This window comes from Neofelis nebulosa, chromosome 8 (genome assembly GCF_028018385.1).
Source record: "Neofelis nebulosa isolate mNeoNeb1 chromosome 8, mNeoNeb1.pri, whole genome shotgun sequence".
In the NCBI taxonomy this organism is placed as follows: Eukaryota; Metazoa; Chordata; class Mammalia; order Carnivora; family Felidae; genus Neofelis; species Neofelis nebulosa.
The window spans coordinates 120922617-120994705 of NC_080789.1; the positions used below are offsets into that span (position 1 = coordinate 120922617).

At 40.8% G+C, this 72089-nt stretch overlaps 1 long non-coding RNA gene across 1 annotated transcript; it reads right to left on the reverse strand.

Annotated features, from left to right (window-relative positions):
• Nucleotides 1–7547: 7547 nt before the first annotated feature.
• Nucleotides 7548–57625, reverse strand: LOC131483497 (uncharacterized). Its single transcript, XR_009247722.1, has 3 exons — nucleotides 56951–57625; nucleotides 19396–19471; nucleotides 7548–7588 (listed from the first exon to the last, which is right to left on the reverse strand). It is a non-coding gene; the product is annotated as an uncharacterized LOC131483497 (long non-coding RNA).
• Nucleotides 57626–72089: the final 14464 nt, after the last annotated feature.

Consider the following 72089-nt stretch of genomic DNA (forward strand, 5'->3'; position numbering starts at 1 on the left):
AGGTTTGTCTCCGCAGAAGCACAGAGTTGGGTGTTTGCGCGGAGCGAGCAAGTTCCCTGGCAGGAACTGGTTCTCTTTGGGATTTTGGCTGGGGGATGGGCGGGGGAGATGGCGCTGGCGAGCGCCTTTGTTCCCCGCCAAGCTGAGCTCTGCCGTCCGTCCGGGGGCTCAGCAGCTCTCCCTCCCTTTGTCCTCCAGCCTTCCCGCTTTCTGAGCACAGCTGTTCACTTATGACCTCCCAGACGCTAAATCGCGCTTGCTGTCGGAACACAGTCCGTCCGGCCCCTCCGCTTTTGCCAGCCCGACTCGGGGCCTCTGCTTGGCCGGCAAGCCGCCCCTCCGCCCCGGCTCCCTCCCGCCAGTCCGTGGAGCGTGCACCGCCTCGCCGCCCTTCCTACCCTCTTCCGTGGGCCTCTCGTCTGCGCTCGGCTCCGGAGACTCCGTTCTGCTAATCCTCTGGCAGTTTTCTGGGTTCTTTAGGCAGGTGTAGGTGGAATCTAAGTGATCAGCAGGACGCGCGGTGAGCCCAGCGTCCTCCTACGCCGCCATCTTCCGGAACTCCCATTTTTTTAATATTTTAAATATTTAAATATTTTTTTAAAAATTATATGTAAATATTTTTTAAAAATTAAATTACCGAGTAACCCTGATAAGACATGGAGATTTGAAAGCTGCACATGTTAGGTAGGACAGCAAGTGAATGCTTTTTATTCTAATGTTTAATGCACACTTCTGGGACTGAAAAAAGTGATAAAAAAAAGAAGGGAAACAGTTTTGTATCCAACCATCCTATAGTGTTTATTATAACTAACATTGAGATGCATTAATAAGGAAGTTCCAAGTACATGGCTAGCCCAATTAAATTTTGAAAAATCACATTAAAGTTTTAATGACTGTTTGGGACTAGATCAGCTTTAAAAGTGGATACTTACTCAACTCCCTGAGATTTTCTTTCTTTACCAACTGGTGAACTGTCTCAGCATAAGCATATGTATGCAGACACATGGTCTTACTACTAATCTTTGACTGATTTTTTTTCATCCTTCCATGTTGCTGCCTTTTTTTTCTACTGCTATTCTTCTCTTTACTGCTGGAAAAAGGTGTAAAAAAAATCTTTGGACAACAGTGTAGACATTCAACTGTCGCCGCTAGAATTCAACTTCTGCACCACTATCCATTCCAAACATTTTTTGATCATCAAAACATTTGATGAACCTGAACATTTCCATCTCAGGGTACACTGATGCAACCTTAGGATGTCACAAATTCCTTATTAACCTCACTTTCAGTCCCATTCAGATGGTATGGGAACACTGAAGACTAGTCTAACTCAACCAGCACTGAGGCGAAAAGATTTACTTCCACCTGCCCTGTGCATGACTGTAGCCATCATCATGGCCAGTTCCCTTGTTCTTATAGCCCCTGTGCCTCGAGTGAAAGGAGGACCAATGGAGGAGCCCGTATATGGCAGAATAAACCTGCACCTCCTCACCTTCTTACTTGGATTCATGTGTGTCTATTAACCTGTCTGTGCCGTCTCCTGAAATCATACGTGACAGCCTGGGTAGTGAGTTAAAACTTCCCTAATCTTGAGAAGAGAGAAAAAGCTCAGAATAAAATAAAATAAGCTAGTCCCCTAATAAGGTATATATGAGGCAATGGGAGAAGGGAGCTAAATGGGGATATAGTATCAAGTCAAAGGAAATAATGTCCTCCTCCGTCTAGTCAAGGAGCACAGGAAAGAAACGCACCCTTCATACAGACATTGCAGGTGGATAGAGAAGCAACCTGGAACTTTTAAAGCATGCATACAACTTTCTGAGAGAAATTCGCAGACAGGAAACTGGTGGTTCACATTAAGCACCTCGTTTCCAACCTGATATCCAGAAAACAGAGGGGTTATGAATCAGCCCATGGTCTGTCGGATATAATTATCCTCTCTCTACACCATTATCTAATCATTATTAGTATTACTGTTGTTTCAGTTATTGCCTTCTACTCAATAAAGATACCTCTTCTGAAATCAGGCCTTCAGATACTGTAACACACAAAATTAAGCATTTATTTACTTCAAACATAATGAAACCCATATATGAAAAACCTACAGGAAACATCATACTATCGGTGAAAGTCAGAAAGCTTTTCTCTAGGATCAGAAACAATGCGAAGATGCCCACTGTTGGGATCTTTTACTCAACATAGTACTACTTTTGTGCTATTGAATTGTATGAGTTCTTTATATATATCGGATATTAATCCTTATCAGAAATATGATTTGCAAGTACTTTTTTCCCGTTCTGTAGGTTGTGTTTTCCCTTTGCTGATGGTTTCTTTTGCTGTGCAGAAGCTTTTTAGTTTGATGTAGTCCCACTTGTTTATATTTTATTTTGTTGCTTGTGTGTTAGGAGTGATTTCTAAAAAATCATGACCAAGACCCATGTCAATGAGCTTTCTTCCTACGTTTTCTTCTAGGAGTTTCATAGTTTCGGGTCCTACATTTAAGTCTCTAATCCATTTTGAGTTTATTTTTTCTGAGCGGAAAATGAACAAAGGATCTGAATTGACATTTTTTCCAAGAAGCTATATGAATGGCTGCAGGTATATGAAGATATGTTCAACACCACTAGTCATAGGGAAATGCAAGTTAAAACCACAATGAGATATCACCTCCTGCCTGTTAGAATGGCCACCATGAAAAAGATAAGAGATAACAAATGCTGGCCTGGATGTGGAGGAGAGGGAACCCTTGTGAACTGTTGGCAGGATTACAAATTGGTGCAGCCATTATGAAAAACATTGTGGAGGCTCCTCAAAAATTAACCTAGAATTGCCTTATGATTCAGCAGTTCCACTTCCGGGAACATATCCAAAGTATATAAAAGCACTGACTTGAAAAGATAGCTGCACCTCTGTGTTTACAGCAGCATTATTCACAACAGCCAAGACATGAAAACAACTTAGTGTCCATCAAAAGATGAGTGGATAAAGAAGTTGTGGTACACATGTATAAGGGACTATTGTTCAGTTACGAAAAATGAGGAAATCTTACCATTAGTGACAGCATAGATGGCTTTTGAAGGCATTACACTACATGAAATAAGTCAGACAGAGAAAGACAAATACTACATGATCTCACTTATACGTGGAATCTTTAAACACATACACACACACACCAAACTCATAGAAAAAGAGGTCAGATTTGCAGATTTGTGGTTACTAGAGGTGAAGTGTGGGAGGAGAGAGAATTGGAGGAAGGTGGTCCAAGGTACAAACTCTCTCTCAAAAAATAAATAAACATTGAAAAATGGTTTTAAATAAAATAAAAAACAAACACTAAAAACACCATATATTTAACTTTCAAACTCATCTTTAGCATTCCCAATATTATTTTTCAAAATATTAACCCACATCATTTACTGTTTATTTATCTACAGATTTCTACTTTTGTTCTTTTCTAAAATGTTTAATTGAAGTATAGTTGACATATAATGTTATATTAATTTCAGGTGTATAGCATAGTGATTCAATAATTATATATATTCAAAATGCTAACCATGGTAAGTTTAGTTATCATCGGTCACCATATAAAGTTATTAAGTATTACTGACTATATTCCCTATGTTGTAATTTTCATCCCCATGACTTATTTATTTTATACCTGGAAGTTTGTACCTCTTTATCCCCTTAACCTATTTCACCTATTACCCTGCCCTCTGGCAATCAGCACTTAGTTATCTGTATTTATGAGTCTGTTTTTTTGGGGTTTTTTGGTTGTTTGTTCATTCATTTGTTTTGATTCCACATCTAAGTGAAACCTCTGGTATTTGTCTTTCTGTCTGACTTGTTTCACTTACGATAATACCCTCCAGGTCCATCCATGTGGTTGTGAATGGCACGATTTTATTCTTTTCTGTGGCTGAGTAATATTCCATTGTGTATATGTATCACATCTTATTTATCCATTCATCATGCTACTATAAATAATGCTGCAATATCTGGGTATTTAGCCAAAGAAAATGAAAACACTAATTCAAAAGGTTTCCATTTTTTTTTTAACCTTATACTTCTTTGAAGCAGGCCTCAGACTCACATAATAACCACAGGTAATATGATACAAATACATGTGAACCAACAGAAACTAAAAGGAAATAATGCAATAATATACTGCTTCATAATTGTAAACAACAGGAAGCGTAGATGGTGACCGGAGGCAAACCGAAATCCGTTTTGTAATCATTAGTTCACAATCCGTCCATTAGGCTCTCGGTGACACACAGCACGGCCAAATTTCTGGGGTTGACTATTGACTTTTCTATTTTTTTCCTGCTGGCATTGGTACTCCCACAAAACCTATTAAATCTTCTCCCTCTGGGCTTATTATTTTCTGTTTCTCCTCTCTTTTCATTCCTCATTTGTTTTTGCTTTGCATTCATGTAGTTGTACGTATCACTCCTCACTCGAGGCCACGGGGGAGAAAAGATAACCTACATTCATCTCTGCATTGCACATCCTGCACTCTCTCACCCATAGGATCACAGAGGTGTTGAACTTCAGCGCTGTTAGGGCCTTTGATGGTCACTGAAGATGACAGAGATTAAGAGACTCAGGTAAAAATTATATGGCCAGTTGGGTAATAAAACTGAATTAGTCAACTGTACTGGGACTAAATCATGAGTCTTCATCCCCTGGAGCATGACGAAAGATCCATGGTTAGGAACTGCCATATATACTTCAAGAGATGTCTTTCTCTATCCACAGATTTGGGTTCTTAGGATTTCTTCAGGATTTTAATTTATCTTAGCCAGTTCCAAGGATGCAAGCTATTTTCTCTTCCAGACCTTTTTGTTCCGTTTGCTCTGCAGCTCAGGAAAGAATGCGGGCCACAGCCCGAGGCAGCTGGAACTTCAAGAGTCTGCACGGGGGCAGTAACACTGCAGACCTCTAGATTGGAAGCATCAACCCTGCCGGCTACACAGACTGTGATTTGCCGGAGTATTTGTATAATAAGGATGAAATTCAGTTTGTATTTAATTATTGTTTGGATGATTTGGTGGTTCTAAGTCATTTGCCAATGGGATTTTAAAATCTTTTTCCTTTGATTTTACCCTTCCTCGTAACGCGGCAGTTAAATACCACCGATTACAGCTCACAAATGGAAACAATTAGCAATGATCATTAAAAAAATTGTAGAAAATGGTACAATGGACCTAACAGCTCCTTCCCTCAGAGGATGCCCAGAGATTAAGGAAACATGGGAAAGCAACATGAAAGGAGCATTCAGAAGCTGAATGTCAAAATTCAAGGGCCCCAACGAGAAGGTGGAGAGAAAATCAGAAGGGGGAGGGATGCTAGATCCTTGGGATATGTGGACACTAAGGAAGAAAGGTATAAAGAGAGGTGGGGGGGATACGGCAGCAGCAGCCTTGACTTCTGCCATCCCTAGGCTTGAACTGTGCCCCATTAAAGGCCGCCAGGATCAGAATATCCCCCAAGATTCATCAAAGATCCTAACAAGAAAGGAGGGAGAGTGTCTGTTAGACTATCTGGAAAAATGCTGGGAAGGTCCCTGGGCAGAACATTAAAACTCTGTATTCTACTGAAGTTTCCATCTAAAGAAAGCCCCTCACATGGATCACGTGGTGCCAGGAGCATTCTGTCGTGAGCAATCACCACATTTCCTTTAAAACAGAGATTAATCGGGGATGGGATTCTTCTGTCTTTGGAGTTCTTCTGGGAAACTAACTTCCCCTCCCCTTTCTCTCACTTTTTTGATATGATTATCTCCAGTATACACACACTTTGATTATCTTGTGTCAGTGATTCATTTGTTCAAAAAACACTGAGTGCCTCTTATGTTCCAGGCACCGTACCATACCATGAGGATTCTGAAATGAATTCCACTCCTCCCCAGGTGCTCCCAGCTCAGCAGAGGAGACACTAGGAAGGCTGGTCATTAGATAATGTAGGAGACATCCAGGAGAGGTAAACTCTGATAGGGGCAGGGAGGAGGGAATGGTGAGCAAGCAGTTGGGGGAGAATTCATAGATGAGGACACTTTTAAGTTGGGTCTTGCAGCTAAGTAGAAATTTGTCAGGAAGATGAGAAGGGAACAGAATAATTAAGCTCCAAAGGTAGAGTTGAAAGTGAAAGTCGGAAATTTTTATGATCTAGGATTTCCTTCATGTTCTAAAACATGATGTGGTAAAACTCATATTAGGTTGGCCTATGAAAAGATTTTTGAGATTAGTTTGGAGTTTGGACTTACGGTGGTTTCGATCCTTTAAAAAAGATTAATTTGCTTATTATAGAATAGACCACCATTCCATTCTCCAACATACTTCCAGGAACTGCAAGTGTGGATAACTCTTGTTTCAATCAATGGGATTCTTGTACTCAAATGTTTTGAGAGTCCATTACAGAGAGTTGGGTCAACTCAGTCACATACATGCTCCACAGGTACAAATTTAATTCCCAGCTTACATCTTAAATTTTCTAAAACTATTATAGCTACTTCAACCAAGAAATAGGTGGATAGTTATTTGATTTTTGATTATGTTCACAAGCAAATATACAGATAAAGCAGGCACAGCAGATAAAGCATATTTCAATCCAAAGCTCTAAAATGATTTCTACTAATTGTGAGTTTATTGGTCATGCTTCTTTGGGTACAATGATCTCCTATTCCTTGTAGGGAGGATTTTATCTTTTCTTTCTGTAAGGTATTATAACCAGTGACACTGGTCTTTAGCCAAATTTGCCTCCATTATTGTTTGACATTTACTCATTGGCACCATTGTTTATCAAATCTGGAATCTTTCTTCAACTAGGCAAAAATACTTTCTATGTAACACTGGAGTTCCCATAAAATATAAGAAACATTAAACTGGTGAATAGGCTTGCAGAGTATCTATCACTAATGTCAAAGGTCCATCCCAAGTCCATCAATATGAAAACCTAGGTTAGGTACTCAACCTCTGTGCCTCAGCTACCTTCCATGGAAAGTGGACATGATGATAGTTTATAAGGCTCTTATGTAATTGAATGCAATAACATAAGTAGCATACATAGCTTAGCACAAGTCTGACCCATTGAAGGCACTCAGCAAATACCTACTCACTTTATCTCATGATGAGTTTTTTTAAGAAGCCAAGAACCTAAAGGCACCGAATAAAATCTAATGCTTAGGATTTAATAAAAATGTCTCTCCTTTATGCTTGCATTCATTAGTAACATGTCATAACCAATGCTTTTGATATAAGAGGAAGAAAAATCATTTCAAAATAAATGTAATCAAACATAAAATACCTCAGGGAACCAGAGAAAGTACAATATTGCATAAATAGTGGGAAATTATACCTATAACACGCTTCTTAATTCTGAGTTAATGAAAATAAAGGTGAATGTCACATGTGGTTATTTTAATTAGAACTTATATCCAGGTGGTTAAAAATAGTCAGATTTTCAGAAACAATTCTTCAGCCTTCAATTAACATTTGGATCAAAGTACAATTTTTTTCCCATGCTATTCAAAGCTATAAAATAAACCTACCTTTGAAGCAAACAAATATTTTGTTCAATGATTTCCACTCTAAAAAAAAATAAATAAAGGCTTGTTTAAGCCCACAGCTAAAGAGTAAATAAAATGTAAATGTCTTAAGAACCAAAAAAAAAAAAAAAAAAAGGCAAAGTTAATACTATTTCAATTCATTAAATCACTACTGACACATAACACAACACTTCCAACTGCTAATTAATGACATTCTGAGATTCCAGGAATTGATGAAAATGTTCACAGTGAAATTCAATCTGTTTCTTTATGAAAACTATTTTGGGCTTAACATACACCACAGGATAACTGAACAAGGATAGCCAGCATCCAGCTGGCTCTAGCAAGAGCTCACAAATACCCACAAACTGCCTCTGTCTTCCCTCTAACCTGAGGGATGTGAAATGCAGAATCGGCTGTCAAAAACAAAACACATAATAACACAGCAGACCCACTTTTTGCCTATGAAAACAATCTTCTGGAAAATTTATTTAAAAAGTAGACACAATAAAATATGTCCGCTGATGTTCCCTCATCTCAACATTTTTCAAAACCTGAACCTGAGGTTCCATTGCCCATAATTAGTCACAAATACTTTCAAGACACATAATCTGACAGGAAACCCCTGGAGACATCTCTGAATATAGTAAAGGAAGCCAGGAGGTTAAAACTTCTTCTTCACATTTTTCTTCAACCAGATTTGCTAAACCGAGGAAATTATTTGATTTGCAAGACCATTAGCCACACTGACAAATTAATTTCATCAATCACAGTAAAATGGGATGAAATTGAATATTTTTTTCATACTGAAAGTAAATTCAAGGACACTAGGGAAGAGGTGGAAAAACAGTATCTTATTATCAAAAAGACATTTTAAGCTCCTGTAAGGACCTCATGACTCATAATATGGGGAACTGAAAACCAGAAGACACGGTTTTCGCTTACATTTCAAAATACTTCAGCACATAGAACTCTTATTGGTTTAAATTATTAAAATCTGTGAATGAAAAAACCCTCCCAGACAACACATCCATTCCTGGGCATAGGACACCGCACACAGCATTGTAGAAGGCACTCTAATGGCCAGCTTGTTATGGGTAGGAAAGACAAGGTGTGAGCTTCCTGATGAAGCACTAAACTTCAAATATTTCCAAGCTAAGGGAGTACTTGAACGTATTAATGATAATATAAAACAAGACCAAGTTCATTCTCCCAGGATGCTGCTATTGGAACTCTCCTGCATTTACGCCACCATTAGTCCATCATGGCCTCTCATTCAAGCTCTTAAGTTAGTCATTCATTTATTCAATAAGTATACTTTAGGTTAGATTTTGAAGGATTGTTGCAGGCTATGCCAAAAAGTTTCGAGTTTCACTAAGGGCAATGCAGAAGAAGTGAAAGGTTTTAAGCAGGAGAATGACATGATCAGATTTTTATTTTAGAAAGTTGACAGTTTGGATATTAAATGGGATGCAGTTAGGAGTAGATACCTGGAAAGCAGCCTCAGAAAGAACCAAGCTAACCCAGGCAATAAGTAATAATGATGCAAAGACGGCTGTGGGAGTGAGGTTCAAGAGAATGAAAAGGAATCAAGGCATACAAGGAAGGTTATGAAAAAAGAAAATACTGGGGACAAAGCAAAGTTGGAGAGTTGGTTGGGAATGATGTGTTCCATTTATAACAGGTTGAATTTGAGGTCAATTTTAGCCCTTTATGTACAATTAGTACATAGGAGCAAGATATCTATCTAGACCTCATAAGCTGATAGGAGATGGATCTAAATTAGGAAGGCATCTCTAATGCAAATGATTATTCAGGGGGTGGCAGAGGACAGCACAGGTAGAAAATTTAGGGTTAAGAAAAAAAAGAGCAGAAGACTGAACACTAGGGGACCTGGGTGGCTCCATCAGTTAAGTATCCAACTCTTGAGTTCAGCTCTGGTCATGATCTCACATTTCATGGAATCGAGCCCCATGTCCAGCTCTGTGCTGACAGTGTGGAGCCTGCTTCAGATTCTCTCTCTCCCTCTCTCTCTCTACCCCTCTCCTGTTTGCATGCTCTCTCTCTCTCTCTCTCAAAATAAATAAATAAGCTTAAAAAAAAAAGACTAAACACTAAGAAAGCACCAATGTTTTAGAAATGGGCACGGAGAGAAGAGAATAAAGACAGATGGAGAAGGAAAGGAAGGAAGAAACTGTAAGAGTAAGTCTAGAGAAAGCCAAGGACAAATGTTTCAAGGCAATCATGGCCAAAATTGGCAAGTGCTGCTAAGTTGTCAACCGAACTAAAGACAGAAAAGTGCGGTGAATTTAATAAAAAGAAGAAGGACGATAGGGAGTCAGGAATCTTGGTTGTACAAATGCTCAGCTGGACTGAATTAGGATGCACTTGGAGGTGAGGAATTGGAGATAAGAGTGTAAAGAACATTTTCATGGCCTATGAATACCCACTTCTAGAAAGTTCCACCAATGAGAACAAAAATATCAGCTGTGGCATAATTCCAAGTGGTGGCAGGGCGCTGAAGTTACTCCAGACTTGGTGTAGCAGCAAAGCAGGAGCCAGAGGGCAAAGGCTTTATGACATGGGGGACAAAAGTGAGGACTGCCATTGACAGTAATTCAGGAAAAGGGACTCCTGGCTCTTAGTACACACGCTGTGGCAAAAGAGCAGATTCTACATGCGTGCACTCATTTGTTCATTTAAGAAGTATTTCTTGAGTAGCTGCTATTTTGGACACTGTGTTAGATGCTGGGAAGATTCTTGGTAAACACATCACACGTGCTTCCTGCTCTCAAAGAACCTACAGTAGGAAGGCTGCTGCAAATGTGGAAGCCTTGAGATGGAGGAAGATGTCCGTTAAAACTCAAAGGCAGGGGGCACCTAGAGGGCTCGGTTAGTTGAGCATCTGACTCTTGATCTTGGCTCAGGTCATGATCCCATGGTCATGTGATCAAGCTCTGTGTCAAGCTCCTCGCTGAGCATGGAGCCTGCTTGAGATACTTTCTCACTCTCTCCCTCTGCCCCTCTCCCCCACTTGTGTTCTCTCTCTCTCTAAGAAGAAAGAAAGAAAGAAAGAAAGAAAGAAAGAAAGAAAGAAAGAAAGAAAGAAAGAAAGAAAGAAAGAAAGAAGAAAGAGAAAGGGAAGGAAGGAAGGAAGGAAGGAAGGAAGGAAGGAAGGAAGGAAGGAAGGAAGAGAGAAAGAAAGAAAGGAAGGAAGAAAGACACTCAAAGGTAATAGCTTCCACTGAAGAAAAGGGCAAAAGAAGGGACTTTTGTTCACTAGGAAACCAGTTCTCCATAAGGCACAGGGCATAGGTTTTGGAGGACGGCAGTGGTGGAGGCTGGGTCAGGAGGAGAAGTACACAGCAGGCCAGACTATGCAGAAGAGGTAACATACCTTCTAGGGACTTTAATTTTGAGAAGGAACTAAGAATAGCAGGGGTGTGCAATCTGGAGGAGCTATTAGCCTTGGGGTTTCCAGTGGAATTCACCCCAAACGGGGAGGTCCTGATTAATAGGGTTTCTCAGGGAATCCAAACATGGGACACAATAGTAGCTTCTGGGACTTGGTTCTCATTACAAAACCAGCCTAGACCTGGTTACACTGTGGGCCCAGGGAGTGCAGGACAATGAGAGGCAGGAGGATGTATTCCCCAGTGTCAGTCACACGTACAGAAGGAAGCTGGAAGCGTCAGGAGGAAGCTGGACCTTTTGCAAAGGAGCCCGCCAGTTCTACATCATGGTTCTGAGGGAATCCACCCTGACCTTGGTATCCTTCTAACTTTTGTGTCACTTTTGGATGCTCACCTTCATCATTTCCCTCACCTTCTGTGACTCCTCCTCCGCGATCTAGTTTTGATTCTTTCCTAATGAGGAATGTGCTCTCTTAATTGTCTCAACTACCATGGTCTTGATAGTCGCCTCATCCTGACATGTTCTCCCCCGACCCAAGAGGCTGATTTGCAGTTGCGTTGGTAGTACATATTTTTTTAAATGTCTTATTCATTTTTGGGAAAGAGAGAGAGAGAGAGAGAGAGAGAGAACGCATGCATGAGTGGGGTAGGGGTAGAAAGAGGTGGAGACAGAAGATCCCAAGTGGGCTCTGTGCTGACAGCAGGGAGCCTGATGCGGGGCTCAAACTCATGAACTGTGAGATCATGACCTGAGCCAAAGTCATTTGTTTAACTGACTGAGCCACCCAGACGCCTATATTGTATTTTCTCAAACCCTTCCCTTCTTGTTGCCTCAAGACTGCAGTTTGTAACCCACCACACTGTTCAACTCCTCAAATAACCTCTGAGAGTCACCCCAATCACCCAGGGTCAGAAGACCAGCAAGTAAAAGATGCATCACAGTCTTCATCCAAATTCTAGAAGAAATAAAATGCCAATACTTCCTCCAACACCTTCATTCCCTTCCTTTCTCTTTTATTCCTCAAGACAAAACCCTAGCTAGCCCCTCAGCCGCCCCCCGTTTCTTGCTAGTTCCCTCTGCAGAGACACAAAGAAGTCTTTTTTCTTGCCAAATGTTTTGATCATATCACATCCCTAGGGCTGAGTGTCAGACACTATAAAGTGTTTTTCAAAAGAGATACTTTTTTTTAACATTTATTTATTATTAAGAGACAGAGAGAGATAGAGCATGAGCATGGGAGGGGCAGAGAGGTGGGGAGACACAGAATCTGAAGCAGGCTCCAGGGTCTGAGCTGTCAGCACAGAGCCCAACATGGGGCTCAAACCTGCAACCATGAGATCATGACCTGAGCTGAAGTCGGACGCTTAACCGACTGAGCCACCCAGGTGTCGGTTGAGTGTCCAGCTCTTGGTTTGGGCTCAGGTCATGATCTCACAGCTTTGTGGATTCGCGACCCAGACTGGGCTCTGCACTGGCAGTGTGGAGCCTGCTTGGGATACTCTCTCTCTCCCTCTCTCTCTCTCTGCACCTCCCACCACCTGCGCCGTTTCTGTCTCTCTTAAAATAAATAAATAAACTTTTTAAAAAATGGTGCGAAACAACAGGAAAATCTGAACATTGCGAGCAACCTAAGCATGGATCAGTCTTCGCTCGCTTGTGGACAAAATCGGAAGCAGATGTTTTTCTCCATTGCCCTTTGCATTTGCACCCCCTCCCTGATGACCTTTCTCTCTTCAGCCCTCTCCCGATACAGAGATGGTATATACTATTATATATACCACATATATATATATATACACATATATATATGATATATATATGATATATATATATGATATATATATATACACACATATATATGATATATATATATGATATATATATATACACACACAACTAAAATAACTGAGATTCCTCAGATCATTCATTGAGGGTTCTCGCTCGGCTAAGAGCCGCCCAATGGAACACGCCAAATCACAGTGCAGCGGAGGCTGTTCCCAGGGTATCCATGGAAATCAGCAACATGAAAAAGTTACAATCAACTTCCAAAGATGCCTACGTTACGTCTGGGAAGATGCAGAGGCTCAAGCCAGACATACGGAGCAACTCTGGGCAATCATATCATGTTAGCACAAACATTCTGGCCAGGATGAAGATAACTGGAGTGCCAGGTACTGTGTTTCCAAATAACTGAAGTCAATGTTTATTCTATTATTCATTCAATTTATAAAAACACTTCTTAAGCATTCACTATGTGCCAGGGAATGCTATTGGTACCGGGCATATAGCAACATGGAAGAAATAATAAAAATTCCCTGCTGTTTTTTTGGCAAAACGATGATAAACAGACACTGACTAATAGAGAATCCTCACTCTACAGCAGTCTTTAGAGGTTGTGATGGTTAACGATGCCCAGATATTTAGTCAAACATTATCCCGAATATTTCTGTGAGGGTGTTTTTTCGGATAATATTAACATTTAAATCAGTGGACACTGAGTAACACAGATTACCCTCCATAATATAGGTGGGCCTCGTCCAATCAGTTGAAGCCCAGAAGAACAAAGACTGACCTCCTCAAACAAGAAGAAACTGTCAGTGGATGACAACCTTCAGACTTGAACTACAATATGAGCTCTGCCCTGAGTCTCCAGCCTGCCCTCCCACCCTGCAGATTTTTGGATTTGTCAGCCCTAAGAATCACATGAACCAATTCCTTAAAATCTCTCTCTTTCTCTCTCATGGATATGGGTATGGATACGACCACACACACACACACACACACACACACACACACACGCGCGCGCGCGCCCTCTATTGATTCTATCTCTCTGCAGAACCCTAATACAGTGGTATCCTGATTTTGAGGGGAAGATACCCAGGGCTAGCATACCCCTACTCATACTATTTCCATGGTGGCATCCATCACGTACTTCCCAGCACTGATGGTGGAGGCACTGGTTACACTGCCTCTCCTCTGACAGCCTTCATGACACAGTCCGAGTGGGACCCCACCTGGGTTAACAGTGATCAAGGAGAGCCTGCCCTTTGGAAGTCAGACCTTGGGTACCTACCGTTGGTGCCTCCTTAACATCACTCGTTCTAGTCTGTTCTCTGAGCAATCACCCAGTTCAGCTGGCTCTAAAGGTCACCTACAAACCTTCCCAGGACTGAAAATCAATCTTCAGTTCTGAGCAACATCAGTCCGCATCCTGTGCCAGGTTCATGCAAATGTCAAAGCAGCAGGAAAGTGCCACAGTAGGAAATGGCGATCAATCCTGCCCCAGAGACAGCAGGCCGCCTAGCAGCTCACGCACTTGCTAACTAGAAAGCCTGGACACCACAAAGGTCTGCTCCTGTCTTTAAAGCCCTTAATTCCAAAGTATTCCTTTTTTTCACTGCAATTGGCCTGGATCCAAGCACCTGATCCACGTGGTCTTGCTTCTGCTCATGCTTCCCCTCCGCATGAAACGCTTTCTTCCCTTTTCTACCAGAAAACTATCCATCTTTCCAGCCTTGCCTCAAATGTTACATTTGCTCCGAAGTCTTTCCTGACCCCTGCCAGGAAAAATTAATTACTCCTTTAACTGTGTTCCCAGAGACATTTAAATTTCTTCTGAAGATTAGAAAGGACACGTTAAGAAGCATGGTCATGTTAACCAAATATTCAAACATCAGCCCAGTGAAAACTGTTCTAGAAAACCGGTCTATGAGAAGGTGAAAGTTTTACTGGTTATATCGTATTCTCTCAGTACCAACCTTGACAAATGTAATTTGTAAACAGAGGCTCACAGCATTGGATAGCTCGGAGTGACAGGCTACCTTCCAGAGATGAGTTAGCTCATTAATCAGACACGACCCTCAAATATAAGAATTCCAAAATATAAAACTTACTGTGAAGTGTTCATGAGGTGGGTCCTGATCATTTCTCTCCACCCAGCTGGGTGCGAACTCCATAATTATAACTGTTTATATTAGAACGGCCCTCATTCCCTCTTATTTTTTAGATCTTTAATCCCCTAAAAGTGAATGGAATTGTACTGTCTTCAAAAGAGTACAGACAACCGGGGCGCCTGGGTGGCTCAGTCAGTTGAGCGTCTGTCTGACTTTGGCTCACGCCCTATCTCACAGCCTGTGGGTTTGAGCCCCGCATCGGGCTTCTGTGCTGACAGCTCAGAGCCTGGAGCCTGCTTCGGATTCTGTGTCTCCCTCTCTCTCTGCCTCTCCCCTGCTCACACTCTGTCTTTCTCTCCTTAACATTTAAATCAGTGTTTAATAAATAAAAATAAAATATCAATAAATATAAAATAAAAAACATGTATTTATATGTATATAAAATAAATATAAAAAATAAACAAAAATAAAAATAAATAGACATTAAAAAAAAAGAGTGCAATTTATTCCAGTGGAATGTCCTAATAAAATGTCCCCTCTTGCTGGGAATTGTCCAAACTAGCACATGTCAGGTTGATTTTAGCACACATCAGGCACCCAACTTAAAGGTGATTTGCAAAAGAAACAATAAAACTGAGCTACTCATGGAAATAGATGTTGGATGGGATTACCAACAGACTGTGCTAAGAACCACAAACACTCACTGGTTTTTGCCAAATTCATCTATTACCTGCAGTCCCTCAGAAGCAGCTGCAGTTTTGTTTTTTATTTTTATTTTTTATTTATTTAAACAAATTTTTAAGTTTATTTATTTTGAGAGAGAGAGACAGAGAGAGAGACAGAGTAAACAGGGGAGAGGCAGAGAGAGAGCGAGAGAGAGAATCCCAAGCAGGCAATGCACTGTCAGCACCGAGCCTGATGCGGGGCTCAGATTCACAAACGGTGAGATCATGACCTGGGCTGAAATCAAGAGTTGGATGCTCAAGCGACTGAGCCCCCCAGGCGCCCCTCGCAGCTGCAGTTCTGTCCTGAGCTTCTCATTCGGGTTTCCTGTGCAAGTCACATTCAAACATCACACATAAAGATAACAAAATAATCTTCATCTTACTGAAACTCCCAGCAATCTGCCTTTCTCTCCACCACAGCAGTGGTGGCGCCATTTTGGTTTTTTCATCAGACAATCCAGCCTGTTGCTTACGATATTCTAGCAGAGGCAAGACGGTTTGGGCAGCATCTGCACACCCTGGTCGGCCTCAGTGGCTGCCACGTAAGAGGGACTGCCCACTCTACACTTGGTCCAGAGTCAGTCCCTACCTAGAGTGTTCTCCACCTCTCCCATACCCCGGCCTTGATGTTTATGACGATGAAGGCAAATCCAGCAAAGACTTCCCACTCCCCATTATACGTGGCCACTCAGCAATATCTTATCACACCCCCCTTCTCCTGAACACACTGGTGCACACGGTCTCCAGGGCTCCACACCACCCTGGTGACCTGCTTTGTGACAGCCCCTCTCAAGTCTGGAAGCCTCTTCTTTTAGGTCTTCCAAGAGCTCAGGTCTCCAGCTTCCCCACACTCACACGCCGGGACTTGTCACCAAGCACAACACCCTTAAATCCACCCGCATGTCATTGAATCCCTCAAGTTATCTCCTTCCCTGGCCTCTCGCCAGAGCTCCAGACAAATCCACCCGGCACACATCCCCTTCTGGATGTCTGGCGGTATCTTAACACAACAGAGCTCACGTAGACCTTTTTGCACCCTCTCTCAAAATCTGCCCCTAAGACTTGCCCCTATCAGTAAAGTGGCACAAGGACTTCTTCATTCAGGCAATATGACACTTACGTCATGTGCTCAAACCCTGTGACCACTCCATCAGCAAACCTCATCGGCTTTATCCCCTTTCTGATGACTCTCTGTCACTACCACTCTGGTCCAAGTCACCATGGCCTCGCCCCTGGACCACAGGATCAGCCCTTAACTGGTCTCCCTGTCCTTTCCTCCCAGTCCTTATTTTGGTGGGGGACACAGATATCAAACAAATAGATGCAACTTAAATAGTAAAGCAGACAAGTGAAAGGGAGCTTGGTCAGTCTGCCACAGAACATTAGTGACGGTTTTAAAGCAGACGTTGAATCACATCACTTCCCTGTTCAAAGCCAACCCAAAGTTCCTTAGTACACTCACTGGTTTCTTTTTTTGAGGGGCTGGGGGGAAGGTGCAGATTAGAGGAAGTTTTATTTCTGTTGTTGACAATCTTAAACATGTTTTGGAGGGGGGAGCGAGGGATAACCGAGATTTCTACTATGTAACGCTCCCTTCCTCTGGTTCCGAGTACAATACTGCAGTGAGGATCCAACCTGAGCCCGTTGCTGCTTAAAATCCTTCCATAGCTCCTCACTGCTCTTGGACAAATACCAAAATCCTACTGTGGCTTGCAGACCCTGCCCCCACTGCCCCCCTTCCCCCAAGGCTGCAGTGAAGGGGAAAGAGGTTTACATGGGGCGGGGGAAGAGCTCAGGCTGTCATTCCTGGTCCTGCCACCTCCTCCCAGCACCCCTCCCTGATTTCACCCCCAGGGAGTTCGTCTCTTCAGAACATCCCAAATCCTTGCCATCACACCCGAGGCTGGACAGGACCAGGTCCCTGTACAACTCTGACTGCGATTCTCATCATCCTTCACCCCGTTCTTTCCATAAAAGCGTTCTGGCAGTTGCATACATAAGCTCATTCTCTCTCAGGGCCCTCACTATTTCCTCGGCCTGGACTGCATCCACCCAGACCACCACATGTTCGTGCACTTACTTTGCTCTTATGATATTCGAAAATACCTCCTCAGAGTGGCCCTTCCTTTCCAGAACTGACCCCGGGCTCCCTTGCACTTGTCTGCTTTACTATTTAAATTGCATCTATTTGTTTGATATCTGTCCTCCACTAAAATAGGAACTGGGAGGAAAGGACTGTAATGAACTCATTCACCACTGACCCTTATTCCAGTCTCAGCTGGCAACTCAGGACGTCCAGGGCTGGCTCTGTAAGTCCTGCCTATGTGACTGTAGAAAAACATATCCCGAAACGACAGTGATGGCCTCTCTGAGATACAGAAAAAAAGAGTTTAGCTAAGCATCTAAATGTGCCTCTTTTGTTCAATGAACCATTTGTAAAGACCCTTATTTCCCATACCTGGGCCTGAGGATTGCCTGAAGGATTGAACAGGCATGAAAATGAGAACTATTCCAACTGCAAAGGAAGAGAAAGCCAATTCCAAAAAGCATATTCCAGAAAGAAGGGGGGAGGAAAGAAAAGAATAAAGGAAGGAGAAGAAAGATACGGGAAGGCAGCAAGCAAGCAAGCAAGGAGCTGCCCAACAGTGACTTCAGATACAGCTCAGGGCAAGATCTTTAAACAATGCTGTTAGGGCACATATTCTCTCCCATGTCTCACCTGGCTTTTCCTCTTTATGAAAGCTGCATTCTCTCCTCCTCCAAACATGCTCCCTCTATGCAGCAAAGGAGTAACAACTATCAATTCCAGGACTGTTTCAGTTCAGTAGCTCCCGTGGAAAGAGGGTTTCTTTCTCCCGACAGCCTTGTATCAATCCCAGGAATGACTCGATGGGCCTGTATGTCCACCACTGGACAAATTCCTTGTCTGGGAATGCGGCGATTACCCAGGCCTCAGTGTCATGCTCACCGCCCTGGTCTGTGAGCTGAAGAAACAGCAGAGCTGGGGCCGGACAATGTGGTAGGCAACCGAACTGAAGAAGGAGTGGGAAATCCGTATCCAACAGAACAAACCAGGATCTGATGAACGTCTCCGTTATCCCAGGCACCAAAGATGTTTTTCTATCACCCTGCACACCATCTTTACGTCTAGAAGAAAACTTCTGCACTCAGCAGTGATGAGGTGAGCGCAAACCTCCCACCCTGTACCTGCTCCCACACAGACCCGGATGGACCTTCCACACTGGTGAAAGGAAACAAAACAAAGTAACCCAACATGCTCACAGACGCAGGAGAGGCCCTAAAGCCAATCCCCCAGGACAACTGCAGAAATAAGACCAACAAGTCAAACTCAAAAGTGAATGAAACAGGTGAAAATGTCAGCACGCTTATTTATCTACAGTTTTCCCTTTGGTGTCACCCGAATCACAGTTTCAAACACCGTTCATCCACTGATAACTCTCAAGGCATTTCTCCAGCCTGACCTCTCCCTTGAACTTCACACTACTGTGTCCAGTTGTCTACACATCGGCTCTGCTGACATATCCAGGAGGCCTCTCACACCTATGACATATAAAACAGAAGCCCTCCTCTTCCCAAATCTTCTCCTCTCTCTGTCTTCTCCTGCTCAGAGGTAGCAACTCTATGCCAGTTCTCAGGCAAATAGCCTCGAACTCATCCTCAATTCTTTCTTTCTTTCACCTGCCATCCAAAGCTTCAGCCAATCATGTTAGGTCTGCTTCAAAATATATAAAAAACAGATCTAAAGCTGGCACTTCTCCACCACTACCACGTGGCCCGGGTCACCAGCATCCCTTACCTGGGTCACTGCAGCAGCCTCTCAGCTGGTCTTCCGGCCTCTGCCGTCAATTTCCAACCCAGAAGTCAGAGTGATGCTGTTAAAAAAAAAAAAAAAAAAAATTAAGATCACGTCATGTCACATCTCCGTTCTCAAATCCCCTGCTGCATACCCATGTCATGAAGAAACAAGTCAAAGCCAAGAAGCCCTACGTGATCCGGTCCTTGGTGCCTCCCGACGTCACTTCCTAGAGGTCAGCCCCTCCCTCGCTGGCTAAACTCAAACCACCTGGGCATCCTTGTTAGTCCTCACATCCACCAGGCATACTCCTGCTGAAGGATCCTGGACTAGCAGTTTTTTGCACCTGGAGTCTTCTCCCCCAAATACTGGTACCTTCCTAGTGTGAAAGCAGCCCCCAGGCACCCCCGTGCACCTCATTTTACTTTTCTCTAGATCACTTCTCCACCTGATGCACAAGTGTTTTATTTGTTTGCTTATTCCCCGTGTCTGCTCTGAGGACGACAGCCTCCACGCGTGTAAGGATTTGTGTGTGTGTGTGTGTGCCTATTTTGTTCACTGCTGTATCCCCGGTGTCTGGAACTGTGCCCGGTATGTAGCAAGTGCTCAGTAAATACGTGCTAAATTAATCCATTATCTATCTGTAAACTTCTCTTGTCTAAGAAAAGAGAAAGCGAAGTATATGGCTTAAAGAAAAATCCCGTATTGTGTTCCTTTCACACAGACTTTAATAAACAGAAAAACATTTTGAACACTATCTGCTTTCTGAGCCCAATATGATTAAAGAATGATTAAATAAGAACTGTTTGAAATAAGACACAAGTGTAGCAAAATGAAATATGTAGTGGCTGAAACAAAATCAGTAGGCATACATAAAATCAATTCATACTGTAGGGAATAAACTTGAGAAGCATCCCCAGAATAAGAGCCAAATGAATAAAGTTGTTAAAAAAAAAAAATACGCACAAAGGGAATGGAGTACTTGAAGGACAGATCTTGGAGAGAAAGCCGAAGAGTAAAATAAGAGATAATAGGAGGTTGGAAAGGATAAAATATTCCAGACCTAAAAAAGCAAACTTGAGATCAGAAATTGATAGTTTAACATCTTCCAGAAAAGCTTAACAAGCAGAAATAAATATTATGACATAGCCTCATAAAAATTTTAAACTTAAAGAATTTTTTAAGGAGTCCTAAAACCAACCAAACTGAGGGAAAAAATCCAACTACAGTTTCTTTTCCAATATCTCCTCTATAATTGTAAATGCCAGACCACAAGGCAGTTTATAACACATGGAGGAAGAGAGTTTATGATTCAAGAATTTTATAAATAGTATGTGCTATTCATATGTTAGGGCAACATATGTTAAATACACCTGCAAATGAAGAATGTTATAAAAAAATATCAGCCAGCGGATGAAAAAGGCTGATAAATTTACCACCCAATAAGTTTCTTACAAAAATTGACTGATGACATATTCCAGCTCACCAGGAGTTTAATGAAACTGTAAGTTCAAAAACTGAAGGTGTTTAACAGGAAATAACTAACCAGTAGGCATTGAAACTGGTTAACTGCCTGGAGATAATTCAATAAATATATTATTCATAGTTGTGACAAAAATAATATAGTCTAACAAATATAATTTTAATTATGATCATTATAGTAACTGAAACAGAATGCAAAACACACATTTATTGAAAAAAAAGACATGTCGTTCAAAAAGATTTGTTTTTCTGTGTGTTGAATTCCATATTAAATTCATAGAAGTGTAAACCTTTGTGTGCACTGAGACAGAGGGAAATTTGAAAAGCAAGAAATTAATTCTTCTTAAAATTTCAATGTAAGTACTAGTAGAATTTAAAACAGACTATCTACCTTCAATATGTAAAATCTTGGAATAAACCTAACAAATGTCTGCGAAACATCCATGGAAAAAAATGTAAAATGTTTCCGAAAGACACTAAACACTCAAAGAGAAAGAAATGTCATGTTCCTGGGTCAGAATACTTAATTTTTTTAAAGATTCATTTCTTCTCAAATTGAACTTTGAATTAAATGCAATTCAATCAAAATCCCAGAAATTTTGTTTTATTTTGTTTTGTTTTTATAGAACTTGGAAAGTTGACTCCAGAATATATATGGAAGAGCAAAACGCAAGAACAGTCCTTGCAAACAAAAAAGGTGAAAGGATTTGCACTACCAGATCTTAGGACTTATAATAAAACTATAGTGATTGATTGGGGCGCTCGGGTGGCTCAGTCGGTTAAGCAGCCAACTCTTGATTTCTGCTCAGGACATGATCTCACCGTTCGTGGGTTCGAGTCTGCCTCAGGCTCTGGACTCACAGTGAGGAGCCTGCTTTGGATCCTCTGTCTCCCTCTCTCTGTTCCTCCCCCACTTATGCACCCTCTTGCGTGTGCTCCCTCGTGCACACTCCCTCATTCTCTCTTTCAAAAATAAATAAATGTCAAAAAAAAATTTTTTTAAACTATAGTGATTGATCACCATGGTGTGGCACTGACTTAGACAAATGAAACAGAACAGAGATGACGCTCTGAGCCTCTCATATATGAAAACGTGATGTAGGGCAGAGGTGGTGTTGGAAGCCCACAAGAGAAAGGACAGACATGTGATACATGGTGCTAAGACAACTCGTCGCCCATCTGGCAAAAATGAAATTGGATTCCACATCATACCATTAAAGACTTGAACTCAACAGTCAAAACCTAAAAAACTTTAACACAAAGGAGAGTATCACTATGGTCTCAGGTAGGGAGGAACTTCTTAAATAACATGAAAAAAGAGGTAAGGAAAGAAATTGTCAATGCATTCAACTAACTTAAAATTAAGACTTTCTGTTCACAAAAAGATACCATGAAGAAACCCTCAAACACTGCTGGTTAGAGTGTAAAATGGTACAACTACTTTGGAAAACAGTTGGGCACTCTCGTAAAATTTAAATGTACACCTATCATACACCCAAGCCATTCTACTTCTAGGTATGCCAAGAGAGAAAGAAACACATGTTCATACGAAGGCTTCTATGAATGTCTTTGTTTTCAATAGCCTAAAAACAAACGATGCAAATATCTAACAAAAGGTGAATGGCTAAACAAATTGTAATATATCCATATAATTGAATATTACTTAGCAATAAAAATGAATGAACTACTTATATATGCAACAATATGGATGAATCCAAAATAATTATACTGAGTGAATGCAGCCAGGCAAAACTGAATGCATACTGTATAATTCCATTTGTTTGTTGTTGTTGTTGTTTGTTTGTTTGTTTGTTTTGAGAGAGAGAGAGAGAGAATCCCAGGAGGGACAGAGGAAGAGAGAAGAGGGGCTCATGTTTACCCTAAGCAGGGCTCAAGCTCACCAACAGTGAGATCAGACCTGAGCCACAGTTGGAGGCTTAACTGATTGAGCCACTCAGGTGCCCTCCCCCACAATTAAGCTGTTTAAAAAATAATGCTATAAATAAAGTGAAAAGACAAGTCAAAACCTGAAAGAAGACTATATACAACACATACAACCATTAGAGGAGTAGGGTTCATAATATATTTTTAAAAACTCCTTGAACCCAGTGAGAATAAAGCAAATAATACAGTAGAAGAACAGGCAAAAGACACAACAGGCATTTCACAGAAGAAGGACCACAAATGGCAAATAAACTAATAGGAAGACGTTCAATCTTGTTAGTAATCAAACGTGATTTTACATAAAATAAAATTATTTTAAATACATAATTTTAAATAATACATACTTTTAAAATCAAGATGTAGGGGCACCTGGGTGGATCAGTCAGTTAAGTGTTCAACTTTGGCTCAGGTCATGATCTCACAGTCTGTGGGTTCAAGCCCTGAATCAGGCTCTGTGCTGACAGCTCAGAACCTGGAGGCTGCTTCGAATTCTGTCTCTCCCTCTCTCTCTCTCTGTCCCTCCCCAAATCGTGCTGTCTCTCTCTCTCTCTCAAAAGTAAATAAATAAACATTAAAAAAGTTTTTTTGAGAAAATCATAATAATGTCCCATTTGACTTCCATACATTTATAAAAAATTAAAAGTCTAACAATACAAAGTACACGCAAGGATGCAGACCAATAAGAACTCTTACACATCACTGGGGAAAGTTAAAATCATATGCCACTCCTTCCAAAAACAATGCAGCCTTCACACTAAAACTGAAGCTTTTCATACCCCATAACCCACCAATTCTGTTTTCAGAAGAACACTTTGTAGAATTCTTGCACATGTACATTAGTAGATCCTTATTTATAACATTCATAACAGTATTATTTATAACAGTAACAACCTGGACAAAACTCAAATGCAAGATAATAGATGAATAAATTGGAGTGTACTCTCTCAACTAAAAATGTATCAGGATAAATATGGATACACTATATCTAAATGCAACAACACAGATAATTCACAGAAATACCATATTGCAGAAGTTGCACAGAGTGGGATGCAATTTTTAAAAATTTAAAGAAAAAAGCAAAAGCAAACAAAACATTGCTAAAAAAAATCCAAACATGTAACAAACTTTAAAAATAACTTCAAGGGCACCTGGGGGGCTCAGTCGGTTGAGCAACCAACTTCAGCTCTGGTCATGATCTCGCAGTTTGTGAGTTCGAGCCCCACATACGGCTTGCTGCTGTCAGCCTGTCAGTTCAGAGACCACTTCGGATCCTCTGTCCGCTCTGTCTGCCCCTCCCCTGCTTGCACTCTTTCAAAAATAAATAAACATTAAAAAAAATAGTGACTTCAAAGTACAAGTCTTTCACCCCCTTGGTTAAATTTATTCCCTAGGTTTTTTATTCTTTTTGATGCTATTATAAATGGGACTGTTTTCTTTAGTTCTCTTTCTGATGGTTCATTAGTGTATAGAAATGCAAATTATTTCTGTATGTTATTTTATAGCCTGTAACTTTACAGAATTCATTTATTAGTTCCGATAGTTTTTGCTGGAGTCTTTAGAGTTTTCTATATATAGTATCATGTCATCTCTAAATACTGATGGTTTTACTCTTTCTTCACTGATTTGGGTGCCATTTATTTCTTTTTCTTATCTGATTGCTGTGGCTAGGACTTCCAGTACCCTGTTGAATAAAAGTGGCAAGAATGTGCATTCTTGTCTTGTTCCTGACCATAGAGGAAAAGCTTTCAGCTTTACATCCTTGAGTATGATGTTAGCTGTGAGTTTGTCATGTGTGGTCTTTATTATGGTGAGGTATGTTCCATCTATACCCACTTTGTTGAGTTTCTATCATAAATTGATACTGAATTTTGTCGAATGCTTTTTCTGCATCTATTAAAATGATCATATAATTTTTACCACCTTACAACAACTGTCAGAATGGCAGACATTAACAACTCAGGCAACAACAGATGTTGGTGAAGATGCGGAGAAAGAGGATCTCTTTTGCACTGCTGGTGGGTATGCAAACTGGTGCAGCCACTCTGGAAAAGTCTGAAGGTTCCTCAAAAAATTAAAAATAGAATTACCCTATGACCCAGGAATTGCACTACTAGGCATTTATCCAAAAGATACAGGTATGCTGTTTCAAACCCCAATGTTTATAGCAGCACTATCCACAACAGCCAAAGTATGGAAAGAACCCAAATGCCCATCAATGGATGAATGGATAAAGACAATGTGGTATGTATATACAATGGAGTATTACTCGGCAATCAAAAAAAAAAAAAAAATGAAATCTTGCCATTTGCAACTATGTGGATGAAACTAGAAGATATTATGCTAAGTGAAAATAGTCAGATAAAGACAAATATATGGCTTCACTCATATGAGGACTTTAAGATACCAAACAGATGAACATAATGGAAAGGAAGCAAAAATCATATAAAAGCAGGGAGGGGGACAATACATAAGAGACTCTTAGATATGGAGAACAAACAGAGTGTTACTAGAGGGGTTGTGGGAGGGGGATGGGCTAAATGGGTAAGGGGCATTAAGGAATCTACTCCTGAAATCATTGTTGCACTATATGCTAACTTGGATGTAAACTTTTATAAAAAAATTAATTAAATAAAAATACCACCAAAAATAAATAAAATAAAATGACCATATAATTTTTATCCCTCATTTTGCTAATGTGATGCATTACATGAATTGATTTGTGGATATTGAGGCATCCTTGAATCCCTGAATAAATTTCATTTGATTGTGGCATATGATCCCTTTTAATGTATTGTTGAATTCAGAGTGCTCCTATTTTTTTGATGATGTTTGTATCTATGTTCCTCAATGATATTGGCCTATAATTTCTTTTCTGTAGTGTCTTTGTCTGGTTTTGGTCTCGGAGTAACACCAGCCTCTTAGAATGAATTTGGAAGCACTCCATCCTCTTTAATTTTTTGGAAAAGTTTGAGAAGGATACATATTAACTCTTTTTTAAATGATTGGTGGAATTCACCTGTGAAGCCATCTAGTGTTTGACTTTTGTTTTTTGGGAGTTTTTTGATTACTGATTCAATTTCATTACTAGTGATCAATCTGTTAAGATTTTCTGTTTCTTCCTAAGAGAATGACAAACCTCAAAGACTGGTGCTTACCAATGAAAGGAAAGTGAGGAAGTGGATTGACTGGGGTAGGATTCCATTAAGTTGAATGCTGATGTTCTGGCTAAGCCGAGTTGTAGTTAAATTGCATGGTTCCAGTTATGGTAGTAATATAATAACTGAGACTTATTTTTATAACTTACTTGTGTGTTTCAATACTTTGTATGTATCAAATGCTACATGATAAATATATTTGAAAGAAAAATTTTACACTTACTAACATGGTAAGGAGCAGTAAGTAATATATAGATCTATAAGAAAAAATATTAGAAATGCAGTAGATAAGTTGTCAGGTAACAAAGAACAACTTACATCACTATATACTAACTAATTTGGATGTAAATTTTAAAAAATAAAAAAAAATTAAAAAATAAAAAAACAAAGAACAACTTACCAAAGACAAAATGCAACCAGAAAACAAACTTGGAAACAGATTCAACCTTACCTACAAACCAAAAACATAATTATTGAAGACCTAAATTATGGCCCATTAAATTATCAGCTATTATATAGTTAAAATACTACTGAACACTTAAAACCCCAGAAGTTTCATATACTACGATGGTACTGAAAAGTCAAATATCAAAACATTTCAGCATCTGAAAATATTCTTATATTTCTTTAATAATGTAAGAAAATTATAAGAAAATGAAAAACTAATGCTTAAATATTAGGCAACCATTTACAAATAAATTAGTTTTACTTTCCCCAAAGTCATAGGAACAGTATCCAAATTAGTACTAAAGGAAAGCAAGCACATTGGGGCGCCGGGGTGGCTCAGTGGGTTAAGCAACTGACTCTTGATTTAGGCTCAGGTAATGATCTCACGGTTCCTGAGACAGACCCCCCGAGTTGGGCTCTGCACTGGGCAGGGAGCCTGCTTAAGATTGTTTCTCTCCCTCTCTCTCTGCCCCTCCCCAACTCACACCTGCACACTCTCTCTCTTTCTCAAAAAAAAAAAAAAAAAAAAAAAAAAAAAAAGACAGAAAGAAAAAGAAAAGCAAACACAAAAAAACTTAAAAAAATAAAACAAATAAACCTCACAAAGTTAATTTAAAACCCCATAAGAGTTAAAGAAAGAAAGAAAAATAATTTCGTTGGAATGGTGGATAAAATTAATGGGGAAATATTTCCTTGAATTCCTATAAAAGGAAAACGCAAAGACAAAAGTTGCAACCACCTTTTTCTCTCCACACAGAATGATTCAAATTTTAGAGTGAGCAAAGAAAAGAACACAAACCCCTAAAACATATTTTTCAAATGAGAAATCGCATCCATTTGAACTTGACTTTTGAGGTACGCACATTTTTAAAACAACAGGACACAAAGGTGGGAAGTTGGTGTGCATATCTATTAGCATACAGCTGCTTATAATTTGGGTCTAGAGTTGGAACACCATTCTTGGAATAACCAATTGTGTTCAATTTGTAACAGATGTAACCAAGTGTTTATTACAGTAAAATGCTAGTTTCCGTAAGTCAAAAGTTCAATGAATAAACAAGCCTGGTATGTAAGCAGATGACATTTATTGTTCTGAACCAAAGAATGCAGTCTAATCAGGGGTGGACATTAGTTATTCCATTAACTACAGTGTTCTTAATTCGACTCCACTTGGAAGAAAGGGGGAAAATAGTTCATATGCTGTGTTATATTTAATTATGTCTTATTCTCATAGATCCCACACATGATTGCAATCATAAAGTTAAACACAGGGAAATACCTAAACATTTCACATGAATCAACATTTGCCCACATAACCATCTTTAATCTAAAGAGGGAACAAGTCTGATTCAAGACCTAGTTCACAGTTTCTCTGGAGTCCTCACATAGTAACATCAAATCATGTTAGCCTTCCTGCCAAAGAGGCTTTCTATGTGCTTTTCAACTGGTGTCCCTAACAATGAAGTTGCCCCCTTAAACCCTTCTCACAGACGATTCTCAGGGCAAGTTTACAGAAACACTCTGAATCAGCCACACTATTTTATGAAAATCTTCAATTTTCAGTCCTGCTCTATGGAATGGGCTGAGTTAGGGTGCGGACAGCAAGGCAGCTAGACTCCAAATCCAGGGTTTAGAAGGGTAGAAAAACGCCAGAAACATAGAAGTGGTTATAGTCGAAGACATAAGAGGCAAAGGAAGATTGGGGAGGTCAGCAGGTTGGAGGCAAGCACTTTGTGAGAAAGGGTGGTGCAAAATCTGGGGTGTAGGAGGGAATCCCACTGTGTAAAACTGAGGCAGACACAATAGCTTCAAGAAGCTAGAAGAATGGGCTTGGAGGGCTTCAACTCCCACCCACACCAAGGTCATGGCCAGATGTGCAAGTCCTCCTGGGTGTGGGACAGTCTGGAGGCAAAGTTGTCAGATAAACATGCCATGACTTCCTGGTGCATAAATTAACTTAATGACAAGTAACCAAAGCATAAGGCATATTAAAATAATTACACACATATTATGGAGAGGAATACAAAATCACATGAAGTTTTAAGTTGCAACACAAGGGCTTAAATAAATTTTGATTTTTTTTAAACCATTTAGGGCTAACCAGCAAGTTTCGGATTATGTCTTCATTATCTTCCTCCTTTAGGGATACTTACTTAGGGTAAAATTTGAAAAAAATCTGCTAAGTTACCCAGCATGGCAATCAAAATCTTCCACAATCAGCTTCTTGTCCACGTTTCAACCTTATCTTCCGCTATTGATAAATCTAGTAACACTGAAAAAAAAAAAAATCTTGGCCAACATCTTAAGAATGCTAAAAATTCCAATTATACCAAATCCGTGTAAAAAATGTACATGTATTGGGGGACCTGGGTAGCTCAGTTGGTTAAGCATCTGACTTTGGCTCAGGTCATGATCTCACGGTTTGTGGGTTTGAGCCCTGCATCAGGCTCTATGCTGACAGCTCAGAGCCTGGAGCCTGCTTAGGATCCTGTGTCTCCTTCCCTCTCTGTCCCTCCTCCACTTGTGCTCTGTCTCAGTTGGTCTCTCTTTCTCTTAAAACTAAATATTTAAAAATAAAAACAGTACAAGTATTATATTCCCTACTGTATAACTTCCAGTATTCACAATTAGAAGTTACCCATGAGACAGTCTCAACTACTGAGAAACTCATGAAACAGCAGGAAATGTGCAAAAAGGAATGTGAACATCAAAAGGAGATGACGCCAGTTACATACATTAAAGCTCACACATTTTTGCCTTAGAAGAGACCAATGTGCCATTACTATTTGTCTATTTTTAATTTGTATAAAAATCCCTGGTAAGGTGGCATTTCTTTCACTTTCCCAGGACACAGCAGCTAATAAGCATGTAGCTAAATAACCAAAGGAGGAATGGGAATACAGCTGGGAACAAGTGCACTAACATAAACTGGAAGCGAGACAGCAAGAGTGAGAAGCCAATCAACCGATACAATCATGACAAAGTATAAAAGTGTAGGGCCTTCACAGCAGACACATCAAGAGCCCTAAGAAAGTGGCACGGTCCATGAGAATCAGGCAGGTTGAGATGGACCTGGTGGTGTACTCCTCAGTATCCATTTGCCCCCAAATTATAACTTAAGTTCACCCCTCTCTGATGGCCAGTGACTGGTCTAAAACCGGGCATGTGGACCAATCTGGGCCAATGCGTTGTGTGATGAAGTCTGCGGGATGACCCCCAAGAATTCCTTCGGCCTTTTGCCACAGACTGTGTATGGTGCCAACACACTGGGTAGGGTCGAATTAAACGAGGAACAGAGGAGCAGCTCGACCCGAGATACAGGACCTGAAAGCCACCCATCAGGAGCTGTAATATACGAGCAATATTATCTACTTGTTGAAGCCTTTTTCAACTGGGGTTGGCAACCCATGCAGTCCAAAGCTTCCTGTTAACACAGACTAAGCTCGAGATCTGGCTTCAGCTCTGAGTGACTTAGAGTAAGATACTTAACATCTCTGAGCTTCAGCTTCCTCGTGGATAAAAGCTTCCTCGTTGATGACTGTGAGAAGTTAAGGAGAAAACAGAGCGAAAGCCCATCGCATCACATGCGGTCTGTCCCTTCAAAGGCTGGCACATCCCAGAAATCAAAACTATATAAAGAGACTATATTTAAGAAGCTAGATACATTCAGAAAATATTTTTATCCAGAATTATTTTAATTTTAAGATAATTTAAAAATACTAGGAAGTTTTTTAACATGACAAGTATTTATTTATCCTAATCTAAGAGCTAATAATAGATTTAATGAAAAAGTGCTAAAAATATTTATATATATAATTATATACACATATATGTATATGTATATATAATTATATACACATATATATGTATATGTATATACAATTATATACATATATATGTATGCATACATTTATATATTATATATATAAATATATAATTATATACATATATATGTGTATATGCACATATATGTATATATATGCATATATACATATATATGTATATAATTATTATATTATATATATGTATATATATGCACATATGTGTATATATTATATACAATTATATGTATATAATTATTATATACATATATGTATATAATTATATATTTATATATATAATATATAAATGTATGCATACATACATATATATGTATATAATTATATATATAAATGTACAAATATATATGCATATACACATATATATACATGTATATATACATATGCATATATACATATATACATGTATATATACATATGTACATATATGTATATATGCATATATATACATGTATATATACATGTATATATATGCATATATATGCAATGTTAATTGTGGTAAAATACACAACAGACTTTAACATCTTAACCATTTTTTAAGTGCACTGTTCAGTAGCATTAAGGACCTTCACATTGTTATGATATCATCCCCACCATTTATTCCCAGAACTCGTTTCATCCTGCAAAACTGACGCTCTATACCTACTAAACACTAACTCCCCACTCTCCCCCAGACCCTGACAACCACCTTTCTACTTCTGTCTCTATTAATCTGACCATCCCAGGTACCTCATATAAGAGGAGTCATACAGTATTTGATTTTTTTTGTGACTAGCGTTTTTCATTTAGTATAGTGTCCCAAGGTTTATGCCTGTTGTTAGCATTTATCAGAATTCTCTTCCTTTTTAAGGCTGAATAATATTCTCTGTGTGTGTGTGTGCGCGCGCGTGTGTGTGCGTATGTGTGTACACATTTTATTTATCCATTCATGTGTCAGTGAATGAACGCTTGGATTTCAATGGCAAAATATTTTTTTTAATTTTTTTCATCTTTATTTTCAAGATAGAAAGAGAGAGACAGAGCGCAAGCAGGGGAGGGGCAGAGAGAGAGGGAGACACAGAATGTGAAGCAGGCTCCAGGCTCTGAGCTGTCAGCACAGATCCTGATGCGAAGCTTGAACTCACAAACTGCTAGATCATGACCTGAGCCGAAGTCAGATGCTTAACCCACTGAGCCACTCATGCACCCCCAAAGTATTTTTAAAGAAAAAAAATAGGGAATCTGAAAAGAAACAAGAATAATAAAAGAAACCTTGAGTACCTGATTTAATGCAAAGGCAAAATTTCAAAATTTTTATTAGAAGCACTCATGGTGTGTGTTTTAGGCATTAGGGTTGATTTTTTTTGAACTCCGAACAGGTGGGTTTACACTACTTTCTTCCATCGTTCAGAAGGCAAACACCCTGATTCCTAAATGAGGGAAATTGGGGGGGGGGGGGAGGGGGGGATTTTTAACACCTTATTAATACTAATGGTAAATATACTCAGAGAACATTTGTAATTACCTTTGTTGGTTTGGATGGGTCTAGGTAACCAAGAATAGGGATTATTGACTTACTTATACTTTTATAAGCACTGAAAAGGAATAATAGCACATTCCAGCAGTGAAAGCAATAGCAGGATTTCATCATGTGTGTGTGTGTGTTTTAAGGAATAAAGGATGTTATTTATAATAGTGACCCTGACTCCAACGGATGATAATGCTTTACCTATTATTTTACCCACACGCTGTGCAGTGTGCAGGGCCTTTCAGAGCCAGGTGGGTGAAAGGTGACAACTCTAAGACATTAAATTAAAATAATACTGAGAACAGGAAGCCCTAACCCACTTTCCAATTTGTCTAGTGGTTGCACTTTCTGGGCAGAAGTGGTAAGGTTGGGATGAAGGAGTGGATTCCGATGGCAATTTGGAAGTTCTATCTGACTTTTCAAGGGAAACTGGCTAATTTCCCAGATGTTTTATGAAGTTCTCACATATTTCGTTCTAAAAATGATTTTTTAATGGGCCTTAAAAACCAGGACTTAAAGACAACAAAAGCCTATACAAAATTGGGTGCTAGAAGAAGCTATTATTAATGCCCCGAATCCAAAAATATTCTTAGGGTCTTTGATAAGTTAAAAAGGAATTCGGTGGAATTCATACCTTTTCATTTTAATTTTCGAAGCAAAACCTAGACCCACGGGTTTTTCATCCCTTACAGGACATGAGCCATTTCTATGTGGGTGACCTGTGAATGTTAGTGTAATAATTCTAGGCTTAAAGTGGTTAATGTATTTACACTGAATTTTTATCTATGAAATTTAGGACAGGTTTTCCTATTCCTAAGAACAGAGCATTCTAACAGCATTTCCAAGATGTAGCTGTGAGATTCCAGTATCTTTTCTTGTTTAACCAAATGGAAAATTGAAGGCAAAGGGAAGTGTTTAGTGCAGGTAAAAAACCAAATGGAAAGGAGGTAACCGGTTTGGGGATCCCTGTTATCGTTACTTTCATCTTTCAGAAAGTCATCTTTCTGTGACGCCACAATACTTACTTCAGCCCAGGGTCCCTCTGCATGTTCCACCTCCTCTGGTCCCCTGGCAATTCATTTCATCAAGCTACTCAACTCAACCTCAAAATCCAGCTCATAGTTCATTTCCACAAAGACATTTTTAAAAACAACCCTCACTATTCTAATTGGTTTCTTTACTCAATGCTTCTGCAGAATTTAGATATTTCATTATTGATCACTGTCTAGTATTATTAAATCTTAGTGAGCAACACTTCTTCAAATTTTTAAGTTTATCAAGTTGCATGCACATAGGTTAAATAGGTTAAATGTTATTGCAAAATTTAAAAACAAAAATACTCTGACCCTATCCTACCCATCCCCAAACCTCTATTCTTCTGTCCTGGAGACAAATGCTTTTGAATTTCTCAGCTGTTTGATCTGGCATTTACTTACGTCCTCATTTCCACATAATACATATATATGGCTATTTCTTGATTTAATGAGGTGAACTTCACATAACATAAAATTAACCATTTTAAGTGAGTACTTCAGTGAAACTTAGTACGTTCACAATGTTGGGCAACACCACCTCTATTTGGTTGCAAAATATTTCCATCAGCCCAAAATAAAACCTCCTACCCATTAAGCAATTTCTCCTCATTCCCCCTTCCCCCCAGTCCATCGCAACCACAAATCTGTATTTGGTCTCTATGGATTTGTTTATTCTAAATATTTCATTTAAATAAAACAATATAGGGGGTACCTGGGTGGCTCAGTCAGTTAAGTGTCCGACTGACTCAGGTCATGATCCGACAGTTCATGAGTTCAAGCACCATGTCGGGCTCCGTGCTGACAGCTCGGAGCCTGGAGCCTGCTTCAGATTCGGTGTCTCCCTCTCTCTCTGCCCCTCCCCCACTCATGCTCTGTCTCTATCTCTCAAAAATGAATAAATGTTAAAAATTTCTTTTTAACTTAAATAAATAAAATCCCGCAATATATAACCTTTTGTGTCTGACTTCTTACCAGAATGTTCTGGAGGCTCGTCTGTGCTGTAGCGTGTATCGCTACCTTGTTCCTTATTATGGCTGTATAGTATTCCGTGGCTTGCATATACCACATTTGTTGACCCATTCATCTACTGATGAACACTTGGGCTGTCCACACCTTTTGGCTATTGTGAATAATCCTGTTATGAACATGCAAATCCACGTACTTGTTTGAATACCTGTTTTCGATTCTCTTGGGTATGCATTTAGGAGTGAACTGCAGGGCCGCGTGCTAAATTCCAGGTTTAGCTTTTGGAGGAGGCATCAAACACGGACACTTATTTTGTGTGCACATTCGATCTAGCTAAATAAATTGAAGGGAAGGCCTTGTTTTTAATGGAGTTTGCATTTTGTTTGCTTGTTTTCCTTCCTTCCCTCTCTCTTTCTCCAAGTTATATGGTTCCTGATATGTCTCTCTCAGTGCTCCAGAACTTCTTATTCAATAGTTACTTCATCTACATAAACCCAGAGATAGCTATAAGAAACTATTGTAAAAAATACGGTCCTTCTTAACAAAGAGAAATCTTATCATTTATCTTCTTTCACTAAACTGATTTCAGTTGAAAGAAAAGTGTTAGATTCCCTTGCTTTCCGTCTCTGTACATTGATTCCATATCGGATTAGTCTTGATTCTTCTCGACCCGCATACCCTTCTCCCCAGATAAAGGATTTATCAGTAACTAAAAAATAATGCAGTTTTAAAACTGCTTGAAGTTTGTGATGAATAACAAAGCAAACAAAAAGAATTACTTAAACATGGAAAAAAACAAGCGAAAGACAAATCCTGAATCATAAAATATTCCCCTGTGATACAAAACTTGCTTATAAACAAATGGTTCTTCAGAATGTTTCTGCTATCCTGTAAAGCACATTTAAATATTTTGAAAAAGGCAACTGTTCTCTTAAGCACAAAGGTGTTTAACAGAGGAAAGGCCATTTCAGAGGCAGTCACTTATGTTAATTAACTACTAGCACCCACACTATTGGGGATGCAGGGTGGGGAGGGGCAGAACACCCACGTTTATTCTGCACCCTGAGTAGGCTAAAACGGAAACAAAGAGGATTTATGCTAACCAACAGGAAAGCCGGATCATAATGGCTCTAACACTAAAACACAGCTCAAGAAAGTTAAGAAAGCCGTATGAAAAATGTTTTGAGAAGATACACATATTTTAAAGGGATTTATATGTAATCCTCTGTGATCATTGCTATGGGGATCTGGGCCTCGTTATGAGGACTAGCTGTACTTTTCCTGAAAAACTGGTTTGTTTTTAGATTGGAGACACAGTGAACCATGTCACCAATGATGTTTTTACCATTGCCTTAGCTGTTAATGAGCTCAGAGCCCAATTTTCTGATCCACATCTCCAACGAGAAAGATTTTGTAGCATTCATTTTGTATAGTAATCTCCTCTTAGGGTCATTTTCTTCTCATTTCTGCCTCCACTCTCATTGTATATATCTGTATTGCCTTGACTTAAAACCTAATAGGAAGGAACACCTAGGTGGCTCATCCGGTTGAGCGTCCGACTCTTGATTTCGGCTCAGGTCACAGTCTCGTGGGTTCGTGGGTTCGTTGACCATGCAGAGCCTGTTTGGGATTCTCTGTCTCCCTTTCTCTCTGCCACTCCTCTGCTCATGCTCTCTCTGTTTCTCTGAAATAAATTTTTACAGACATAAAAAAAAAACAAAAAACCTAATAGGAAGAATGTAAAAACATAAGGAAATCAGCATCTCTAGCCATTCCACTCCCAACCGGACTTATGATTTTAGGACTCTAACCTTATTTGGTATCTTTTCAGCAATCTAAAAGTATTCAAGGTTAGTGATCTTAGGGTGATCTATACTGTTGTGCTTAAGACCATGGACCTCATTTTTCCTCAGTAATCAGTGGGTAAAATTCTTATGGTTAAGAAATGCTAAGTCAAATAAGTCACACAGAGAAAGACAGATACCATATGCTTTCACTCTTAGGTGGATCCTGAGAAACGTAACAGAAGACCATGGGGGAGGGGAAGGGGAAAAAAAAAAGTTAGAGAGGGAGGGAGCCAAACCATAAGAGACTCTTAAAAACTAAGAATAAACTGAGGGTTGATGGGGGGTGGGAGGGAGGGGGGTGGGTGATGGGCATTGAGGAGGGCTCCTGTTGGGATGAGCACTGGGTGTTGTATGGAAACCAATTTGACAATAATTTTTATTTAAAAAAAAATGAAATGCTTACTATTAAATTAAAGTTATGGGGTTGTGATGCACAACTTACACAATCCATGCAAAGAGTTTAGCACTCTGCCTGGACCATACTAAGTGTTCAATAAAAATCAGCTCTTATTAGCTACTGTATGTCAACAAGTCCTCCTGTGAGCTTAACTGAGAGCCAAAAACAAAAACAAAACAACACAAAATCTGAAAGCAGAATCCCATTTACTTTATTTTAAAATGCACTGGTGCAGGGGTAACCAAGTATTTCTTAATACCAAGATGCATTGTGAGTTCTCAGAAACCTGGAGGTTGAAGATAAGGTGAAGAGGTGAAGACAGTGTGTGCAGGGAACTCTCTCAAAAAGACAAGTTGTAAAAAGAAGGGCAAAGTAGGCAATGGGTTTAGTATTGAAGGAGAATGCAGTTTTTGTGCATGGCTTTTGTTTACTTGTTTAACGTGTGTCTGTATGTATGAATGTTTAAGATGGGTGAAACATGTGCCCCCAAGACAGGCACAGGGACAATAACAAGTATAAACAAACTTTACAGATGAGACGTTGAAAATGTGAAGAAAATGAAAAATTAGGACCTAAAAGAACTACGGCTGATGTCAAAGATTTAAAAAGAAAAAAAAGCCACATGTTTCTTTGTTGTTGTGCACGTATCTTTTTTTAATGTTAATTTATTTTTGAGAGAGAGAGAGAGAGCAGGGGAGGGGCAGAGAGAGAGGGAGACAGAGAATCCAAAGCAGGCTCCAGGCTCTGAGCTGTCAGCAAAGAACCTAATGCAGGGTTCGAACTCATGAACCGTGAGATTATGACCTGAGCTGAAGATGGACACTTAACCGACTGAGCCAGGCGCCCCTAAGTATCTTTTAGTTTACACAATAGGTGCAGATATAAAAAATTGCTTCTAATAAGCTGGATCAGCTTTCCCCAATGACTTACACAATCAAATCGTGCAATCATCTTTGGTGTGTTCGGTGCTGGGCCAGGCTGGAGGCAAGGAGGGAAGAGTCTCCAGATGGAGAAGGGGATTATAAATGTAATAATTGGGAAGGTCTAACAAACTTAATTTTATTCAGGGAAAGACAAAGCAGGTTCACCCTATAAGTGCAGGAAATCCCGATTGTATATGCTAATTTTGTTTTAATTTGCAATTTGTGCTCCAAAATTTTTACATATTGAGCTTATTCAGCACAAGGGATGCCTAACAGAAAAGGATGATGAGCTTACTTCTTTAGAACCACTACAAAACGCATGCATAAGAATCCAACGCAAAGGGAATTTGATGACCCCAAACTAAGCCACACGCTGTAAGTCAGAGTTACGTTTTAGGTGGATTTAAATAAAGGTATTGTTCATTTCTTTCACAAGGAGAAACTTTCCAAGTGCCCTACCATACTTTTGCTTTATTTTGTGTGCACGGTCTACTAGTTCATATATTCTAATGATATATTCTCATCTAATGGAAGTATAAGCGTAAATTTCCTACATATGACATCAGTCAGAATGTGTCCATAAAAGCTTACGTAAGGAGTGAAAAGAATGATAATGCCTTTCAAAACTGAAACACGCCGTTCGTATCATTTGTGTCACAACTTCTGCTTTCTTATCACTGTTAAAGCAAAAATACAGCCATCAACTTGCAAACTGGGGGGAAGTGTTTCCCTTTAAAACCAAACTTAAAAAAAAAAAAAAGATCATGTCTTTCAAAGATCATTTTGGTGAACATAGCAATGACATTTATCCTTTAAATAAAATGCTGTAAAAGTTAAAGTGCCATGTAAGCTTTTTTTTTTTTTTCATGGGCAAGTTCAATTGTTAAAATTTGGGTAATGGGATTACTTCCTTTGGAATCAGTTCTTCCTTATTTTTTTTTGTGAAGATAATGTCTGTAGATGACAGAAAATGAATATATATGTTTTGACACTGAAATTCCCAAAGTTACATGTTAGTCATCTACTTCATGTTCATTTTAAATCTCCCTAGTATATATTTGAAACTTCACACTGCGAAGCATAAAATGAATGTAAAATCTTATGACTACATCAAAGAGACTCCAAAATTAATACAGCTTTTACCATTAGGTCGCATAATATTCAATAGTAAAGAGGAAGTAAAGTCAAATAAGGAATCACAGGCTCATCATACATAAATTATTTAGGACATTTTATGTACCAACCCTGGTCACAGTACTTTCATCAAATTTATTTACTCCTTCCTTCACTTCATTGACTAAACAAATATTGGGCTAACCGCCAAAGGGATAAACATGAAGAAAGATCTCCTTTCTCTCCTCTACCCTCAAAAGCAAGAGACAGACACGCAAGTAACAGTTACAGTATAATAAAATAACTGTTATAATAGAAGTAGTTGCCTCTGCTATGAGAGCACAGGAGAAGCAGCTATCCTGAGAACAGAAGGACCACCCAAGCCTTCATTGACAGGTCTCAGCAGCTGATTATATATAAACAAGGTCAAAGAAGAAATCCAAGATAAGTTCAGATATCTGACTTGACACCTAGCTGGTGTCTATCTCTGAATAAGCAAACATAGATCTGGAGAAATGGAAGAAGTGGTTATATTGCCTATCCGTACATATTAAGTGTGAATTGCCTGTAAAATAGCTGGCTGGGGTACCTAATAATCAGTGTATATGCAGGTTTGGCTTCAGAAGAGAACTCTAAGCTGAAGAGATTTGAGAGTAGGTTTGAAAACAAAGACATAAAGGAAACTGCCTAGAAGTACCAGACATGGGAGATCATTAAGCATTAATTTTGCTGAGGAATAGAGTAATCCAAATTGACTATTTCTTAGAATATTGTCAACTCCAGAATCACATCACATATTCTAGTGGGAATTAGAGCCAAACTTATCAGAGATACTGAAGAATTTTAATGAGTGTCTTGTGTCAGAATAACTCCTGCTACTAATAATAATGATAAAAATATCACCATGCAAATCAACACAAGCTCCTAGACAAGAGAAAAATTAGGCAGAACCTTTATAATTAGACCATAGAAGAGCAGAACTTCCATATTAACTAAAAATGTGACTTGCAAATGGCCACTACTATTGAAGTTCTCATTTCTATGATGCCGGTAAACAGGAAAAGGGCTTTGCACCTGCCTTCTGGTCCACGATAGTCTGTCTGGGTAGGAATCAAACTGACAACGTGTTGGAAGCACAAAAAGAAAATTTCTGATGATAAAATAAAACTGAAATATTAGTGACCGCTCTTGATATTGGCCTTATGGTCTTAGAAATGGAGAAATGACTCAGTATGATAACCAGGGGTCAAAAAGCCAAACGAACACAGTTGTACAGACCAGAACCTGTGCGAGATGAGCTTGCGAGGGCCATCCTGGGTACCTGAGCCGGTAAACGCAGTCCAAAGTATGACAGCTTCAAACGTTTCTATTCAGCGATGTCCTACCAACTTGCTCTCCGCACTCCTGTCATCTGCTATGTCAATTAATCCATGGCATATCCCTCCCTCGCTCTTTTCCAAACTCTTAGATCACAGTTGGAAACCTTGGCTTGATGTGGCTTCCCTCGCCGCTCAATTTATAGAGATTCCAACTCACCTCGTGTTGTTAACTTTGGCTGTTCCCCGTCTCCATCGTCTGAGATTACACACAGAACCAAATGCCTGCCCGCTGCATTCCACTCCAACCACCCCTTTTTGTTGCTTTTGGCATACCAGAAGCAATTCTATACACTTAAGAGGCAATTAAAGATTCAACAGGTAATGTGCAAATCTTCCAAAAATACTCGATTGAGAGCAATAAGAAATATTGCAGGGGCGCCTGGGTGGCTCAGTCGATTGAGTGTCCGACTTCAGTTCAAATCATGATCTCACGGTTTGTGAGTTAGAGCCCGAGTTGGGCTCTGTGCTGACAGCTCAGAGCCTGGAGCCTGTTTCAGGTCCTGTCTCCCTCGCTTTCTGCCCCTCCCCCACTAGTGTTCTCTCTCTCTCTCTCTCTCTCTCTCTCTCTCTCTCTCTCTCTCTCTCTCTCCCTCTCTCTCTCAAAAATAAACAAACATTTTAAATAAATAAAGTTTAAAAAAAGAAATAAGGCATGCATTATTTAATTAAATGGTATTTATAACTATTAATAATTGGATTACAGTTACATGTGCAACTTCATCAAATTTTCCAAGTGGAAATGATGGCGTAACATTTGATCTTTCACAGTAAACACAGAAGTTCAAAGGCCCTATGAAAATAAAATTCAACTGCTTCTGACATTTGCAATGAATATTAATTGGCTTAAATTATTTGTTAAAAGCTTCAAAGAAAAATGCCCTTGAAATAATGTAGCTTCAAAATAGATACGTGGTAAGTTGTAGTTACATTAGGACACAGTCATTTTAAATGTATCCACGACCATTCAATTTCATGTCTATCTCCTCTCTCTTCAGAATGGGGTTCACCGCACAGCTCTGCAGTAACCTAAAGAATTTGCCAGCACATCCGCTGACTGGGCCCAGAATGATGGCTACAGCCCCAACAGCTTAAGAGAACAAAGGAACTGGGGGGTTGGAGGGAGGGATGTGTAAGCTCCTTTTTCCACATTCCTCCCTCAAACTATAGAGGAGCAAACAAGCTTCTGCCAGCATGTTGCCTCCACCATCCCTGTCAAGGTTTTGACACCTTGTACGTTTCAGCCCTTGGCCTTCAGAGAGGTTAAGTCCAGAAACTCCGCTTCTCCCTTACCTGCAAAGTCCCTATGAAAAGTTCGCCATTGAGAGGGCCTCATGTGAGATCTGGAAGGTGCAAGCTGTTGTTTCTGGATGAGCCACAGGCAGGCTCCCAGGTGCCAGCAGACAACAGAGCTTTGACCCAGAGATCTGGCACCCTTCTAGGACTCCCACACTTCCAGATTTCTTGAAAGTGGGCATCCTGGGCGTGGCTCTCCCATCTTCCAATGGTTGTGTAAGTCTCTGATTCCTGGAGTTAACTTCACCCCACTGAGATGGCTTCATCAGCATCCATTTTCTCGCTCACTGTATCCCAGGGCAGAAGACTGGTTGGTTTGATCTGCCCAGGCTTGCTATTAATTGGACGATGTGTTACTAGTGGGCAGGGGTACTTCATCTTTCACTTGGACCCAGAGGGCTGTCTTTAGTTTCTCGTTCCATGTGGTAAGCACATCTGGACAGGTCCCCAAACCTTCTGTATTCGTTTTTTATTGCTACTGTAAAAAATTACCACTAAGTGAGTGGCTTAAACAAACAGCACTTTATTATCTTCGAGTTCTGCGGGTCAGAAGTCTCATGGGGCTAACTATAATCAAAGGTGTGAGCAGGGCGGTGCTCTTTCGAGAGGCTCTAGGAAAGAATCTGTTTTCTTGCCTTTTCCATCTTCTATGGATGGTCCACGTCCCCCAGCTTGTGGCCCTCCATCACTTCAATGTGTCCTTCTGTCCTCACACCTTTTTCTGTGGCCCTCTTGACTCCATCCTATAAAGACCTTTGTGATTTTAATGGGCCCACCTGGATAACCCAGGATAATACCTCTCTCTCAACATCCTTAACATAATCACATCCACCAAGTCTCTTTCACCATGTAAGATAAACTATTCATAGCTCTTGGGAATTAGGATGTGGACGTGGGAGGTGGGGGTGGGGTGCGTTATTCTACCCACCATACCTTCTCGGAGCAGCCTGCCAGCCCCTTCCACATCCAAGCAAGCGGTATAGGGTTTGCTCTGAACATCTAGTCCCTTTCTCCCTTTGCAAGCACACTCGAGTTTGTGGGGCCCAATTCTCAATAAAAAGTAGGAGTAAAAAGTCCCACTTTGAATGAAGCCTAAAGCACACACACTAATACAGATTTCACAAAATCCTGCACGGAGGATTATACAGACAAACAGAATCCCTATTTATATTTTCCATCTGGTTAGCGATCTTGCCTGGTTGGTTTGCATTATCGATCAGAATCCTGGAGAATGAGAAGAGTAGATGGGGACCCAAGCCCCTAAACTCATCATACCTACTCTATAGATATTCAATGAACTACCCACATACTCTTGTTTCCAACTTATCTGTTCTGCAATTCGGGTTTTGTGAAACAAACTTTTCAAAATCAAGGCACACCTGTATAAATCTACATTTGAGTAAAAAGTTCAATACGACGTGAATCGTCTGCAAAATGCAATAAACTTTCCAAAAATACTTTCACTATTTGACACTAAAATACAGTAAAATCATAACAGCCAGTATTTTGCAATTTTATATCAGTACAGAACAAAAAGCCTTGTGAATGCTGATCGACGAGGCTATTCTCTTCACTCACACTGAATTAACAAGCATGTACTATCTTGTTCACGTTGCCGATTTCTTCAGCCAATACAATCCTCATTAGCTATAAATAAAGTTGTCTTCCTGACATTCATAACTGAATATTTAAATCAATATCAGATGCAGAAATGTCCTTGGTGACAACACGGCAACTGTGTAAAGAGCAGAATACCTGCCAGAGCAGAAGCTTCATCATCTGTTTAACTGAGAATAGCATTATTTGATTAGAACACAACAAAGCATTAATGGAAATTCTAAAACAATATGATGGCAAAGCCAGAAATGACACTGGCCTGAATTATAATGCAGCTCAGGGATTCTTTGGCCTAGAAAAATACAGGCTGCAGAAGGTTACAGAAAGCCCTATTCTACTCCTGCTACTTTCCTTTCTTATTCTCTCAGACATCCATCCATTCATTCATGTCCATTCATTCATTCATTCATGCACGCATCTGGCATCTATTATGTACCCAGCCCTGAAGACGTGAAAGTCAACAATACACAGTCCCTGCTTTCAATTTGTTCACTCTCTACCAGAGAAGAAAAACACTCAAAACATCAACGCTTCACACGCTACGAAAAGTGCTGTCACAGAGGTCACTGGAAGCAAGAGAAGGAGGCAGTCACTGTGCACCGAGAGCTCCCAGCAAGAAGCCACACAGCGAAGCGGCTAAGCATGGGTCTGTGGAGCCAGGCTGCCTCTGGGTGACTAATCTTTCTGTGCTTCATGTTGCTGTGCATTAAAGAGAAATAATAATAGCACTTTAAGCACAATGAGGGCTACACAGACTTAGTAATAAGGGCTAGATAGGCATAATAAATGCTATATAAATGTCAACCAACTTGAAGTTTCACAGGAGAGGCAATATTTGAGACAGGCTTTGAATAATAGGTAAACATTTGTCTGTGATGAAAGAAGGAAGAGCATTTCAGGTGAGCTGAAGTTTCTTTTCATCTAGGAGCTTTTCCCCACTGCTGGTGGGGCAGCTTCAGTGAGAGCCCATACATCTGCTTCGAAAATAACCCACCTCCCTAGGGAGGATCCACACTGCCCCTTTCTCTACTCTAAGCATATCCAACTTCTTGGAAGTTCCCCCAATGTCTTAGAGGTAACATCATCAAGCCCTGTAAATTCTAACTCCCACCAAATCTTTAGCCTGTCCACTTCTGCTCTGGCCCCATTTAACCTCTTCTCCACAAAGTAGCAAATCATCTTCCTAATACGTCAGTGTTTTCATGTTACTCCCCTCCTTAAAAAAAACTGTTCACGCTGCGCTAAGAATAGATCCACACTCCTTACCAACCTACGAGACCCTTTGTGAGGAAGCCCCGACCTCTTTTCTCCCCTCATGTCTCCCCACCTGTGCTCCAGGCAGAGCGGCCATCTTTAATGTCTGCCTTCAAGCTCTCTCCTGCCTCAAGGACTTTGGTGTATCAGCCCCACTACCTGAAGCCTCCTTCCCTTCATTCTCTATCTGACCAGCGGCTTCTTTTCCTTTAGAGCTCAGCTTGAGAACTAGTGCTGGCCAGAGGGAAGAGCATTCAGAAGGGAGGTGGGCAGGCAGAGAGGTGTTTCGACTCTGCTGTTTCAGGCTATGTGAGCAGAGAAGTCACCTGGTGTTTCTGGGCCTGTGTGTCCACCTATAAAATTAGGGGAGTGGGCCAGGTGCATGCCCATCATCCTTCCAGCTCCCATCTTTTTTCTCCCGCCCTTCAACAAACATAACCTTGTCGTATTCTTTTCTCCCTTAATTCTCTCAAGGACCAGCCTAAAGCCATTTTTTCCATCCCTCATTCTATTCCATGTCCCCCCACCGTCTGTCTCTACTCTGAGCCCCATAAAAGTAAAAACCTAAAATAAATGGAAATAGCAGCAATGATGAGTGATATTTCCTTCTTTAAGGAGAACGTGAAACAAAAATATGACCAGTGAATCCAGACAGGGAAATTTAAAAAATGAAACATACTGTTAGTTGTCAGGATAATGGTGCAGGCCTTTAGCCTGGACTTGCAGGCCGCGAGTGGTCTGGCTCTTTCTACCTGCCCCCTCCTTGCTCTGTGCACTCCACCCACACTGGCCGCCATCACTCACTCTTGAGGCGGAGCCTTCACCAGAACACTTGACCAACTTCTCTGATTACATACTCTTAACGTTTATTTATTTCTGAGACAGAGAGAGAGAGACAGAACATGAGCAGGGGAGGGGCAGAGAGAGAGGGAGACACAGAATCTGAAATAGGCTTTAGGCTCTGAGCTGTCTGCACAGAGCCCGACGCGGGGCTCGAACTCACGGACCGCAAGATCATGACCTGAGCTGAAGTCAGACGCTTAACCGACTGAGCCACCCAGGTGCCCCTCTGATTACATACTCTTAAGACACCAGGAACCTCCCTTTTATCATCCTGAACACACACAGTTGTAATGCTACATTTAATTTGTGATTATTTTATTGAATCTGCCTACTCCTTTAAACCGTGCATTCTCATAGGAAAGAAATTTCATCTATTTAAACTTATCAGTAGTAAATGCCCTTCCTATCACACAGTAGGCGATTACTATTCCGAATGAATATATGTATAAAAAGAACAGAATAGAACACATCCTATACATAAGATATCCCCAATAATAGGCCCCCAGCCTGGCGTCCATGTGGCAACCAAGAATCCTGTGTCTTCTATAGACTCTATTGGGGTTTTCTTCCCCATACCCGTGCTGCCGCCTGGGATCCACAACAACCCGACTCCCTCCTCTTCCCATCTTGCATTTGTGCTAGTCCCTGAAGCACCTAGAACAGCAGTATTAAGAAGGAAGAACAGGAGGGGTGCCTGGGGGCTCAGTCGGTTAAGCGTCCGACTTCAGCTCAGGTCATGATCTCAGTTTGTGAGGTTGAGCCCCGCATCCGGCTCTTGTGCCCACAGCTCAGAGCTTACAGCCTGCTTCGGATTCTGTGTCTCCCTCTCTCTCTGCTCCTCCCCCACTGGCGCTCTGTCTCTCTCTGCCTCTCAAAAACAAAGAAACATAATAAAAAAAATTAAAGAAAAAAAAAAGAATGAAGAACAGAAGAGGAGAGGCCACTATTACCCTGATACCCAGATGAGATGAAGATATCACAAGAAAAGAAAAGTATACACCGATATTCCTTCTGAATATAAATGCAAAAATCCTTAACAAATACCGGCAAGCTAAATTTCAGCAAAATATAAAAAGGACTGCACAACACAACCAAGTGGAATTTATCCCAGGAATGCATTGTTGGCTTAACATCTGAAAATCAATTAATGTAATAGAATAAAGAACAAAAATCATTTGATCATCTCAATAGACACAGGAAAAGCATTTCACAAAATCCAATAGCATTTTATAATGGAAACACTCAACAAATCAAGAAGAGAAAGGGAACTTCCTCAACCTGAGAAAAGGTATCTATACAAAACCCACAGGTAAAATTATACTTAATTGTGAAAGACTGAATGCTTTCCCCCTAAGATCAGAGACAAAACAAGGATATCCACTGTCACCCTTCTATTGACTATTGTTCTATAGGTTCTAGCCAAGGAAATAGAAAAAGAAGGAAGGAGGGCGGGGGGGGAAGAAAGGAAGGGAAGGGGGGAACGAGGGAAGAAGAAAGCAAGCATCCAGATTTGGAAGAAATTCCAAAGAGCAATTTAACAAATAGGTGCAATACTTATGTTCTTAAAATCACAAAACATTGATGAAAAAGTTAAAGACCTGAATAAATAGAAAGCCATATATGTTCATATATCAGAAGAATTAGTATTGTTAATATGGTATTACTCCCCAAATTGATCTACAGATTTAACACAATTCCTGCCAAAATCTCTGCTGGCTATTTTAACAGAATTTGACAAACAGATCCTAAAATTAAATGGAAATTCAAGGGACTCAGAGAGCCAAAACAATCTTGAGAAATAAGAACCAAGCTGGAGGACTCACACTTGCCAATTTAAATTTACTACAAAACCATAGTATACAAGACAATGTGACACTGACATAAAAAAAAAAAAATAGACACAGAGACAGATAAATGGAATAAAACTGAGAGTTCAAAAATAAACCCTCACATTTATGTTCAATTGATTTCAGCAAGGATGCCAAGACAATTAAATTCTTCAACAAATGGTGCTGGGACAGCCGGATATCCACATGCAAAAGAATAAAGTTAAACGTCTTCCTCACACCATATACAAAAATTAACTCAAAATGTATTAGACCTAAATTAAGCAAGAACTAGAATTATAGAACACTTAGAAGAAAACCTAACAATAAATGTTATTGAATTTGCACAAGCAACAAAAGAAAAAAATAAATTGTACTAACTCAAATTATCAAAACTTCTGTACTGCAAACTAAACCATCTTCAAAGTGAAAAGACAACCCCCAAAAAAGAAGAAAATATTGCAAATCATATATCTTACAAGGAACTTATATCTAGACCACTTACAAACGAGTACTAAAAAGACAACTCTATTTCAAAATGGACAATGTATTTAAATAGACATTTATCCAAAGAAGATACATAAATGTCCAATAAACACATGAAAAGAGGCTCAGTACCATTAGTCATTAAGGGAATGCAAATCAAAACCACAATGAGATACACTTCACACCCATTAGGATGGCTATAATTAAAAACAAAAGCCAAATATTGGCAAGAAAATGGAGAAAATGGAACCCTCAAGGACTTCTGGTGAGAATGTAAAATGAGGCAGCCTTTTTGGAAAACAGTTTGGCGTTTCCTCAAAATGTTAAACTGAAGTCGCCACATCACCCAACAACTCCACTCACATCACCCAACAGCTCCACTCCCAGACATCCACCCAAGAGAAATGAAAACATATATCCACACAAAGACTTGTACAAAACCCTTCACAGCAGCATTATTCATAGCAGCCGAGAATTGGAAACAACCCAGATGTCTATCAACCGATGAAAGGATACACAAAATGTGGTCTATCCATGCAATGGACTATTATTTGGCAACAAAAAGAAATGAAGTGCCGATACAACATGGACGAACCTTGAACACATTACACTAAGTGAAAGAGCCAGTCACAAAAGACCACATGTTGTATGATTCCATTTATATGAAGTGTCCGGAATAGACAAGTAGTAGATAAGTGGTTTCTAGGGATTGGCAGGACTGGCAAAGCAGGCAGGTCACGGGGGAAAGGCAAATGAGCTAAGGGTATGAGTTTCTTTTAGGGGAGATGGATATGTTCTAAAGTTAGACTGCGGTGATCACTGCATAATCCTATGAATACACTAAAAAAAGTGAAGTGTATACTTTAAATGGATGAATTTTATAACCTGTGAATTTTATCTCAATAAAACTGTTTGTTTGTTTGTTTGTTTGTTTGTTTGTTTGTTTGTTTTAAGGGATGAAAAAAGATGCCCTGAGGCCATGCTTTTCTTTATTTACCACTGAGGTCCCCATCTTCAGTGTCCTCACCTCTCCACACCCCCAATTCCCAGAGACCTCATTCTTCCAACAAAGACCCAATCTGGGTCCTACGGTGAAATGCTCAGGATAACTTCACCCATTATGTGTGAAATATAGATATAAATATAAATATTTATATATATCTTATTATACATTCACTATAATATATATTTATTATACATTTATAAATTATAAAATTCAAATTTCTGAAATTAAAATTTCTGAAGATCTACCCTGATTATCTATTACAGGGTTCAGCAAACTAAGACCCACTGACCCAATCTAACCTTCAGCATATTTTTTTTTCTTTTATACTGCCTATAGTTTAGAATCGTTTTTATATTTTCAAATGTTGTTTAAAAAAAAAAAAAAAAAAAGAGGGATGCCTGGGTGGCTCAGTCCGTTAAGCCTCCGGCTTCAGCTCAGGTCATGATCTCACAGTTGGTGAGTTCAAGCCCCACATCAAGCTCTGTGCTGACAGCTCGAAGCCTGATGCCTGCTTCAGATTCTGTCTCTCTCTCATTCTCTGCCCCTCCCCCATTTGTGCTCACGCGCTCTCACTCTCTCTCTCTCTCAAAAATAAATAAACATTAAAATTTTTTTTTTAAAGAATATGTGACAACACCCAAATATAGGCTGCAAAGTCTAAAATATTTATTTACTATCTGGACCTTTATAGAACAAATGTGATGATTCTTGGGTCTATATTTTTGTGTCTACGATTCACTGAGTAAAAAATGTAAGCCCTGAACCTACTTTCTGGTCCACTGGGAATGTGTAGGTAAGATACCATGATACAAAGCTGGAAATGGAATAGACAGGGAAGTACACAGAGAAATGTTTGGGGTCCTCCAAAGAAACCTTAAGAGTCTCAGAGTGACTGTCCCTGATCTCCCTGCCCCTTGCCCCTACTGTGCCCGGACACACCCATTCGATGTGTGAGTGCCTGCCAGGAGAATCTCCTTGCCCAGGTCTCTGAAGGCTGCTGGGAGGTGACATGCCCAGTCACTGCCAAGACTGTAGTAGGTAAAAACAAGCTCCTGGTGTTAACCCAGGCAATGGATGGCTAAGACAGTAGATTTTAAATGTACTCACCACAAAAAAAGAAATGGTAATTATGTGACATGATGAAGATAATTATACGACATGATGAAGATAATTATACGACATGATGAAGATGTTATACTTTGTACATCTTAAACTTACGCAATGTTGTATGTCAATTACATCTCAATAAAGCTGGGGGTGGGGAGGGAGGCAATGGGAAGGGACAATTTCCTGACCACCACTAGAGGGAGGACAGATCCCACATTGCATAAAGGTCCTTGAAGGACCAGAATGCTGAGGAAGGAGAGGGGAGGGAGACTGCCGGACAGACGGAAGGATGACAGAGTAGAGAGGCAAAGGATAATTGCTCTGTGTCTTCTACAAAGGGGTACTAGATGCCAGCATCCAGTCTTAGGGGTCTGGTGAGCCAAGGACACAGATGCGATTGAGAAAACCAGCATCAGAACTCTGAGCCGGTTTTCAACAAACCAAGCCCCCTTATCCTGTGCAGAATGGGGTCCCAGCGAAAGCTAGAAGAACATCCCAATTCCCAGTATCGACACTGATATTTGCCTTGCATGAATCTTAATTCTCAACGATGTCTACATATTTACTGTTGATATGCACTTTATTTATTTGTTTACGTAAGCTTTATTAACTTGAGTTTATATACTTGTTTTTAAAAGCTCGTAAAGAAATAAACACACACAGTCGACCCCTGGACAATGTGGGTTTGAACTGCGTGGGTCCTCTCATACACAGATTTTTTTTTTACAATATGGTACTGTAACTGTATTTTCTCTCCCATATGATTTCCTTAATAACATTTTCTTGACTCTAGGTTACTTTATTGTAAGAATACAGCTTATAATACATATAACACAAAATACATGTTAATTGACTATTTATGTTATCGATAAGGCTTCCATCCAACAGTAGGCTATTAGTTAAGTTCTGGGGGAGTCAAAAGTTATGTGCAGCTTTTTGACTTGCATGGAGGTCAGCACCCCAAATCAAAAGTCAGCTGTATTCTCCTGTTGAACAAACTTGTAAGGAGTCAAGAGAGAGGCTACTTACAAGAAAGGCAACCTAGATCTTCATAATGTAACAAGATGAAGATTAGTATTTTATTAATTAGAAATTAATACTCATTTTCTCATATGAAAAATCAAACTATCGCATTATTTTCTAATGCTCGGAAGTGATTTAAGTAGCTTTTTCCCAAGGCATCTGGGACCCCGAATGTCACATCTAACATTGTTTCTATGAGCAAAATATTTCCAAACAACCTACTTGGGAAAAACACTCAGAACAAAATGTGTTTGTAAACTAGACAAAAATATACGTGTACACCAGTTGTTTGAAAAGCTAAAAGTCAACCACCTCTTTCTTCTTATTGTTATGATAGTTTGGGTTTCTATCCTTGAGTTCATACCACTGCCTCCGCCCCCAACACACATGGTCTCTCCTGAAGAATTGCTCTGGCTGCATCTTTTACAGTTACAGGAAAATGGATTTCTCACAGCTATACTTCAAGGTTGTTGGCCCCATTTCTGCTGCTGTGGTAACTTTTCCTGGCTCCAGAAAAGCGACTCTAAACTAATGTAAATTGGACAAGGTCACAGAGAGTGCTAAGAACAGAACTGGTAACCTACAAGCACTAAACCCAAGGCTCTCTTTCTATTTCTAGAGCAAAAAATGGGCACAACATAACACTTTTCTCTGTTAAGGCAAAACTATTATGAGCACTTAGGACTAAAAATACTGTCTGTTGAGTCAATTTTACAAGTTGCCCTGAGCTCAAGACTGCTCTGAGCTAGCAGGAATTATAAGCTGCAGAGTTTAGTATGATAATTTTATAGAAATATAATAGTGTACCCAACTTTAACACATAGCCACTATATCTGCTCACAATATCCTGGAAGAAGTCATAAAAACATCCTATCAGTTCAGCCAACAGTGCGTTAAACAGGTACAGCCTATTATCAAGCAATTAAGGAGTGTTGTTGAGCACACAGGCTGTTCCTAGCCCTGGGGATAGCTTTAGAGGTGCCATCGTAATCATTATTTTTTCACATAGTGTCTCATTGGTTAATGGATATGGTTTCATAACTCCTCCTCAGGACAACCAATGAGGGTAGTCATGTTAAGACAGGCAAGAAGAAAACCCAGTAGCAGGAGACAAGAAAAAGAAAAGCAGTGAAAATCCAACCTGGGTGGTCAACGAGCTAATCTACAAAGTCTCTCTCAGTTCCCTCTCCCCTTCCTGTTCTTAATCCTGACTTCAGTAGGTGACTCCATTAACAAATAATGTTCCAGAAACAGCTTGGTTTTCCAGTTTGACCCCGATCTCTACTTTTGATCCCTGGAACGCCATTCTTCCCAGCCTCCCACTGACACTGCCATTTAAGAAATACAATGTGATCCCTTAGGGGAAGAAGACCCTTACCCCTTTTGGAGATGACGTGCATGGATAGCATGATAGAATGTGCTACTGTCGCCCCAAAGATGGACCTTACAGCAGCAACCTTCCAGAAGCCCCTGGTCAGAGGTATTTCATGGAAATGATTAGGTCATATCTTGGAGAGATAACTGCATTTTATTTCCTAATTATTTCTAGCAGCAGATGTAAGCAACCTTTGGGACTCCTTCAAGGTCATTTCCAAATAGACTAGCTAAGGATCCTGGCAGAATTCTGCCTCTGACCATAAACCTGGTCAAAGGAGAGACAAAAAGGCCAGGAAACCAGAGATGATACCATAAGAGTAATATCTTATACTAATTAAGCATGTACTTGAATAGAGTATATGGTATTTGTAGTCATAAGAGCTAAAAAGGAAATTAGTGCAAGAAAAGAGGGATAAAAAGTTAGAGGGGTATAATCTTAAATAGGGTAGCCAAGAGAAGCCCTATTAAGAGAAGGAATTTAAGAAGAAGATTTGAAGAGAGTGAGAGTATCAGCAGGTGCTTAGGAGAGAGCATTCCAGACAAAGGGTAGAACAAGTTCAAAGTTGCTTTGCAGAAAGCATACCTGCTATGTTGCAGGAACAGGCAGGACATCAGTATGGAAGAAACACAGTGATTGTGGGGAAGTTGGAGAGGTCAGAAGGGCTAGAAGGGACTAGATTGTTTCCTTTACTCTGAAAGAAACGGGAAGATGTAAATGAACTATAAGAGGAAGATGTGAGGACGTACAATGTAAGCACAGGAGTAGTGTGACCTGACTTCAGTGTTAGTAGTATTGCTCTGGCTGTGTACTGAACCTAGACTTGGGGTGGGGCAAGAAAGAAGTAAGGAGACCACTGCAATAATCCAGGTGAGAAATACTAGAGGCTTTGTCTTGGCTGGTAGCAAGGCAGGTGGTGAGAACTGGTCAGATTTGGAATACATCTTGAAGGCACAGCTGCAAGATTTGAGAATGCAAGGATGACTCCAAAGTTTTGGGCCCAAGCAATCAGAACAATGGAGCAGTCACTTGCTTAAAGAAGGAGCAAATGAGAAAAGTAGGCTTGGTGAAGGGGCATCTCAGGGTCCCGTCTACCCAGAAAGTGATATGCAAAGAGAACAGCATTTCAGATTTACAATCTTTAGAAGGATATGGCTCTCATATTAAGAATTCCAATTCTACCTAAGTGATACTTCCCTCCTTCACTCTGTCACTGTATACTCATTCATTCATTCATTCATTCATTCCTTTTTTCAACAAATGGTAACTGAGTATCCATTGTGTACCAAAGACACAATGGACATACAGAAGCAAGAAATACTTGGTTCCTTTCCTTATAACACTTACAACCTAAAGAGGAAGTAATAAAGAAATGATTATGCAAATACACCCATACCTACATATAAAATAAAACAAAAATTTGCTAATACATGGACAAAGGTGTTAGGAACTTAAGTAATGGCCCATGGTTGTGGAGCTGGGGAAAGACAGAGTTAGAACATAAACACAAGTTGTCTCCTTCCAGAGCTCACATGCTTATTTATGTTAACAGAATGATCAAACACCAGCCAGCACCAGCATTGTTCAGTGGAGACAGAGCACAGCAGCCAAGAAGAATCTGAACTCGATTCATGGGGTCCTGTACAATATGACTGTCACAGAATCTCTTCCCGGCCAGAGTTCCCTCATCTTAACGAGGATCTATATAAAGACCAGATGATCTCGAAAGCCCCTTTTGGCCCTGAAACTGTGATCCTATGATGTGCAGTGGTGGCAAAATGTAGGAAAGTACATGTGGGAAGCACCCAATCCAAACTTAATTTATTCCACAGTTCTGCCTAGGCTAGACCTGTGTGTGAGGCTGAAACTCATGGACCCTTGACCAAGTCCTTTACTGCTCTGTCCCATCAAAGACCTGGAAAGGCAGCAGGAATGGGGACAGTAGGAGGTTGGCAGGTGGGACCTTTCTCAGAGGTGGGACGAAAGACAGGATGTGAGCTGGAGAGAGAGAAAAGAGGAAATCCATGGATAGCAGATCCATTAAGGTGCCCCTGTGTTTAGGTGTCCTGAGGGTGTGATTTCTTGTCAGACCTAGAATGGACACTATACAGGACTCTCGTGCATATGAATGTGAGCCTGGGAAATTTAGATCCTTCACCTTTCTAGGCCCCAGTTTTCTCATCTGCAAAAACAAGGCTAGATCATTTCTATGCTCAGTAATCTTCAACCTCACACTCCTATAACCTCAGCATGTTTGTACCCTAACTACATTTCCAAAATAAAGTCTTACCCTCTAGAATGTACTCCTTGTAAAATCTACAAGATTCATTCAAATAGTCTTTTGATCTACCAGTGCAATTCTAGTAACAATTCAATTCAAATATCCACAACAGAAGAAACATTGCAGTGTCTGGTTAAAGAATCCCAAAGTTTAGCTACCATTTTTAGTATTTATTTATAGTTCCTTATAAAATACAATTTTTAGTCACCATACATTGTCCACAATCACAAAACTCTTCCTAGAACTCTGACAATGTCCTAAAACATCTTCAAAATACCTAATGATAGAAAATATGGGTTATTTTCTATTTGCTAATTACAAATTGCTATTCAGTGCTGGTATACCAAATTAATGACATCAACTACAGAGTACAATATCTAAACCCAGCACACTCTACATTGACAAACTCTGATTTTAAAAGACAAATTAAATCATTTCAGTAAAATAATCTTATTTCATAAGTAGAGAAAATGAGGTTGACAAAAATTCTAGAATGGCTCCAAATCACATACCACCAAAAGTTTCCAATAACTAAACTAGTTATTAGAACTAAACTAGCACTAAAAGTTTCCAATAACTAACCAGGATTAATACCTATAAGCTCTTGAACTCAGATCACCAAGTTATTATTACTGTTGAAAAATACTGGTTTAAAAAAAAAGAAGTAGCTCTGCTTTGCACATAATAAAAATATATGAAGTTTTAGTTTTTTGGTAAAAATAAAAAAATTAATGGGGTGAAAAAACCCTTATCATTCACCTGGGAATTTACCACCTTCTACCTGTGCAATGGGTTCAATTACCTAAGCCAAGGAGAGTCTTGCACATGCGTTTAATCTTCATTGCTAAAATCTCTGTATAAATATTTTAATTGAGTTTAAATTAAATGTAGTTAAAATACACAAGTAGAAATTTGCACATTAAGTAGCAAAATATTAAAAGATGTTTGAAGGAATTATTTTGGTAATTCTAAAGTATTCTTTCATCAACCTGTTCCTCTACCCTAGACACATCCAAATCACCGTATTATCAACATATCCACATGATCATGGCATCATGACCTCCATACGGTAATTAACAAAGGCCTTGCTCTAAAAAAGTTATAATCCAAATATCCACAGAGATTCCTGTATTTCATAGAGCACAGAGTTGAGTGCTGCTAATTTCCACTGGCTTAAAATGTAAGACAAAAGTTGTGTGTTAAAGAATATATACTTCCAAATGTTCATGAGCCCTATCTTTTTTTTTCTCCTGCCCTCTCCAGCTCCCTGATTCCTTCCCCTTTCAACTCATTCTCTTTCTTCTTTAATGTCCCCCCAATAGAGCAGCCCCCCAACCCTTACCCATAGGTTCACTTTCCAAGGTTTCAGTTACCCACAGAGGTGTGGTCAAAAGGTCAGTAGTAGTCTAATGCTACATCACAATGCCTTCCTCTCATTAGACAGGTATCTTATCATCTCACATCATCACAAGAAGCAGGGTGAGTATAGTACAATATTTTGAGAGAGACAGACCACATTCATATAACTTTATTGCAGTATTTGTTATAAGTGTTCTATTTTATTATGGTACTCTTAATCTCTTACTTGCATAATTTACAAGTCAAACTTCATCATAAGTATGAATGTATAAGGAAAAACACAGTATGTATAGGGTTCAGTACTATCTCCAAAATTTCAGGCATCTACTGGGGGTTTTGGACGGATCCCTTCCCCCTCCAATGAGGGGGACGACTATACAGCATGGTTATCTTTCTTTAAAACACTCTTCAATATGAATAACTTATCCCTTCATCCATTCAGTTAACAGACTTTATCGATGACCTACTATGTGCTTGGCACGGTATTGGCCTCTGGGGGTCAAAAAGAATGACAGTGTCGCTGCCTCCAGGGAGGATGAAATACAGCAGATGTTGGGCTCCACAGTTAAGGAGATGGGAGTGAGTCACTGTGGTGAAAACCAGGTAGCACCTGCTGTCTCCCGTAGGACATGTATTTTTTCCATCTTCTTTCCCGACCACTGCTCTTCCAGACTGTAAGCTCCCTGAGTACTGGAACCAAACATCAGTCATTTCTGTTGCCACAGCCTCTAACACAATGCCTGGCACACACTGGGCCTCCTAAAGTGTTTCTGCGTGAATAAATGAATGAATCGGAGTAAATGAAATTGGGTGACCAGTATGCATCATGAATGACTTTTTGAAAGATGGGGTTTAATTAATCATCTTCGTCCCCCCAAGCGTATGTACCCTTGGTACCAGAAGCCGGGTGGGACACCGGACTCCCAGGCACAGACGGTCCTACTCTGGAAGAAGATGCCTTCGTGGCCTTCCCAGAATAATCGCGTCACATTTTGTCCAAACTTCCCTGAGAACCCTCGCAGGAGAGGAGAGGGCGGGCGAGCCGGCCCGCGGCGCCCCCGCCTGCCCTCCGCGGGGCTCTGCTCCTAGCGAGGCGCGCGGCTGCCGTGAACTTTTTTTTTGTTCCCCATCAGAAGTTCGGTCAAGTTAAAGGATAAAACCTCCTTCGGGAGTCCGGTTAGAGAGGAAGGAGCCAAAGAAGAGCTGAACGGGCCCCGCGAACGGCTGAGCAGGGAGCTAGGGTCGCGGGCAAGCCCGGTGGCGTCCGGGCCTGGCGGCGGGGCGGAGAAGCGCCCGCAGACTCGGGGGGGACCGGCGCAGGGTGGGGGGCAGCCGGGGGCGCGCCGCCGCCCGCCGGTCAGCCTGCTCCGGACTGGGAGCACCAGCCACCGAGGCTCCAGAGGCGCCCGACGGCCACCGCAGCGACCTGAGGCTTCACGCCCGCCTCCTCCCCCGACCGGGGTCTCCCGCGCGGAGGCTGGAGCGCCTCGGAGCACCCCCAACCTCGCGCTCCGAGCGCGGGCTCTGCCCTGGCCGGCGTCCCCACCCTCCAGCGTCGCCGCCTCGCGCCGGCTTCTCGCTCCTCGTGCCCCCGTCGTCCGGCGTCCGGAAGCGCGGTGGCCTCAGCGCGGCCCCGGGTAAGGAGCCACGCAATATTCTAGCCGCGCCGTTTCCAGCCTCTGACAAGCCCCCAGCTCGCCGCTCCAGGGGGGCACGCCAAGGTCACCAGCATAGGTGTGACTACCTCCACCTTCACTCTCGCCACCCCCCTCCCGCTCTCAGAGCTCCAGGCTCGGGCTCCTCTCGCGTCCCTCACCCCAGTCGGGGTCTCTGCCTCTGGCACCCCCTCACCGCCCCCCCCCACATCGGGATCCCTCCCTGCCCTGGCCCTCCCGGGGTCCTCGCCCGCCTGTGGTAAGGCTCACTTTCTCTCCCGGGCGAGACTGCCTCGGAAGTGTGCCTTCGTCGTCCTCAGAGAACGAGGGGAGGAGATGTGCCTGCCACTCGCTCCAGGGGAGCGGCGGGGAAACCGACGCAAACTTCTGCTGCACTTACTTCGGGCCGAGGCTGCCGCCCCCTCGCCTCGCCTCTCTCTCCCACCGGCAGCTGCTCCGCGGCGACCCGGAGCCACCGCGCTCTCATTCCCCACGCCGGCGCAGCTGCGAAATGCGCAGGACTCGGGGGTCTCTCCCCGGCGAGCGCGCCCGGGGCGGGGAGTGCCGGGGCGGAGGTCCGGCCGCCGCGCTCCGCGGCGAGCTGTGCAGCGGCCGCCTCCGGCAGCCCGGGGAGGCTGCGCACGCCGCCGCGCGCCCGCTCCTCCGCCGGGTCGTTTCTGTCCGAGTTGCAGTTTCAGTGCCTGCCAGGACTGCAGCACCCTCTCCGTCCTCCCCCGGAAACGACTTTCAATTCACCTGGAGGCTCGCGAGGCTCCCCCGCGGGCGGGCAGCGTGACAGCGGGTGCAGAGGAGAGGGAGGAGCGCGCGAGCGGCGCCTGCCCGAGTGCGCCTCCAGCTTCCTAGGCGAGGAGCGCGCAACCCTCTCCAGCCGCTCTCCTCGGGACTGCAGTCCTGACGTCACCCCACCCCCCCCACCCCACCCCGCGGAGAAGCGGCTCGGAGGGTGGGGTGCCGGGAGCGAGGATGCGCGAGTGTGAGCGGGAGTGTGAGCGCGTGTGTGTGCACGCGCGCGTGTGCCTCGCGAGGCTGGGGACCGGTCGGAACCGCAGCTGGATCTGCGACGAGCCAGAAACCGAGCTCCCTGCAAACAGGCGCCGAGGGGCTGCCGTGAACAGCCGGGGGCGCTCGCTTCCAGGTTGGGGCGGGGATCCGGGGATACTACCCACGCGAGTTTGAAAGCGACCAAAGGAAACGGATTAACGCGACGGGGGCAGTGGGAGAGCGGGAGTCGGGCGCTCTCTTTCCCCAAAGTTGCAGGATGCTCTGGGCGCCTTTAAAACACTGCGCTGGATGTTTAGGAAGAAGAGCGGAGTAAACCGTGCGAGAGGGTTGATTTTCACCTCCCATGGGAAGGAGGCGGGGTGTGGACGGGAAAGGTCCTCTCAGGGTCCTCTTGACCTCCACTCTCTCTGAGAGGTCCTAGGAAGGTGCTCGCTTTGGTCCGCCACAAGGGTGCCTACTCTGAACAGACACCGCTGTGTGCTGAGAAGTTGCTGTAAAGGGATCAAGGGGACCTGGCCTTTCCCACCTAATTCCCAGCCCCGCGTGAACCTGGGGGAGTTTCCACCAGAGCTGGGCGGAACCAGAGAAACGGGTCAAGGCCGAGGCTTGACTGTAGATGCGCGATTCCTTGTCCTTGGGTTCGGGGTCGGAAGCTGCGATGGTCAGAACTCCACGCAGAGTCCCTAGAGATCATCAGGGTGAAGCCACAGTTTGAGTCTTTGCCACACTCCCCAATCCTTAAGTAGCCACCCAACTTTCCTCGTTCTCTGAAGTTGTCCCGGGGATCAAAAATAGAAGACCCTTTCTGTGGAGGAACCAAATGAGAGGTCTTCAAGAGGTTCTGGGATGGCTCAAGTTTTCCCTGGAGCGTTTGTCCCTTAGGAGCGACCCGGCCATCTTTGGGGCAAAGTGCCTGGCTCGGTGCCCCTGCTGCGCTCTGCACAGCCCGGGAGTGCCCTCCCGCCGCCCGCCGCCTCCGGGCTGGAGCAAAATGTGCAATGCGCTCTCGCCGAGACCGGATCCGCTGTCAGCCGTGAGACGTCAGGTGCGCACTGCAGTGACCGCAGGAGCAGCCAGCGGTTTTGCCCCAGCCAAGTGGCAGTGAGTTTTTAATGCAGGCGTCTTCCTGAATAGTGTTTGATCTCCGAGTTGCCTCTAATTCGTTAAAACACTTGCTTCAAATGGAAAGAGTGGAGGGTGGCAAGCAGGAAGTAAACAGAATGGGAGAAAAAGATCCCCTGCTCACACTTTTAAACTTCAGCTTCTTAAAGTTACTAAAAGTAGGATCAGCCCTGGTTGAAGCAGCAGAAAGTTTCCTTGCATTCTTGAATCTCCAGTGGAAGCTTAACAGAATAGCAGAAAGTTTGGGATCTTGGGCTACTGCCTGTGGTTTAAACGCCTCAGGAATTCCCGCATTTGAAACTTAGAATTCTAGCTAATCAGACAATAATATATAGATATTCTCGACTAGGAGATGGATTTAACAAACAAGTAGAATAATTAAAATAAGTAAAGATGCAGCATGTTGCTAATTAGAAGATAGAACAGGAAATTTTCAGGGAAGGACATAGGGTATCAGCTTCCAGCACCTCTTGCAAAGGCCCTTTTTTTAACAGAGAAGTTTGAAAACACCCTGTCATCACAAAGGAATTCCATAACTGGATCCTAATTATGCATGTTTCAGAAACAGTGATTCCTCAGTAGGAATGACTGTTCCTGAAACTGTTAAGTTCAGATTAGTAGTGTGGGAATAAGCAAGTCATTTACGAAGGAATGGTTTGAAAACAAGATTGTAAAGTGGCGGGTATGCTGGTACATACGAACCTTCCAAGTTGGGGCACAATTTTGCTTCCAACTGTTCAGTGTCAAGGGCCAGTTAGTAATGCTGTCTTAGCAGGTGAGACAGCTGGCTGACCCAGCCAAAGGAAGTAATGGCTGTTGGATGTAGCGGGCCTAAGTACTTCTTCCCTGATTTCCTATTATATTCTGTTCACAGCTCCAGGGTAACTTTCCTTCACATTCTAATGGCATTGGTGGTTTGCAGTTCTGTCTCCTTTCTAAATTCAAAAATCTCCTTCGGAGCAGGAATTTTGTCTTTCTTTCCACAGGACCCAGCATGGTGCCTGGGAAAATGGCATTTAATACATACATGTAGACCGGATTAATTGTTTTTTAAAGAGTTTAAAATAAGTACCTGTTAAAATCTACATGTTTTAAACTGTCTCATGCCATCTATGTGAAGCAAACAAAATATATACTGTATATATATTACATTTATATTTATATATGAAATGAAAAGGAGAGGAGAGGAAAAATCATTTCTCAAAAGAATAACTGTCAATGACTGAGTGGGAGGTTAAGTTGTCCAGAGAAACATCACTTTCTGATCTTATCCTATGAGAATCCTTTCATGTTTGTTAATTAGCACATATATATTTTATTTTATTTTTTGACATTTATTTATTTTTGAGACAGAGAGAGACAGAGCATGAACGGGGGAGGGTCAGAGAGAGAGGGAGACACAGAATCTGAAACAGGCTCCAGGCTCTGAGCAGCCAGCACAGAGCCCGACGCGGGGCTCGAACTCACATACCGCGAGATCGTGACCTGAGCCGAAGTCGGATGCTTAACCGACTGAGCCACCCAGGCGCCCCTGGCACATATATATTTTAAACATTTGGTGTTTGGAACGCAGAACGCTGCCCAAAGTGCATTGCAAATAGTTTCCCATTGGTCAGAATGCATAAAATCATTTAAGTTGGGTGTATGCACTTCTGATAAGTTAAGAAACACTCTTAGCTCAACTTGCCCTGGACTTTGCCCTAATCACTGCGAGGACCGCTCTCACTGCTCCAGGCACTGCCAATATGGCCCAACAGGCTTCAGGACAAAGCTTGTGTGACCCTGCAGTTCACCTATGGCCAGGCAGTTCAGTTGTCAGGCACCTTCCAGGGACCAGATGGAAAATTATCTATACTTACACACCAATCCATAGCTACCATATAGTCCAAACATCGTGTTTACAAAGAAGGAATAGCTCTGTTGGGAGTCAGGCTAGTTTTTTGCTTTTGCTTTTGTTTTTGTTTTTGAAGAGGGCAATATTTTAATATAAGAGTGGTTTTTTATCATATACCCTGTAGCTATTAAAGCCTCTAAACCAAACCCTTTAGCAAATACATGTTGGCAAAATCATGGAGACTCATAATTCTGGTTTACCGGAAGCTTTCTCCAGAGCAAAACAAGCTCTGATTCAACTCCTCGTTTTCTGCAAAAAAAGAAGGAAGAGAAGAAGAAAGGGAAAAGGGGGAAGGGGGAAGGGGAAAGGGAAGGAAGGAGGGGAAGGGCAGGAATGAAGATTAAAATTATTTCACATAGGAAAACGGTATGGAGGTTCCTCAAAAAATTAAAAATAGAACTACTTTATGATCCAGCAATTGCACTACTGTGTATTTACCCAAAGAATCAAAGAAAACGAATTCAAAGGGATACCTGTACCCTTATGTTTATGGAAGCATTATTTACAATAGCCAAGATATGGGAGCAGGCCAAGTGTCCATCGATAGATGAAGAGAGAAAGAAGATGTATATATATGAATGGAATATTACTTAGCTATAACAAAGAATGGGGGCACCTGGGTGGCTCAGTCAGTTAAGCATCCAACTAGAGCTCAGCTGTACTGACAGCTCGAAGCCTGGAGCCTGCTTAAAATTCTGTATCTCCCTCCCTCTCTGCCCCTCCCCTACTTGTACCCAGCCTCTCTCTGTCTCTCTCTCTCTCAATAATAAATAAACATTAATTAAAAAAAAAAAAAAGAATGAGGGGCGCCTGGGTGACTCAGTCAGTTGAGTGTCTGACTTCGGCTCAGGTCATGCTCTCGCAGTTCATGAGTTCAAGCCCCACATCAGGCTCTGTGCTGACAGCTCAGAGCCTGGAACCTCCATCAGATTCTGTGTCTCCCTCTCTCTGCCCCTTCCCTGCTCATGCTCTGTCTCTATCTCTCAAAAATGAATAAACGTTAAATTTTTTTTTTGAAAAATAAATAAATAAATAAATAAATAAATAAATAAATAAATAAAAAAGAACAAAACCTTGCCATTTGCAATGACGTGGATGGAGCTAGAGCGTATAATGCTAAGCAAAATAAGTCCGAGAAAGACAAATAACCCTATGATTTCACTCATATGTGGAATTTAAGAAACAAAACAAACAAGCAAAGGGAAAAAAATAAGAGAAAGAGAGGGGAGAGAAACCAAGAAACAGACTCGTAACTATAGAGAACAAACTGGTTGCCAGAGGGGAGATGGGGGGTGGGGAGAAATAGGTCAAGGAGATTAATTAAGGTATGCACTTGTTGTGATGAACACAGGGTGATGGATGGAAGTGTTGAATCACTATATTGTACACCTGAAACTAATATAACACTGTATGTTAACTAATTGGGATTAAAATTCAAACTTTAAAAAATCAAAACTGAGAAAAATTAGTTCACATAGGGCTTACCTAAAAACCAGTTGGCACGTATATCTTTATATGTTTATTATATGTGTTTATAAAGAGAGACTATGGTCAAAATAATTTTAACAAATCGGTCCAATTGTGTGTGGATACATTTTCAAAAAGACACGAAAAGGGTCATTTAAGCTCATGATAAAGAAAACAAAAAAAATTGTAAACATTTGTTTTTAGGACATAGTAAATTTGGTATAAAACACTGGAATTTTCCTGTAACTTCTCTCAAGACTTGGATTTGCTCTTAATATTTTATGCCTCATGATATATTAATAGCTCTGTATTTGAACAGTATAGCTTTGTATAGTACCTTCTAATCCTGGTAGAGTTAACCTCAAAGACAAAATCTAAATGGCTGATTTCTCTTAAGAAATGAAAGTGCTAAACTGATACATTCAAATTTTTAAAATGTCATAACCGAAACAAGCAGTTGGCATGATGTATTTATAAATAGTACACCTAAAGTACTATTGCAGATGAACAATAATTTTGCAATTAAAAAACTGGATTTGGCTGGGGTTATTTATATTTAAAATATGATAACATTTAACTTACACATGTGTCCATATGTTGAAATGCTACTGCTCCGTAGCTTTTCAGATAGGATTTAGAGCATTCCCTGGATCTGCTTTTCCATGAGTCACAGACTACTCATCCTAAATGGACTATATTGAGACCAAAGAACATTTTTGTCACATTATGAAACCTAATGAGGAATAGTAAAGAGTCAGTTTGTTGTTTTCAATTCCGATTTGGGGGAAGGCTTCCTCAAAGGGTGGGTTTTAAGGGTTTTTATAAGGGATGCTTTTATAGGTAGATTTGCTTATGTGCGAACAATGGTGCTGCTATAGTTTTCATTCTTCCCATCAGTGGTATCAAGTCAGGGAAAGTCTTGGCCAAGAGAATAGATTTAGAAGATCAAGTACCTATCAGACTTGTTTCCTGCCCCCAAAGAGCCTACGATCTGGTACCCTTTTCTGCTTTCCATGTGACTCCTTGTGAGTTCTGCTTTGGGATCTTGGGATCCAGACACTTACGTCTGGGCAAGTAGGGGAGGACTGAATTTATAAGAGCCAATTAGAATTTCTTAAGAGGCATCAGGAAGTCTTTTTAAGTGGATATAGTTACAGTGCTTTGATTTTCTCTGAATTGAGCGAAGCAGCTTCAGTCTAAGACTAAAAAGCACACTTGCTTTTATCCTTCAGTCCTTCCAGAACACTTATTTCTTTAACCCCATTTTCTGCCTGGTCTCCTTCCACTTTAGCAAAGAGTAGTTTTGGGGTTTTGGTGTGTTTTTTTTTTTTCTTTTTCATTTAGATTGTCTAATTCAAGCAATTAGAACTTAGGTACCTCTGGGCAGAGCCCTTGTCTGCCTATGTGTTTATAAAATATTATGTACACTTACTGTACTTTATAAATAATAATAACAGTAATCACCTTCTATACAAAATTAGAATGTTAGCATATTCAACTAGTCTAGTATGCTGATTTGCTTTAGTGCTTCATAATTATCTCATGAAACCAATGGTATAATGGGCACTACATTATACAATCTTCCAAAAATATATTCCTATATATTCTGGCAGAGAGATGCACCTGTGTTTTCCTCCACCCACCTCTAAGATACAGAAATGGCAGGGTGATACTTACGTTGTATTCATGTTGCAAACTATTCAAAGTCATCTCCTTTTCAGCCTTTTCCTTCCTAAAAGCCAGGCAGCATTAAGTATGGTTAAGAGATATATGTGTCCTAAGTAACTCGAACAAGAAGATGGGAACCTGTAATTTTCCCCACATAAAGGGCAGCATGAGAATTGTGGATTGCCACACTCTTATTGCAGGAAATGTAAAGCCTCGCGGCGTTTATGTAAGGTTCAACCACTGGTAACTACCAACGGCCATTGCTGTAACCTGCTTGAGCCTTCATTGTCTGATCAAACAGCAACCAGAAAATTAGTCGGACTTTGGGGTAAAAACAGAGAACTGCCTCTCATTTTCAAACTCAGAGGAAAGAGCAAAGAAAGTGTGGAAAACACAGTTGATAAATACCTCTTGGTTCGCAGTAAGCAGCCCTGCTGGTCTCTTCCTGCAACAAACTTGCCAGGTTGAGGTAATTAAGTTAGTACTGCGGCTTAAATCATTAGGCAGACAGGTCACATGCCCAGAACACCCATGGCATTTGCAAATATATAGTGTTGAAAGACCAGCACTACATAAAATTGAAAACCTCACACCACTTTACTACCAAGAAGAGGGAGCTCCCTGCCTTCCTTTGCTTTTTTTTGCCCAGGGGTTTTCTTCTAATGCAGTAAATGTTATTTTAATGTGCCAGAATGGAAACCCCGGCCAGAGACTTCTGCAGTCAAAAATTCCACTGTCTCAGGCTGTATTTTTAGTCCTCTGAATTAATTGGATATAGCACCCTATAGTAAAAATCCCTTTGACACTGCTTCAGAAATACCTAAGGCATGGTTCCCAGAAAGAACTGCCAGCCGGCCACAGAGCTGAGCCGCTCTGGCAAAGGTGCTGAATCTGTACCCAACAGTCCTGGCTCTTCCAGGTTCTTTCCAGCAAAGCAAAACCCATTGATTTTTACAGTACATGGAGCTGACTTTGGAAGATGCTATCATTTGAAACATTATGCGATCCGCCAAAATACTCACTAGGTATGTATGTCTTCACTTGCAGCTGCTTAAAAAAAAATTTTTTTAATAATAAAAAAAAATTGACCTAATCCTCAAACGTGTGCGTGAAAGACCATGGCAAATGAGAAATTCAAGTCAAAATGCCCTCCGGAACATTCCCATTAAAATGATTAAAGGGGAGATGTACGGTGACTGTACCTGTCCCCTAGCAACAGCTTCTGAAGTTTGAAACTATACATATTCTTAGTGAAAGCACCATCAGAAGATATATACACCACTTGGTACTGGGCAGGGAAAAAAATATATATCCAAGGAGAAATATTTATAGTGGCAAAGGAGAGGTGGGTTTAAGGTGAAACATGCTGGTCCAGCTTGAGTTTAAACTTGCATCCCAGAGGTCTTCTTACAAGAGAGGAGTAGAAACAGAAATTGCTCTGGATATTTTGAGAAAGCGGTGACTCAGTGTCCAGAATTAGGGGCTCACAGAATCGTTGGAAGATCTAGAGGAAAAAGTTCTGACTGGAGATCTGAGGTTCCAGAAATGACATGCAAAAAAATACAGAACTGAACTTGTGGGGCAGCCATGACTTCTGAGGCTGCCACTGAAGCCTCTAGGTGCATAGATCTGTTCCACCTCCGCTGTACTGCTACAGCTGTTTCTGGACATTCAGAAGGCAGGAGACTGCCAATGCAGGGAAATGGTAATTTCTGTGACTTTCTCTGCCAGCAGAAATACCCAAAGCTGGGAGGAAGGTGGCTTGTGCCTCGTTGGCCATCTCTTTGGACATGTTTCAAGAAGAGTTAGTGCTTGGTTCTTCGGACTTTTCCCTCACCTGGTTTCTTGTTATTATTGTTTATAAAATATTTTAGAAGTGCCAGGAAAAAAGAATTCAGACACCAGAGTCATTGTTAACATCGCTGTTATAATTTAAGGCATTACCGACAGTCTTGGGGAACAAATAAGCAAGTAAGCTTTGAAAGAATAGTACGTTTCTTTATAGGTTTCTTAGCTTTAAAAAAAAGCCTCTTGGCCTTTAAAATGAAATTTGTATGTAGCTTTAAGTGGATGTAGTCTAAAAATACGTAATCTGTTTGTCCAGACCACCATAACGGCGGAGACTTAATAGGCACGTGCGCGCGCGCGCACACACACACACACACACACACACACACACACACACACAGCATTTCTATAATTCCACCCCCCACACTCTATTACAGGACTTTAATCCTCCACCCAAAGAGAATCCCTTGCATTGTCCTGAGGAGTCCAGCTCTAGTCCAGAAATCCTATGTGGGATCTTTTAGGACCAACCAGAGGAAATTACAAAGGCTTTGCCTGGCAGCCCGCATGGGCAGGGGAGGCGGGGGAAGCTGCCCTCTCCACACCGGAGTTGGTGCACAGCCACTGCATTGCCATTTTCCAGAGGGAGTTGCAGTCAAGGGCTCTGGGCTCCCAAGGCCAGCCATGCTCACCCTCAGATCTGTGTTCCGAGCATAGGCACCTCCATTTAGAAGCCTCCTTATGGAGACCTTGACTGAGGCACTTTTCTCAACTCTGAGTCAGTGCTTTTCCATTCCTCGGCCTTCATCCCCTTCCTCCTCTTCACCCATGAGTGCTTAAAAACGTAGAAGGCTTTATTCAGGGCTCCACGGAAGTGAGCCTATCTTTCGACCACCCCCGATCTTTGTGGATCTACCCGACCTTTGCCCGGTGCCATTCCATGGGGAAAATGGAACACTGGGAAGCCGGCGCCACTTTTTGCCTCTTGCTTGCGTTGTCACAGTACAGGAGCTTGATTGTTACTTTCAGTTTGGCTGTTGTCCCAATTGATCACCTCAGCATCTGGTTGTTCAGCAGCTCCTGACCCCATATGCCCCAATTGTTTCTGAGCCCTTGCAGGGTTCTTTCATGAAAGGGACTCCCAGCTACCTTGGGGAGCCTACGGTTTCCCTCTTCTCTAGTTCCTGGCTAGTCCGGGGGACCGGGAAGTGCCCTCTGAATTGTCATTGATGGCACTGATGCTGTTTCGCTGTGGTATGACACTCCTCCATCTAGCTGACTTGTGTCAGATCTTCATGCTGCACTATGGGTATTGCTGGTACTCTCTCTGGCCAATGGGCTTCACAGTCCTTCCTATTTCTACTTCTGCTGTTATTTCCTTTGAAGGAAAATTCCATATATATATATAATTCCATATATATAAATATATGGAATTTTATAATTTTTTTTAATTCCATAATTTTTAAAATTCTATAATTTTTAAAATTCCATCTATATAAATATGGAATATATAAAATTCCATATATATATGTGTGTGTGTATATATATATATATATATATATATATATATATATATATATATCTGAGGTTTAATTTGCTTAGGGACTTGGAAAGTGTTCCATGAAATGGGTCATTCATTTTTGTTAGAATTCCCTCCAAGTCACTGACACAAGGTGATGGAGAGAGATGATTATCTGAGTGATAGACATTCTCAAAATGATCCCTTTCTCGCTACACCCCAGATCTTTTAGACCCCTCCTTTCTCTGAGAATGAGGCGAGCCATTGTAGGAGTCGTTCTTGGCCACTGGTAGTTGGTATAGTTCATGGACTCACTCAGCCGTCATCCCACATCTGGAGTTGGAGAGGCCAAAAAGCTACAAACTTCATCTCTCACTGTTCCTTTACCTAAGGTTCAGGATTCAAGTTAGGGCTCAATGATGGATACACTCACACAAGATTTCCATGTCTGTGCATGGGCTAATTGCATATGGTTGCCTTTCTCCATTTTTCTAGGACTCCCTGGAAAGCAGTACAGATTGGGCAAAGGGAAATAGGTCATTCCTTCTTAGATTTTTGGTGAAGACTTTCGAAATCCCTTAGTCTATGCTTTGTTTTTGTATTCTTTCTGACTGCCACCTGCACACACATTTTTGGAACTCTTCAAGTGAATCTGAGGGAAGTGGAGACAGACAGACGTACACCCTGGAATAAAATACAGGCTTTTCTTTCTTGAGGACTAACAAAAGATTCACATACTTCTAATTTGGGCAGTTTCTTTTAAAATACAGCTAACGTCCAATTATTTTATGTTGATTATTTTTAGTATTTGGCCTATATACAGGGCATATGTCATGTTTCTGGCTTCCCAACACTTTCTAACACCTTTCTAATTTGGGGAAATGTTCTACTTTGTGAGTTTCACCTTTTCAAGATTAAACACATGGATGGCTCACTTGTTCAACCTCCTTTGCAGCTAGAGCACAGGCAGGTAACAGCACCAGTAGTCTGTTACACCCCCAGGAGACTTCAGTCCAGAAGTGAGCCACATGAGAGACAACCTCTGTGCAGAGTAATCAATATAGCAGAGAGAATGATGGCGAAGACTTTTGGCTTTTAGCAGAAGCTACGTTTGCAAAGTCTTTTCGACTGGAGTCAGGGCTGGCAGTGGGAGCAGCTGAAGCCATGTTAGGTTGCGGGCAGCCTTACGAAGCCAACTTTCTAGTGCAATGGCAACAATGGTGCTATTACTCCTCTAGCAGATTCTATGGTGTGGCTTCAAAGTGTTAGCAAAATGTTAGTCCTGAGCTTGGTGGTATACACTGGGATTATGTTGAATCTGTAGATCAGTTTGGAGAGAATTGATATCTGATCAGTTTTAAGTCTTTCAACTGATGAGCACAATATATTTTCCTTTTTACTTAAGTCTCCTAAAATTCCTCTCGGCGTGGTTTGTAGTTTTCCATGTACGAGTTTCGCACATTGCTTGTCGTAGTCATCCCAAATATTTCATAATTTTGGTACTGCTGTAATATTTTTTTAATTTTTAATTTATTATAGCTCATACACAGAAACACATTGACTTTCGTACATTGATGTAGTATCCTGCAACTTTTCTAAATTGTTATTAGTTCTAGTAACATTTTGTACGTTTCCATCAAATTTTCCCCTGTAGACAATCATGTCATGTGTGAATAAAAACAGTTTAGTTCTTCCTTTCTGATCTTGCTGCCTTTTATTTCTTTTCCTTGCCTGGTTGCACTGGCTAGAAACTCCATATGATATCTGATAGATATAGGCCATTCAGGTTATCTGATTTCTTCTTGAGTGAACTTTAATGCTTTGTGTATTTCAAGGCATTTGTTCATTTCCTCAAAGTTGTCAAGTTTATTGGCATGAAGTCCTTCATGATATGTCTTTATTGCCCATCTATTATTTCTAAAATCTGTACTTATGTCTCCTCTTTTATTTCTGATATTGTGTGATAATGTGGGTCTTATCTGTTTTCTTTGTAATAAATCTGGTTATCAACTTTATTTTTTCAAAGAACCAGCTTTAAGTGTCACTGATTTTTTTCTATCGTTTCTTTGTTTTCCATTCTAATCTTTAATTATGTCCTATCTTCTGTTTACTTTGGGTTTAATTTGCTCCTTTTTTAATTTTCTTATAGTGGAAACTGAAGTCAAAGATTTGAGAACTTTCTTATTATCCAAAAATATAGGCATTTAGTGCTGTAAATCACCCTCTAATTACTGCTTGAGTAGCATCCCTCATATTTTGATATTTTCTGTTTTCACTGTCATTCAGTACAAAATACTTTCTGATTTCTTTTTGAGCTTTTAATTAACCCCTGAGTTATTTAGAAGTATGTTATTTAGTTGCCAAATATTCGGAAATTTTCCAGACGCTTCCTGTTATTGATTTCTAACTGAATACCACTGTGGTCAGAGAACTTGTTGAGACTTTTTTTTATGCTCCAAAACTCAATCTATCTTGGCAAATGTTCAATATGAATTTGAAAGGAAATTGTGTTTTTGTTGCTGTTAAAGTTTTCTATAAATATCAATTAGGTCAGGATTTATAGTGTCTTTCAAATGCTCTACATCCTTATTGACATTTTGTCTCTTGTTTATTCTATCAGTTAGATTTGATTCTTTTATTACATTTGTGTATTTGTCTATTTCTCCATGCAGTTCTATCAGTTTTTTGATCAACTTCATGTGTTTTGGAACTTTTTTACTAGGTACATAAAATGGTAGGATTGTCATGTCCTCCTGATGAGTTGAAATCTTTGTTCTTATGAAATCATCATTTATACAACATAATATACTTTGTTCTGAAGTCTACTTTGTCTTATGTTAATGAACTATTCCAGCTATTTTTACATTAGTATTGGCATGGTATATCCTTTTCCATTATTTACTCTTTTTAAAAAAATCTTTTATGTTTATTTTTGAGAGAGAGAGAGAGAGAGAGAGAGAGAGAGAGAGAGAGACAGGGCACAAGCAGGGGAGGGCAGAGAGAGAAGGACATACAGAATCTGACGTAGGCCCGAGGCTTGGAGCTATCTGCACAGAGCCCGATGCTGGGCCCAAACCTGGGAACCATGAGATCACAACTTGAGCATAAGTTGGATGCTGAACGGACTGAGCCACCCAGGCACCCCTCCATTACTTTACTCTTATTTGTGTCTAACATATTTAAAGTGGGTTTCTTAGAGCCGCCAATTGTTAGGTCATGCTTTTTGGCCAATCTGGAAGAAGTCTCTGCCTTTTAACTAAGGTTTTTAAATGCTTTAATTTTATGTGATTAATTATATAGTTAAATTTAAATCTACCACCTTGGTGGCATCTGGGTGGCTCATTTGGTTAAGCAGCTGATCTTTGATTTTGGCTCAGGTCATGACCTCATAGTTCATGAGACTGAATCCTAACATCAGGCTCTGCACTGACAGTGTGGAGCCTGCTTGGGATTCTCTCCCTCCCTCTCTCTCTGCCTCTCCCCAACTTCTGCGCTCACTTTCTCTCTTTCTCTCAAAAATAGATAAATATTGGGGCGCCTGGGTGGCGCAGTCGGTTAAGCGTCCGACTTCAGCTCAGGTCACGATCTCCCGGTCCGCGAGTTCGAGCCCCGCGTCGGGCTCTGGGCTGATGGCTCAGAGCCTGGAGCCTGCTTCCGATTCTGTGTCTCCCTCTCTCTCTGCCCCTCCCCCGTTCATGCTCTGTCTCTCTCTGTCTCAAAAATAAATAAACGTTAAAAAAAATAGATAAATATTTTTAAAAAAAATAAAAATAAATCTACCACCTTGTTATTTGTCCCATCTATTTGTTCCCCTTTTTCTTCATTTCTCACATTTTTTAATTAATAAAATATTTTTGTAGTTCTATTTTATCTCCTTTGTTGGCTTATTAGATATTACTCTTCACTTTGTTATTTTAGCAGTTGCTTTAAGGGCTTTAGTACTTATATTTAATTTATCTTTAGTATGCATCTTTAACTTATCTTTAACATCAAGTGATGTCATACCACATTACATCTCATAAAAGAACTTTGACAATATACTTCCATTTCAACCACCCTATCATTTGTGCTGTTGTAGTCATATATTTTATTTCCACATGTTTTCCATGCCACAATACATTATTATTTTTGTGTGTGTACATAGTCAATTATCCTTTACAGACATTTAAGTAAGCAGGGAAAAGTCCTTTTACATTTACACACAGAGTTACTTTTTCTAATGTTTTCATTCCATTGTGTATATCCATATTTCCATCTGGTATTTTCATTCTGTCTGATGGACTTTCTCCAATATTTCTTGTATTATGCCTCTGTTGGTGATGAATTCTTTCAGCTTTTGTATATCTGAAAAAGTCCTTACTTCTTGTGTGAATTTAAAAGTTATTTTTACTGAGTATAGAATTCTCAGTTGACCATTTTTCTTCCACTAAACTCTCCAGATGTTACTCCATTGCTTTTCTCTTGTATAGCTTTTGTGGCAAAATCTGCTATAATCCTCATCTTTGTTTCTCTCTATTTAATATGTCTTTTTTTTTCCCCCTCTGGCTCCTTTTGAGATTTTCTCCTTATGGTTTGCAGAATATGATTGTATGTGTTTTGATGTAGTTTTTGCTTTTGTATTTTGTTTTGTTTTGCTTTTGTTTGTTTGGAGTGCATTGGTCATCTTGGGTATATGGGGTTTTAGTTTTCATCAAATTTGAAACTTTTTCAGTCATTTTTTTCAAATATTTTCTGAAAAAAATTTCAACCTCATTGTCCTTTCTTCTATAGACTTCAAGTTCACAAATTGAACCATTGAAGTGATTCTACATCTTAGCGATTCTCTTATTCTTGTTTTTTGTTTTTTGTTTTCCTGTTTTTCATTTTGCCTATTTTCTATTGCTGTGTCTCAAGTATAATAATTATTACTTTTGCAATGTCTAATCTGCCAATTATTTTACCAGTGACTTTTTTTCATCTCTGAGATTTTAGTTATCATCTCAGAAGTATGATTTAGGCTTTTTATTTATATCATTTTTCTACTTGCTCAGTCTTTCCTCCAGCTTTTTGAACATCTGG